The 72,089-nt window shown below is 39.0% G+C and overlaps 2 long non-coding RNA genes and 1 pseudogene across 2 annotated transcripts; 2 read left to right on the plus strand and 1 right to left on the minus strand.

Annotated features, from left to right (window-relative positions):
* Nucleotides 1–12,372: 12,372 nt before the first annotated feature.
* LOC111772730 (Y-box-binding protein 1 pseudogene) lies at nt 12,373–13,976 on the minus strand (annotated as a pseudogene).
* A 200-nt stretch (nt 13,977–14,176) lies between these two features.
* Nucleotides 14,177–19,893, plus strand: LOC138923574 (uncharacterized). Its single transcript, XR_011437339.1, has 3 exons — nt 14,177–14,404; nt 18,752–18,797; nt 19,481–19,893. It is a non-coding gene; the product is annotated as an uncharacterized lncRNA (long non-coding RNA).
* A 2,071-nt stretch (nt 19,894–21,964) lies between these two features.
* Nucleotides 21,965–55,218, plus strand: LOC138923575 (uncharacterized). The gene is made up of 3 exons (XR_011437340.1): nt 21,965–21,997; nt 32,480–32,571; nt 51,534–55,218. It is a non-coding gene; the product is annotated as an uncharacterized lncRNA (long non-coding RNA).
* Nucleotides 55,219–72,089: the final 16,871 nt, after the last annotated feature.

Here is a 72,089-nt window from a genome sequence, read left to right on the forward strand (position 1 = left end):
TAGGGTAGAAAGGACTGAGTGCTGGGGAAGCAGGTTGTATGAAATTACCCTTCCTGATTCGTCCCACAGATTCCCTATTATCTTATGGCTGCTCATCATCTAGACTAAATGATTCCCTAGAATCATAAAGTCCTTATGGGCCAGTATACCTCTGCAAATTCTCCAGCACAAATATTTCAGATGCCTGTCCTTCCCTTTCCAGACTTTCCTGATGGCATCCAAACCTGGGTGAAGGGAGCTAATTTGAATTACCCTACAACGCCCTCTCCTCCAATAGCTGCTATTGTGCCTACTCAGGGTATTTTGTGAAAATCACCAATAAAATGGCTTCTGCATCTGCTGGTGTCACTCACCCTTTAACATGATGGAAGAAAAATGTTGAAAATACTGGAGATGTGTGTTACTCTACATCTTGAGCTGCCTGTGGATGTGGCCCATCACCTGAAACTGCCCTGTAGAGATGCTTTCTGGTTCAGCCAATACTATTAGCACACGAAAGCAGCCTCACATCATTGCTTACTTTTCTCCTCCCTCTTCAGGGTCAGCATTTCTTTGCCCATTGGCAATGGGAGGAGGGGAAGGAACTCACACTTATTGGGCATTATTTTACGTTTTTTACATCCGTTACCAAATTCAGAGCTCGCATCCACCCTATGTGTGACTCCCATTTTACAGAAGAGAAAGCTGAGTAAGTTGCTGGATCTAGTAAATCTAGACACAGATCTAGTAAACGGTGGAGATGAGTGTGCTAATTTTGTGATTCAACTTATGAGAGTCAATTTTGCTTACCACTAAGAACCCCAATACAGGAATCAAGTCCTCTTTAAACCAAAGCCTACACTCAATTGTCAGCTCAAATTCATCGCTTCTCTTTGAGTTGAACATTAGTAGATGAGTTAGTCTACTTAAAAAGATCTAAAGAAAGATACTCTTTTTCCCTTGGGCCCTGATGGGTCATCATTTGTAGGGGAAATGAGGGTGTGTGTGTGCGTGTGTATGTATGTGTGTGTGTACCATGTGTGTGTGATTTCAAAACTAAAGTTTCACTCTTCATTAACCGTTTGAGGCTCGGAGAAGTTAGGCAGCATGATCCAGGTCAGTTTTCTCCTGTGAATGATAGACATAATACTCATCTAATCATGAAATGAACCATTTGTTTAAAGCACTTCTCACATAGCAGATGTTTAAAAATATTCATTAATGTTCCTTTATTGTATTCCTTATTGTAACCACCTATATGAACCTATGGATTTCTGATGTAACATTATAAAGTCAACTAAACTAGGGAATCAAAGCCAAATGAATTAGATGCCTTTAGTTTTGTTGATCAAAAATAGGTGGAAATCTTCAGCCAACCGAAATCTGGTCACCCATTTGCAGAGTGTGGGCAGGACTGACAGAAAGTTAAATCTGTCAGGCATGTTGGAGAGAGAGTTAAGCACTGACAACAGGTACATCCCAGCTCAGTGATTTTCAAAATGTTCTGGAGAGCCTTAGGCTTCTCTAGAAAGCCTCAGGGAGTATCAAAGAGAAGAGGTGATGGGGACAGGGGCCAGCTTGACTCTTGCTCTATTTGAACACTTCACCGTCTCTTTAAGTTACTGCTTGAATCATGGCATCCAAGCCACACAGTGGGAATTATGACCGATGGACTCATGGGTCAAAGTCAATTTCTCTTCCTCCTCATTTGTGCAAAACCAGGGCTTCTGCTTCTGCAGGTACTCGTATCTGTTGTGTGTACCCTGAAAGGGACTGTGATCAGTATAGCCATTGGTGGCCCTCAGCATGGGGCTCAGGCATGTGTGGATTTATGTAGGCCCACTGACACCCTCTCCTTAGCTCTGACTTTGTCCATTCACAAGGGCACCCTGCTCCTTTTTCCTACTTTGGTGTTGACTCTCTCTCTCCGCAGAGTTGGATGCTGATGTCTCACAGGAGCTCAGCATGTGATTTTAAATTCAGATGATCAGATAGCTAAGAAAGTGCTAATAGCTTATGCTTTGGTGCAATATGCTTTTTCTGTTTTCTGTACATAATCGCCTTCGTATTTTTCTCCACTTATCCCCAACTGACAATATTTTAATTAAAAGTTGAGGTGAGAGAACACAGGAAGTCTATGGAGAAACATGCCTGCCTTTTGTTTAATCCTATCACTCCAAAAAATACTTCAAGCCTTTTGGTAAGCAAGTAGAGAATTGGAAAGTGAGAAAAAGCCAGACACAAGGTGTTTTTCAAAAATATCTTATTTTGTTTATTCTTATCTTTTTAAGACGAGACTCAGAATTCAAATGCCTTTGCTCCCTCAACTCTACATCATTGCTTCAAGAAATGAACAAGAACTTTGAATCCTTTCATTCATAAATGATGTAAAAATAAACAAATCATATATGTTTACACAGCAACATATATATATGTTTGTGTCTCTCTCTCTCTCTATATATACTTTTTTGAATAGCAAATTCAACACAGGACCTAGGTTAAATCAAATATGAATTCCAAACCTGAATCCACTTGATTAAATTAAAAACCAAACTCCACTAACTAAAATTAACAACTCTGCTAACTACTCACTTACCTCTGATTTTTCCTTTTCTTCTAAAATCCACATTCTGAGAATTGTTTCCTAAATGAGGCCTCCCATATATTCCTGCTCATAGGCACACAGCGGGGAGGAGTGCCTCATTTTATTTTTTCTATCAGGCAGTTGTCTCTGTCTGTTCTGCAGAAAAATAGAAGTTGCAGGATAACTTGAAAAGACATTTATTCCTATTCCCACTGTCGTAACCTTACATTTAACTGCTCCCTGCCAGGTATACATGGTCTCTCTTTAGAGTTGTCTCCTTCCTGACATTTTTCCCTAGCCTTGTTTTCAAGGAGAGAAGGAAACACACTCAGAAGCTTTTCCTAGAAGCATACTTGGTTGACTTTTGCCACTCTTTTCTTTTTCATGTTACGGGGTCATTAAACCCTTCTTTAGCCCAAAGTTTATTTTCCCAGAGTTGAGCCAGTCCACAAAAGAACTTTGCAAACACACAGATAGGAGGTGCCAGAAAAAAAAATAAGGTATTTTAAGGATTTCACCTTTCTGTAGATACAGATATTATTGAAGGCATCACTGGGTTTTACCATCCTCTATTTTGGAGACCTTATAATTTACACAGGAACTGTTCTTTTGGCATCAGCCCTACCATAAACTGAATGTCTGTGTCTCCCTCAAATTCGTGTGTTGAAACTTCATCCCCAGTGTGATGGAATTTGGAGGTTGGGGCCTTTGGGAAGTGATGAGATCCAGAAGGCAGAACCCTCATGGGTGAGATTAGTGCCCTTACACAAAATACCCCAGAGAGCTCCCGTGCCCCCTCCACCATGTGAAGGCGCTATGAGATGACAGCTATCTATGAACCGGGAAGTGAGCTCTCACCAGACACGGAATCTGCCAGAGCCTTGATCTTGGACTTTGTAGTCTCCAAAACCCGGAGGGTGGTGGAAATAGGTGAAGGTGGTCAAAGGGTAGAAATTTCCAGTTATAAGAGGAATAGATCCTGGAGATCTAACGTACAGCATGGTGACTATAGTTAACAAGCTATTTTATATGCTTGAAAGTTACTGAGAGAGTAGATCTTAAATGTTCTTGCCACACACACACAAAACGTAACTATGTAAGGTGATGGATGTGTTAACTAACCTTATTGTGGTAATCATTTTGCAATAAATACATATATCAAATAATCACGTTGTACACCTTAAACTTACACAATGTTATATGTCAATTATATCTCAAGACAGCTGAAACATTTTTTTAAAAGGGACCAATAAATATATATTTACAAAAATTTCACAATTATGATTGCTGGACCTAGGGGGTTACATGTGACTTTTACAATAATGCTTGCCATAATTATTGACACACATGGTATAATAATGAATATTTGTTGAGGCAGCTCTGATTGCCTAGTGATCAGAGTTTGGTACATTCCACTTTGGCAGCCCAGGTTTTGTTCCAGGCATGGAAACACACCACTCATCTGTCAGTAGCCATGCTGTGGCAGTGGCTCACGTAGAAGAACTAGAAGGACCTACAACTAGAATATACAACTATGTACTGAGTCTTTGGGAGGGGGAAAAAAAGAGAGGAAGATTGGCAACAGATGTTAGCTCAGGGTGAATCTTGCTCAGCAAAAAAAAAGAAAAAAATTGTTTTATTCATTTATCCATCCACCAATGCATTTGTCACAGGTCTGTGTCTATACAGAGCCTGAGGCAAGGATTCATGCTGAAGCAATCAGCATGCATCCACTTGGCAGTTAAAGGGATGGGGAAAAAGAAAGTGAGCTGGGTTAAGATGAGAGGCATTCAAAGGAAAGTGGGCTGTGTCTTACCATAAGCAAGAGACACAGCTGTTTGCTCAGCAGAATCAATTACTTGAGATCACAGGATGCTTTGGGTCAGAGAAGCTGTTCCTTAAATTAGTACCTCAGAGGAATAAAGGATAAGAGAATTTATCTACTGGCTCTTTCTCTTCTTCCATCTTCTGTCTCTTATTGGTCAAAGTTTGTCTTATTGGGAATTAATTCTTCCAGACTTCTGGGTTGCTTCTTTTATCTCCGTTGGCAAGCAGGATAGAATCCATATCCTATATCATTGGGTGTGAGACTTTAACTGGATTCAAAGTGATGTGATAAGGCAGAAATTACCTTTAAGATTAGCAACTTTGCATCCCATTTATAGTATTTTTACTTATTCCAAGGCCATGAGAATTGTTTTTCTAAGAGCTTGCTGTTTACCATTCACTTTTAGATCTACAATTCATATAAATTTGATTTCTGTATATGGTGTAAAGTAGGGGGTCAGCATTAAAAGTTGCATATCCAACTGGCCCAGCATCAATTATTACAAAGCCTATCTTTTTCTCACTGCATTGCAATTTCACCTCTGGACTTAAAAGAAAATCTTTCATTGGTCCCTTAGTCTTTCCTTGCACCAATAACCAACTATCTAAATTGCTGTAATTTCATAATTGTTTTGATGACTAGTAGTGTAAGTGAATAACTTTGTTCTTCAAAACAAAGTTTCGACTATTCTTTGCACTTCTATACATTTTACACATATGCACACCTGAAATTTCATCAGATCTACAGATCAATTTAGGGAGAATTGATAACTTTAGGTCATTGAGTTTTCTAAATATATTAAATACCACACTGTATTACTATTATTGTTTTGTATAGACAATAAATATTTATTTAGATTCTCCCACCTTATTTTTTTTAACTTCTTTCTTTGTTGCTCATTCAATCTTCTATTCCCATGTTTCCATCTGGGATCATTTTCTTTCTGGCCAACCCATACACTTTAGAAGGATGCTTATTTTTTTTTTTCAGTATTTCTAGTTGTTTTTAGGAGATTTTTCAGGCTAATCAACTATATTTCCAGAAACGGAAGTCAATTGATTCTTTTCAGTAGACTCACCTTCTCTGCTGTAAAATTCTCAGACTGAACTGGATGATCCCTCAGATCTTTTTAAAATCCAGATATTATTTTCAACGAAAATTTAGTAACTTAAAATTAGTTATTTTGAACTAACAAGCTCAATTAGACTTCAATTATTCTCTTTAGCCAGATTGACAGGTAGTGTTAATGTTTAAATATGCAGGGAGTTAATTTCTTTTAGAATTGTTGAAAGCACGTGGTTAGCCTACGCTTGCTGAAACAGAATATTCTTTACATATCTGTAACACTATTTTCATTTCTCTATCAAATATCACACCCACGTTTTTCTTTAGTTATGTAGCCCTTTCCTCATGATATCCTTATAATTGCTTTGGGTTTTTGTTTAACATGTTGTGCTACTTCCTTTCATTATGTTTACTTTTGTGTTTGATTAATTTTGTCCCTTGAAACATCACATGATCTTCTGCCTGCCAGCTTGGTGGTAACAGTAGTTGTTGTTATTATTGCTTTTCTCTATTTGTTTTGTTAAGGGGGCAAGGAGAGCCCAGGGGCTCTTCCCTGATAAAACCCTATTTTGAGTCCATAATAGCATCTACCTTGTTTTTTCCTGAGACAACACACACAGGGTCGTGGTATCAGAAACATCCTTGATGTTAAAAATGTCTATTAGCGAAAATCTCTTCCACAACCATAATATATTGACTTGGAAAATTGTTATAACATTTCGCTCCCTCAGGCTTCATTTGGGATGTGAAATTTGTAAACATTACTGTTGTCTCAGATGTGAATGTTAGCAAACTAAATGTCTTTGAAGAATCTGACAGATTCACCAAAGCCGAATTTTATTTCTATGGCAAAACAAGTATCGTCTGTTTGGATTTATTATATGTAATTAGGAGCTTACTGGAGTCTAATGAAGGCTATCTGTCTATCACCACTGTTGCAAAACTGTATCTTTGGCGATCGATATTTTGCGTGTAGAATAGAATTTAATTTTGTGTGTTAGAGATATTTTGGTATTCAGGCATTGTCAGGCCTCTGGTTTAAGGAAGTTTGATGGGGTTACTGTGGACTTCATTGTTCGAATGAAAAGTTCAGAATAGAGACTATAATGGAATTTGGAATCTATTCTCTGCGTTTGAACACAGTCCAGCCATTGTATTAATACCAAGGCGGATAGAACAGAGCCGGCCCTACGTGCAATTTTTCTTACTTTGAAGCAGGCTCCACGAAGAATTTTTATGTTTTGTTTTTGAAAAGTAGGTAGATTATATTCTTGGTTCATCTTTGTTTTGCAGAGGTAAAATTAGAGTCCTGAGCCTCCTGCTGGCAGAACAAGCTCTCAATTTCTCACTGTCGAAATTCAATCTGATTTCTATCTTTTTCACTAAAAAGCTGTCAACAGCAAATAAGCATTCCCCATCAAAGAGCCACATTCATTTCTGAGGGATACAAATTCCTCTCATGGGAGAGAATTCAAGTAATTTAAATCGTTTCTGACTTTTAATTTCTTTCCTAGGAAATGGGAAATGATATTAGCATGGACTCTAAGTGCAGTGAGAGAAAGAAAGACGTGCAGGGATGCTCTTCAATGTGACGTCCCCAGGACCTTTAAGCCTCAGAGTACAGCATGTTTACAATGCATAGAACAGTGTTTCCATCTGCCTTCTTGTTTGCAACTAGCGATCTAATCAGAGCTGTAGCTTCATGCTCTTAAGATGCATCAATACGAAGGCATTTTTAGAAGCAGACTTGCCATAGGAGTGTGTATTGTCACCCTAAGAGAAGGAAATGCCTCTGAAATAAAAAAATGTTTTTCTTTCTTAGAATTTAGTTTGGGAAATGGCCCTTTCTTTGGAAAAAAGGTGAAAGTCTAGGTATTGTCTTATCTCTTTATTTTTTCCCTTTTTGGTTTACTTTACTTACTTATGGTAAAGGTTTAATGGAGTGCATTGTTTTGTAGCTGCATATTTATGAGAAGCAAATGCATTACTTTGTTTGCAGAACATCTTTAAATAGACTTGTAAAAAGGTGAGTTCTTGGTTTTAAACTGTAAATTTCATTATCTTTCATTCTCTCCTGTCAGTTCATGCAAACATTCACAATTTGAGAATCTTCTGATTGGGATAAGAAGTGGTAGGCATGATTTGCACGTACAAATAAGTAAGCTACCTGTTACAGTCAAAAGAAAAACTCCCCTTCTGTGCAAATGTATTTGACAGTATTTAGAAAAGAAGCAGCATTTAAGAAGTAGATTTGGCGTGAGCTAGAAATCTACCACAAAGGTTATCAGATGACTTGTAGGACTTTGAAAGTCCTCCTTCTTTTCTTAGGAGTATTCTGATTAGTCACGTTCCCCATAAAATGAAGATAACTGGAATTGACTCAGAATTGCAAGTGGTATCTCGTTGGCACAGAATAAAATGCAATCCAACTATATTTTTTGATCCAGCATATATATGTCTGTGTGTATCTATCTCCCCATCTAGCTATCTAAATCCTGGATTCAGAATTCTCCCTCCACACTTCAATATATTGCTGTTGCATCTTACTGTTCAAATTCAACAATTAGCCTGCCACCAAAGTGCTCTGGGTGATGCAGTTTGCAAGGGTCCACTTTCCAGAGCCCAGAATAGGGCAGAAAAGGGAAAAGAACAGAACTAGGGGTACAAATGAATAAAAAGGGGTGAAGTTTTGCCATCCTTCTTGCCCCATCTCCAGCCCATCTGCCTGCTTTCTCTGTATCCTGCCCCTGACCTACCGGCCTTCTCAGCAGCTGCTCTTTTCCCCTCCCAGCTTTCGCACATGCTGCTCCTTCTTTCTGAGATTCCTTCTTCCAGTCCATTTTCATGTGCATAGCTTCTTCTCCTTGGTGGCCCTACTGAAACACCATTTCTCAGGGAGGCTTTGGGAGACCTCAACATTTCAGAGTCCTAATTGATAAAGGATGCTGAACCATCGCTCGAAATGCAGTGAATTGAGGACAAACTGAATTTACCAGTCTTCTCAAGTATGTAACATGGTACTAATGGTAAGGGTGCAGTCCAAGAAGAATGATTAGCCAAAACCAGGCAGTTGCTAACTTCCTTGTAAGAAGTGGGTTTGCTTAACTGCAGGGCTTCTGTTGTGCTGAATGGGTGTGCGATTCAGGGCCAGTGTTGAATCACTCGGGGCAGGAAAGGAGATTCTTGGCACCACCACCACTGCTCCTCTACTCAGCCCCTCCTGCAAGTACCCACTGAACAAATGCTCTCCATTTATCCATCTAGGAGGCTCTACAGTAAGAGATTCCCTCTTCTCCCTCCCTATTTGGAAGCCATTTCTGGCTTCTCACATTGCTATTGTGTGCTAAGCTGGAGAAATTAAAAAATTTATCCCGAACTCTATGCACTTCCAGACTGGCAGCCAATACATGTCGTATATAGATCCATGATGAAATATATATGGTTTATGGTGATTTAATAAGTTACTCCTTTCTCCAGAACAGGAATCTTACCAGATCCCTGGTGATGGTAACTTGGCCCAGAATATAGTATCTCAATTCCTACTTCTCTTGTAAGGTGGGTCACAAGTAATTTGTTACCATTCATAGTTTGGAAGTAATTACCTGTGGATTCATAGTTATCCTATAATAACAGAATACTTTCTTGCATTCTATTGCACTCCCTTGAGAAAGAGAAAAAGCAATTAAGACACAGCTGCCATGCAGGGAATTGCAGAAGCCCAGCCTACTTTGTCTGTGTCACATACTGAACTGGAATAATGGCTCAGGTACCTAACTAGCACCTTGGAATAAAAAAGACCAAGAAGCACTGCCTTCACATTTAGTATGACTAGAGGTGTAATTTCTTGTTTTATTGCGTGTGTAACGAGATCTTATTTTCTTTTTGTGGGGAGAATGGATGGCGGGGAGTAATAATCATTCATAAGCCATTAATGTTTGCATTTAGAATGCCAGTGTCAGGAGAGTGGGGACTTTGTTTTGTTCACTGCTGTGGCCCCAGCGAGCAGACTAATATCTGGCATATAACAGACGCTCGATACACATTTGTGGAAAGAAGGGAGAATTGGACAGTCTCCTTTCTCCTGGAGACACACAGGTATTTCTTTCTCAACCTCTCTGCCTGAGAAGCATGATATGAGGGTAGGAGAATAGATTTTAGAGCTAACAAAGCTGCTTGGTTTCAGATCTGTCCTTTATTGGGTGTGCCACCTCATCTGACTTGACTGATTTTGCACTCTTCATGTTCTTCTGTAAAATAAACTACCAATATTTACTTCATTGTGTTGTAAGAATTAAGTAATATGAAATGCGTGGAAATTCAGGGTAAGAAACATTAAATAAACGATTTATCATTATTATTCTTTTTACCACATGAGGTTAGTTATGACCAAACTGTATTTGTAGCTTCTGCATCAGGAGAAAGTGATGGATGTTTCCCAATACTGAGAGAGTCTTTGGGATGGAAGAATGAACTGTTCAGGTTAGTCCTATGGGAAAGTGCAGATTTGAGAAATAGAAATTTATGCCAAGACCAGGGCCTTTCTCCACCTAAATTTTATTAGACATGGGTTAAGTTGGCTCTGATTAAAGGGAACAATCATTTTGATCAGTTTGGCTCAAATAACTCTTCATTTCAGGTGAAAAAAAAGCCAAATGGTTTCTAAGAGAAGAAGCACAGTAGACTAGATAGAGCCCGAAGAATTAGGAACTCTAGCCTCAACTCCCTAAATGCCTTGTGGAATTAATTTTCTCATCTGTAAAATGGGTATGAAAATCCCTGCCTTCTCTCTTACTTAGGGCTGCTGGGAGGGCTGTGTCAGAGAATGGACTGAAATGTCCTATATTAACCTTTGGAACCCTGTACCTTTCTTAGAGGCTACCATTTTTTTTTTTTTGGGAATTTAGTCTGGTCAATTAGTGACTGAGAATGGCCAATCCTGGTAAAGACTAAGGCATGATGGCAGGCGAGAATGTGAGAGCGTGGTAAACACATGACACACCGATTTTTTGCAGTATCGCCTTTTAGACCATGAATGGTGCTTCCTGCTGCAGATCTGAGAAAGCATGGGAACAAACACCCCCAATCCAAGAGAAAGAGGGATGCCTTACTCTCTTGCAGGAAAAATGCCTGAAGCTTCCGGGCTGGAAGCAGGAGAGTTAAACACTGTTGCTCATGGAGAAATCAATACCAGCCTCAGTTCTGTTCTGAAGAATGAGACAGCTCTGTTCCAGTTGGGGTGGGATGTGTGAAGGATGTGATAGCCTGTTCGGGGCCTAGCTTGGCCAGCAATTGGTAAGGAAGCAACTTGATAACCCCAGATGACTGTGACAGTGAAACCCACCGGGGACTTGAAAATGAGAATGTCAGTACATTGCTTTTATTTATCTTTTTCTTAAAGACAGAAGGGGAAAAGTTTTAAGGCAAATATTGTCTTGAAATGATGGAATGTTTTCAAAATCTTTGCTGTTAAACTAGCCCAAGATCTGGGCCTGGCGTACATCGGATAGCTTCAAGCAGGTTTTGACTATGGGATCATATGTTGATCAGAGAAGCCCAGTAGATGATACAGATAAAAGTGGACCTCTTCTAGCTGAAGGGGAATAGAGGCCACTGGGATGGCCGCTGACTAGGTTATTTGCCCAGTGATTGTCATCTTTAGGATGACAATCTTCGTGTTCTCTTAGCTCTGGCCACTCTGCTCAGGTTGCCCAGCCCAGTCAGGTCACTCAAATGCTGCCCCTTTCTGCTGGGCCTCTCAAAGTCATCAGGGACGACCTGGATGCTTGGGACTAGGCTTATCTCATCTCTTATCTCTGAAGTGTATAGCGTAGTGCTGGCACCTAAGGAGGTCAGTGTGCCCTTGCTAAATTTACCTGGATTTTCCATGCGGTCCACCTTTCTGTTACCACCTAGACCTGAGTTCTTCCGCGTTCTTCTGTCCATCTTTGGAATGTGTCTGTTCTCTGATTTCTTGGCTCCTTCAGGTCTGGGCTATTCTACTGATATTGGGAATTTTATTAAAATATTAAGGGGTAATATTTGGATGGAGGCTTTGAATTCAGTGGAGATAGATGGGGGCCTTGAATGCCAAGAGGAACATGACTAGGTGTTAAACAAGACGACTCTGCACAACTTATTTATGCATGTCTACATCCACTCAGCGAACACTTATTGAGCATCTAACGTGTGTCTGACACTGTTCCAGATGATGGAAATAACAGCAGAGAAAAACAAATAGAGTCCCTGCGCTTAAGGAGCTTACCTTCCAGTGGAGGGAAACAGATATAAATGGCATGAAAAAATGAACAAGAAATAATAGATACCACAATGATAACTGTGATATAACAGGGTGGCTGGTGCTCTGGGTGTGTGGTCAGGAAAACTTCCCTAGAAGGGCACTGAGTGAAGAGGGAGCTAGTCCCACAGTGAGTAGAGGAAGAGAATTTCAGCAAGAGGAGACAATTAGCGCCAAGGCCCTCCGATGCTTCCAAAAGCAGGGTGGGAGCACGACAATAGATGAGTTCAGAGAGATCAGAAGGGCCCACGTCTGATAGGGCTCTGTAAGCCAGGGCAAGTGATGCGATGTTATTCTTTTTGTAATTAAATTTTTTTTCTTTAAATTTAAGAACTTTATTAACAGGTACTTGCAGTTTGTTGACTTTTTTGGAAAAATCAAGTTGTAAACTTTTATTACAAATTAAAAATGAGGTTCTTAAAAATCTCAGCTTGACCGGATATGAAACAATTAAAAAAAGCTGTAAGGGTGTATTTGGAAAAAGCAGGCTTAAAAAAAGATCAAACACGTTTGTCATTACTAAAAAGATATCTTTAGGTAAAAATAATAAAAACCCCACGCTGCATAGATAATGCAGAAAGTTCTAGTTGCCTGGTCAACGGGCAAAAAGCAAGCACTTATGGTCTTCAGCTCCAATCTTTTGTTCGTTTCTTATTGCTGAAATTTCATGTTCATTTCTTCTTCTTGGATGACTAAACCGGATGGTGGTAGAGATGGTAAACCAGCATTTACTCAGCCTTGCCCTGCTCAGCCTTGGGAGCGGACGATTCTTAGCTGCTGGATCGGCTGCTTTGGTCTCCTATGGTTTAGGCTTGTCTGAGCACCTGCGTTGGTAGTTGAAGTTGCTGTGGTACCGCCTTGGGTCTCCTGTCCTCGATTTTCCTCGTCTTCCTCATTGTGGTCCTCTCTTGGCTGTCTTTGGTGAGGAGGGCCCCTGCAGAATCCTGGTCTCTAACCCCGATGCATATTCTGTCCCACTGGTCTACCCTGTTCTCCCACACCCTGGTTGTCAGTGCCCTGAGTCACTTCTTCCCGCACAGGAGGGACGGAACACTGTGGTGACACCCTCAGAGTTTCTGCAGGTAGTTAAGATGGGACCTGGCCTTTGGGAGCATTCTCTTATCCCTCATTCTTACCCACTTCACTCACTATTCTGGTAATCCTGCTGGCAATTGCGTGGAGGACCCCTGCGAGGTGGGTAGAGGTGCCTCCATCATGGTTAGTCTGCTGCATCGTGACTGCCTTGTGCGGGAACTCCACCTGGGCCTGTAGCATTTGCTGCCTCTGAGTCCTTTGCTCCTTCAACAACATCAACCTCCACAGTCTCTCCATCTCCTACACTGTGGAGGCACTTCCTGGGTTGTTCTTGTTTGTGGCAGTCTGGTGTACAAATACATGTAGCTTGATGTCATTCCTGTTCATGAAATCACATCTATTTCTTACATTGAACCAATTAACTTTTCCCAAAGCTTCATTTCACTGACATTCTTGTCCCCACAGGCAGGTGCCACTCACTTGAGCGTATCTGCTCGCTGAGCGTCTGCCTGTGGTGCATGGCTTTGTGTCACAGAGCTGAGGGTGGGCAGGGGTGGCATGGGACCGCTGGGTCTCGGCCTCCCTGCTTGTGGTTGTGGTGATGACGACTGATCATGATGGTGACAGATGATGACGGTGACTCCTAGGGTGTGATGGTAACTAGGCCAGTGGTGGCTGTGGGGCTGCTCGGAGCTCCCTGGGGTCAGCTTTCTGCTCCCGCTATCGATCTGCAATGTTATTCTTAATGTGATGAGAAGACGTTGGGTGATTTTTAAAAAATCAAACCTTCTATTTTGAGATAATTGTAAATTTACATGCAGTTTAAGAAATAATGCGAGAGATCCTGTGTTACGCTATGCTCAGTTTCCCGCAGTGCTCACATCTTGAAACATTGTAATGCAATGTCACAACCAGCATGTTGACATTGATGTAATCCACTGGTCTTCTTCAGATTTCCCGTTTTACTTTACGTACTCATTTGTGTGTGCACGTGCATGTGCATGTGTGTGTATTTAGTTCCGTGCAACTTTATCACTTGTGTAGAGTCGTGTATCCATCACCACAGTCAAGATACAGAACAGCTCCATCACCATGAGGGGGCTTCCTGTTGTCTTTTCATGGTCACATCCAGGTCCCTCCCACCCCCATTCTCAGCCCTTACCCCTGGCAAGCACTAATCTGGTCTCCATTGCTATAATTTTGTCATTTCAAAAATATTGTATATATGAAATTTGCAGTATGTAACCTTTTGCGATTGGCTTTTTTTCAACATCAATATATATCAGTATGCATGTATCAATAGTTTGTTTCGTCTCATTGCTGAGTAATATTATATGGTTTTACTTGTGAATGTAAGTTTTCTTTCTTTCTTTTTTTTTTTTGGAGGAAGATTAGCCTGAGCTAACTACTACCAATCCTCCTCTTTTTGCTGAGGAAGACTGGCCCTGAGCTAACATCCGTGCCCATCTTCCTTACTTTATATGTGGGATGCCTACCACAGCGTGGCATGCTAAGCGGTGCCATGTCTGCGCCCAGGATCCGAACTGGCGAACCCCGGGCCGCTGAGAAGCAGAACTTGCGAATTTAACCACTGCGCCACTGGGCTGGCCCCGTGAATGTAAGTTTTCATTTCTCTTGGATAAATGCCTGGGTGCAATTGCTGGGTCATATGGTAGTTGCATGTTTAGTTTTTAAAAAGCTGCCAACATATTTTCCAGAGCTATTGGGTCATTTTAAGTAGGGGATGATCTGATTTATTATGATTTACTTTTGTTAAGACCATTCTCGATGCTCTTTGGGACTTAGGTTATCAGGTTGCCAAACAGACACCAGCCCCGAGGTCAAGAGGGCAAGGATGATGGCTGGGGCTAGGAAGCTGCTATTGGAGATGGAGAGCAGAGAGCTTGACCTCAGGCAAAATGTGTAACTTCTCTGAGCCTTCTCAGACTCTTCCCAGCCTCATCTGTGAAAGGAAGGGCTAGAACAGCCACCTCACAGGATGTTGAGGGCTGCAGATCAAACACAGAGGGCTTGCCACATATTGGAAGCATAGAAATTGGGAGCCATCATCTTTGAGTTTGGTTTTATTTTAATATGTGCAAGTTCCTTATTGCTGTCCTCTTTTTAATACTCTGTGCCTCCTGAATAGCTCAGGTTTTTCCTTATTTGTTTGTTTTCTGACTAAGTTATATTAAAAAAATACCACATCTGTGACATCATTAACAGATCCCCGCCTTTACAAAGCTCTCCGGAGAATGAGACTTGACACAGGATTTCTTTTTTCCATCTTGCTGTGCTTCCAACTGCTTGAGATATTCTCTCTGCTGAAGAACTCCCCCCTACCCCTTTTAAAAAAATACTTAAGCTGATGAAAGGATTCTGAGTTTTATGGAGAATGAAACAATACCAGCAGCTGGTTGAAGATAGTAATCTGGTTAGTCACACTGCGATGGAACTCAAGTGAGTGGAAAACTGAACCTGGAACTCTGTAAGTGAGCTGACAGCCTCAAGGAAACAATCATGAGAACTTATACAATTCCCTCTCGTCTCTGGGTTTCTAAGAGGTAATCGAGAATGTGGGAAATAGTGTATGAAGCCCACATAATGCGCCTCTCTCTTAAGATATTTCATTTTATTTAACCCTCTATGTAATCCCACATGGTAGTTAGCTGTCTCTCCATTTCACACATGCAAAGGTAAGCCTCAGAGAGATTAAGTAATTTGCTCAACCCCAGTTACAACTAGTCACACTAGTAGTTAGTAGGGTCAAGATTTAAATGAGCTCTCTGTGCAGCTTTTGTTCTTTTCCCATGCGTAGGCTGAGAGACGTGCAACTCCAGATCTGAGGTATTTGAAACTCTTTCCTGCTGTCTGTAATCACGTTAATCAGGACTCTTCCAGTCTCGGTGATAGACACTCAACTCTAAACTGACTCCAAATATAAAGGGAATTTATAGGCTGACAATTAAAAATATCAGCTTCAGGTACAGCTAGATTGAGGTGCTCCAACAGTATCATCAGGAGTGAGGTCTCTACATTCCTAGATTCTGCAATTCTGTTTTGGTTTCATTTTCAGGCAGCTTCTCGACTCAGGATGGCTCCAAGACGTTGCCAACTGACTTTTTCACTTTCTACGTCTGCAGAGAAAGCCCCTTGTCCAATTGCTTTGGAAAAGTTCTGAGACTGACATTGGATTGATGCGGCTCTGTGACAATCCTGAAATAATCACTGTGGCCAAAAGATGGAAACAAAATGATTGGTCAGGATTGTGACATAGGCCCACCCCTAGATCTATTGAATGTATAGAACCACATTTGAAAAAAAGTGGAAAAGAGGTGGCTTCTTGAGAAAGTATTGAGTTGTTATCATAAAAATGGCAGATGGGCACTGGGTAGGAAAAAAATATGAAAGGCCACTATGGTACTCTAATAGAGTATTAATAATACCACCTTACTAAAGCTTTTCCTTACTTTCCTCTGCCCCTTCCTCCCTTCTTCTTTCCTTTCTCCCTCCGTTTTGTTAATAACGTTTACTAAGTACATTCATATAAATTATTTTCTTAGATACTTCTTTGGACATTACAAGATAGGTAATAAGGATTTATTATTATTAGCCTCATTTTATCGAGTAGGATATTGAGACACAGAGGATGAAATAACCCTCTTTCTTCTACAAGAATTTGTCCACGAATTAAAAACAGTCAAAACTGGCAAGGTTCAGTGATATTTACACATCTAAACAAGAGAGGGATAATCCTTTGTGCCCATGAGAAATCAAACTTGGGGCCTTGACCTCATTAGCATGAGCTGCCAGCTCTTTGGGATACAAGGCAGGGAATGGCATGAGAGAATTAACGCACATCCCAAATGTCTAATGTGTTACTACACTGAGAAGGCCCAGGGGCAAATGTGGCTCATTGTGTGACTACAATATGAGCTAGACGTCATTAGCAGCCCTCGGAGAGGATTTATAAAGAAACACACTCCATGTAGTTAGAGGCAAACCCTCCTCTTTATTCATTGTCGACTTTTTAACATTGAGGGCACTGATGCTTAGTCTAAAGGAGCTATAAATGTGTTTGAAGCAGAGCAGAATGGGAACTGTGGTTCTTCTGGAAGGGTGACACGTCACAGGCACCATTAGCCTGGCTCTCCTTGATCAAAAGCTGTGTCAGGTTGGGTTAGAAGATGAACCACCACCGCCTAGTGTGACGATGAGTGGGGAGACTAATGGGCTTCACTCAATCATCTACAGTTTTAAGAGATATCTCTGTCCGAGGCCTGTGCTCTCAATAGATACCAAAAATGAATCACATAAAAACATTAGGAATATTAACTAATTTTTCTTCACTCTCTATTATAGTTAATCTGACAAAAGGAGGCAGTATACTCATTGTGAAAAGTTATCCATTTAAGACATATTTTGTAAACATCTATTGTGTACTTTGTGTCTGTTAAGTACTTGGGTTAAAGGGACACGTGGTCCTGGTCTTCAAAAATCTTACACTTCAGATTGGAGTGTGTAAAATAATAGCACAAGAAGACAGGCAGACGTCAGATTGAATCTTGATTCTCTCAGCTGCCAATGTTACTTAAAGTCTCTGGGCTTGGTTTCCTTATAAATGGTTAAATATTGCCTCCTACAGAAATAAAGCTAAGGAGACTATTTCTCCAGAGTGACTACCATGTGGCAGAAATTCAGATGTCAGCTATCTTAGCACTTTTCCTGTTTTCCACCACTGTCTTGACCATTTAACTTTCTCTCCTGCCCCGCTTCCAATTGATCAAGAACTGAAAGCAAAACTTCCTCTATCAGTTGGGAGGAGCCGCTCTGCCCAGATTCTCCTATATTCTCCCCATACTAGGGCTCTTCAACTGATGAGGATGCTGGGATGGAGCACCGACGTGGCCATCTTAGGGGAAATAAATATTTTCTCATAAAGGAAAATAAATAGCTTAAATCTAGGGAGCATTAAGGCATATACTTTTTCAAACCAGGAGAGAGTTTTACAACTGTCTAACCCAGATGTGCATCAGAATCACCTTGAGGACCTGGTTAAAATACATGCAAAAGGGGCTGGCCTGGTGGTGTAGTGGTTAAGGCTGTGCACTCTGCTTCGGTGGCCTGGGATTTGCAGGCTCAGATCCTGGGTGCGGACCTACACACCACTCATCAAGCTGTGCTGTGGTGGCATCCCACGTACAAAATAGAGGAAGATTAGCACAGATGTTAGCTCAGGGCCAATCTTCGTCATGCACACACACACAAATATACGTATATGCAGAACCTTTGACGCAGTAAATCTCAGTTGGGATTTTCTGTTTAAAAAATGTTCACCACTGTGGTAAATTCAAACAGTGGATTCAGTGCTAAAAAGAAACAAGCTGTCAAGCCATGAAAAGACATGGAGGAACCTTAAGTGCATATTAATAAATGAAAGAGGCCAATCTGAAAAGGCTACATACTCTATGGTTCCAACTATATGACATTCTGGAAAAGGCAAAACAAAGGAGACAGTAAAAAGATCAATGGTTCACAGGGGTTGTAGGGGAGAGAGGGATGATTAGGCAGAGCACAGAAGATTTTTAGGGCATTGAAACTCTTCTATATGATACTATAATAGTGGATACATGTCATTATACGTTGTCCAAACCCGTAGAAGGTGCAACACAAAAAGTGAACCCTGGTATAAACTATGGACTTTGTTTGATAAAAATGTGTCAGTGTCTGTTCATCAGTGGTAACAAATGTACTGTACAGGTGCTGGATGTTGATGGTGGGGGAGGCTGAGTGTGTGTGTCTGGAGTGGTATGTGGGAAACTTTCCTTACTTTCCCTTAATATTGCTGTGAACCTAAAACTACTCTGGAAATAAAGTCTATTAATTCAAAAAAAGTTCACCAGATGCTTATGGTGCAGAGCATATTTGAGACCAACTGAACTGATCCCATGCCATCATTTTACAGATGTGAAATAGAGAAACAGAGGAAGAGAGAAGAGGCAGAAGGCACGGTGGGTTAATGGCGGAGGCAGCAATGGAACTTAAGACTCCTCACTCCTTCTTCAGAGCTTTCCCCTGTCCCTCACCCTATGTCAATGGATCCTTGCAAGGTCCTCCAATGGTCCTGCGTTCTGCATAAGCAAAGAATATGGTTCAGCTTTATAATTGTCTAACTCCCTGGGGAGTTAGGGGAGGCCTGAAGCTGATTTGTACCCCTTTAATGGCTTCTGAAGCCAGATTAGCGGGAAAAACATCCTGAGGTTGGGGATATTATTCAGGTGACCTGGCAAGACTAGAATATTTTCCTCAGTTTTCTGAAGGGCAGTTGGCATATTATTTTACCTCCCCATATCTCAATTCATCAACATTTGCAACACGCTGCTTCCTTTTTCTATTCTATAAGGTTGCTAGGAAGATGAAGATGATATCGCTCTCCAAAGAGGGGAGGGCCTCAGCAGTTCTTGTATGTGGACTATGTGTGCGGTACCATGAAGATATCTTTAGACATTATCTCATTGAACTGCCTCAGTGTTCCTCCGCTGTAAGTAACTGCTCAGTTACTTAATATAGGAAGATCCTGAGGGTCAGCAAAATTAGTGCACATTGCATAAGGTTGCAGATAGAGTAGGTGGCAGAACTTGACTTGAACCCAAATCTTCCTGACTCCAAGCCCGTGATCTTTTCTCTGAACCAGGTTGCAAAACGGGTTGTAAACATGAGAGATCTTACTACTGCCCTCTGTTCTTGGGCTTTTGGAGACACATCCTTCAAAGGACACATCCTCCAAGGAAAGCTGACCTTTTCTTAGCAGACCTGAAAGGACTACACTGTGGCCCACGGGAAGTTCTTTACACTTCTCAAAATTCATAACGAGAACAAGAAGTTTGCCTGGAGTCCATTTAGTGATTTATTTCAGGATGTCTGGCATGGGCAGCTCATGGGACGCATATCAAGCAGGAAGTGAGGCCCTTGGACTGAATAAACAGCTGAAGACAGAAGTGGTGGCTGAGCTTCAGACAGGGCAGAGGTGACCTGGCATCAAACCAGCCGGCACAACTCCTTTCCTTCCTGTTCATTTGGATGATTATTAAACGTATTGCTTTTTCATTTTGATTTTTTTCCTTTTGGCACAGAAGGGGGATATTTATCTCATGATAGGATTTTAAAGTTGAGTGTCAGGTTTTGGGTCTCTAAATGCCACTCTAGTATTAACATCACAAAATACATTATATTTCAACGTATGTGCAAGACAAGCAAAGCATACCGGAGACCCAGAGTTGAGAATAAGAGGCTTGGGAGCTATTTGTTTTGTAATGTGATTCTCCTAGTTCACTTTGTGCTGATGGTAGACCAGAAAGACAGAAGGAGACAAGAATCGACACGAGGGGAGAAATAGCTAGATAACGGAGGGCTGGCACTCATTGTGGAGGAATGATTAATTTTGCACCATCAAAGTGAAATTCATAAATCAGGATTTGTCAAAAATGGAGTTTTGAGTCCAGAATGCCCATGTCTAAATGCCAACTTTTCCATCTACCAGCTTTGTGACTTCAGGGAGTTGCAGTCCCCAACTGTACAATTGGGACACCGTGAGGATTCAGTGGGATAAGGCAGGTAAAGGACTCAAATGCTGGGCACTTAGATGGCGCTCAGAAAATGCTAGCTTCCTTCCTCCTCAATTCCATCATTTGGGGCTGATTTATACCGTGAACAAGGAGGATGAAGAGGCATGTGCTGCTTCTGTCTTTGTATTTCCTTTTAGACCTCTTAATTGGCGGGGAGGTATATGGAATAAACAACTGAGGAGAGGATAGATGAAATTTGTAGTCAGGTAGAACGATCAAGAGCAGAGAAAGGAGAAACTAAATTTTTTAGGTACGCGCTGTGGGGGATGGGAACTGGAGAAGAAGTGGAGAGTTGAGAGAGCTAGGTAGAGAGTTGAGGAGGTGAGAGGGTAAAGCGTGAGGCAGGTAAGGATAAAATGTAGGAGACCTTTTGGGGCAATCTTTTATAGGCTCTAGTATAATTTTCTTGGGAGGGAATCAGAGAGCCAAACTTAGGATGAGGAAAAAAAGGAAGTGTCCTTATCTACTGCAGTTTGAGTTGTATTAATTTCAGATATTTGACCGTCATCCCTTAAGAGGGTACTTAAATACCCCTGTCCCATGCTCACAGTTTAAGACCTAAACCCTTTCCATATAGTCTTATGTTTACCTAATTCCAGAGAATTAATTCTTTTTTTTTTTTTCTCATCTTATGCCTGTCCTTTGAATAAAGCAACTGCTTTCTCTTCTCTAGTTTGGCCATTGTTCCCTTTTCTGGATATGGCCTGATACCTACCCTTTGATCCCATTTACTCTGGACACCCTATATAGCCCCTCAAATGAAGGAGCCCTGGCTTCTGGAACCAACCAAAGCCTTGGTTCACTTGACCGAGATCCCTTGCTGAAATTAACTCAGCTCCCTGGGAGCACGAATCTGAAAGACCTTGTCTTTACCAGCCAGAGAATTTTGATATGGTCATTCAACTTTGCAATCAAAACCAACTTTAAGGGCCCCGGCTTGTTTCCAGGGGTGATAGGTTTGAAAAGGCGTATTACATTACAAATTTGTTTTTGTCTCTTTAGTTAAGTATCAATGCAGAAGAGAAACAACCAAATGTAGAGAAATAAAATGAAATAATTAAAAAGTTTCAGAATGTGAAACGACCGAGATAAAACCAAGCAGGCCCATTGGAGATAATGGTTATCTGCTCGCAGTGAACATGAAGTGAGAACAATTCATGACTTGTGATAACATTTGTCTGAAAGGAAGTAAATTAGATGTAGACAAGGTCAAGAGAGGATTACAAATACATGCAGGGCCCGACAGTACAAAGGGAGGGTGGGGGCAGGATTTTATCTTTATCAGGTAATTGAAATAATGCTTTATATTAGCAGTATGAGTTTAAAGTGGAAATTGTAGTCAGGAGGTACTGAGAGAAAAAGGAGAGAGAGACAGCGCACAAAGATTACCAGAAACCATTTGGGTTGGGAGTCAAAAGGATCACTGAGGGCCTACTACGTGCCAAATGCTTTTACATATATAATGTCATTTAGGTATAATAACAGCTCTGTAAAGTGTGACTAACAGTCCCATTTTTGGAGAGAGTGAGGCTCAGACGTGTAACTTGCTTTTTAGCAACGTCTTTTTAGTAACGTCTTTTTAGCAAGTAAGTAGTGGAGCTGAGATAAAAGCTTGGGCGAGCCTGACTTCAAAGCTTTGTCCTCTCTAAATACGACACCCTATCTCATAGCTGCTGGGTAATATTGTACCATTGAGATTCAAAAGAAGGTTCCAAATACTAGATATGGCTGGGCAGGAAGGGAGCTGAGTTACTCTAAGGGTTTCTGTGTTACACACACACACACACACACCACACAATCATAGCCTCTCATTGAGCTGCTAATTTCATATATCCATTTGAATATCCCACAAACAGGTCAGATTCAACTTATCTAGAAATCACTAAAGCGTCCTGCCCTGATTGTCATATTTTGTCATATTTGTGTCATATTTCTGCCTTCTCTGCCCATTTGCTCAAGTCAGAAATTCAAGATTTCTCTCGATTCTTTTCTTTCTGTTAACCCCAAGTTCAGTGAATCTTCAAGGCTTATCAATTCTACTGCCAAAGTATCTCCATTTGCTTTTCTCTTCACTCATTCTGTCCCAACTTTGGTTCAGGCCAACCTCCCCTCCTGTTGGGAATACTACAGCAGCCTCTTCACTGGTCTTCCTGTCTTCTTACCCTTCTCCCTGAATCCACTTTCCACATTGTAGGCAGAGAAATATGTAAAGGACAAATGTATACAGACCTTCCATGCTTCTCCTTTTCTTTAGCTTAAAGTTCAATGCTTTTAAATACTAAGTTTTAAAAATAAATGTCTTTGCATGGAATATCATCTCCCCTACCTTGTACTCCACGAGAAGTGAAAAAATTGCATTCTCTACAGCGTCATCATGCTTTTGCAATCATCTAGCTCTTTGAACGTGCTATTCCTTCTACATGGGTCTATGTGGAATACCTTTCTGCCTTTCTTTTTTTTTCTAAACTTGTTAGTTCCTTGTCCTCTAGAAGCCAGTGTAGATATCTCTTCCTCCACAAATCCCTTCTCACCTGTACAGAGATTCAGTTAGGAATACCTCATGTGGTCCTCAGAATGTTTACCCATCACAGCTCTTATTTTACTACATTTGAATGGATACATGTCTGCCCCTTAAGTTGTAAGCTTCCGGTCAGTGAAGACCTTATCTTATTTACTAGCACTGATTCTGGTGCCTGAAACATGGTAGATGCCTAATTAACATGTCTGATCAGGGGTTGTCACAGATGGAAATTAACGTGCAGGAGATTTATCAGGGAGCCCTCTTGGGATGGGGATATTGGGCAGAAGGAGAGGTTGAGACTTGGCGCAGCCTCGTGGAAGCATCAGCTGTACCATGGGGGAGCCCTGAAGCTGGGGTAATCGTTCAGAGTGCTCTTGAGTTGGGGTGAGGGGACCGGATCTTTACACACTGGTGTTGCTCAGTAATCGGGTGAAGAGGCTCTCTGCCACCAAGGCAATCAATCTCCAAAGGGGGCCGATAGCTGAGGGCTGCCCTGCCAGCAGCATGCCCAGCAGCTGGGGAATTGGCCCTTCATTTCTGAAGGGGGATTTGAGTGGCACATCTCAGTGTCCGCCAAGGGTATATCACTCAATAAACACACACTTCCTCCCACTAGCTCCAGGACTGACTAAAATAAAGAATGTTGTTGCGGACGCTAAAGTCATATCCCTTCAGGGAGCTCATGTGGGGTCATGCTTATGTGTTGCCTGGTGAAGAAATAATTGAGGAAATGGTCTCAGCTCTTTTAAAATTGACTGTCCTTTTCACACTCTGCAACTCCTAGTCGGGGATGTTCTTAACTAGATATTCAGACTCACAAGACCTGAGCAGTTTAATCAACACCAGTTTAATCAGATGGATATTGGTCCCAAAATAGAGATGGCATCCCAGGTGGGCTGCGTCAGGCAGGCATTTCTTTTCAGAGGGATTAACTCTTATAGCAATCCACTCCTTGACTGTCCTCCCCACCCCCCACACCTCCCCTTGTTTCCCTCTGCCATGAGAGTTTAGGTGTGAGGGGACAAGACTCACACTAGACAGGTGCAATTGCTGCCCTGGCATAGAAGCCTCATGCCTCTTAGGGACCAATATCTCTTGTAATAGGCTTAGGCAAAGCTTTCAGGTCCCCGTGAAGGATATGCCCAAGTATGAGCCTCTGAATTCAAGGTCTCATGAAGTTGTGGCTTCCCACAAGATATTTGTGCTTTATTCATACTATTCCAGGATGGAAGCAATTTATCTATAACTAGCCATTTTTACCATAAATAATGTTGCCTGGTAATACAAATGAGATTCTACCTTGTTATCAAGTTTTCAGGAGAAAGAGCAAGAAAGTTAACCTAAGATCAGATTTGTCTTTAGAGAAGGAGAAAAGGGTTTGTTCACCCTTTTCCACAACCCCATCTGATCTTCATCACACCACAGGATGTAGTCCTAATACCAGCTGATATGCATGTCAGGGTAGATAACCTTTCTAGCAAATGGTCTTCTACTTAGCTCATCTCTTCTTGTCATGTTTCTGAATATGAGAGAGATTTGTTAATCTTTCTGACCCTGGGGGACAGTACATTACCTTGAACATGGTAGATGCTTGCCATGATCCGAATGTTTGTGTCTCCCTAAAATTCACATGATGACATCCTAATGCCTGAAGTGATGGTATTACGAGGTAGGACCATGGGGGTACTAGGTCCTGAGGGTGGAGCCCTCATAAATGGGATTAGTGGTTTTTTTTTTCTTTTTCTTAAAGATTTTATTTTTCCTTTTTCTCCCCAAACCCCCTGGGTACATAGCTGTGTATTTTTAGTTGTGGGTCCTTCCAGCTGTGGCATGTGGGACGCCACCCCAGCATGGCTTGACGAGCGGTGCCATGTCTGCGCCCAGGATTCGAACCAGTGAAACCCTGGGCCGCCAAAGCAAAGCGCGCGAACTTAACCACTCGGTCACAGGGCTGGCCCCTGGGATTAGTGTTCTTGTAAGAGACCCCACAGAGATCCCTTGCACCTTCCACTATATAAGGAAACAGTGAGAAGGCTCTGGCTATGAACCAGGGAGCAGACCCTCATCAAGATGCGACCATGCTGTTGCCTTGATCCTGGACTCCCAGCCTCTGGATCTGTGAGAAACAAATGTTTGTTGTTTATAAACTACCCAGTCTGTGGTATCTTTTTCTATCAGCCTGAAAGGACTAAGACAATACACAACAGAAAAATTCATTTAGTTAACAACAGCAACAAAATATTGAATTGAGAAAAATCAGAAGAAATACTCCCATACTTCCACCTGTTAAACATAATTGTAAATATTTTAGTGTATTTCCTTCCAGTCTTTCTTATATACACAGGCTTCACAATTGGTATGTAATAATACTCTACTGCAAATTTCTTACTTTTTTGTAGACAGATATTTTTAAGAATAAGAAGATTATTCCATTACTAGGAGGTTGATTCTGCCTCAACGCATCAACCTAAACATAAATACCCTTTTTGGAGAAGCTCAGGTGATGGAATGTTCAACATTCATTTTATGGATACCACCTGCCACACCATGTGGTACGCACATAGGAGGGGAAGAAGAATAAAGTTTAGTTCTGCCCTCAAAGCACTTACGTGCCCTTCACGGGGAAGGAAGGTTCATATTCATATTTATTTCCCACAAGGTGATGTCTAACGTTAACTTAATCTCATTTCTGTTTAGTTGATAATCTCATTTCTGTTTGGTTGAGATTATGCTTTTAAAGGACCAGAAGAGAAAGCCCGATTTGAGGAGTTTCTGCCAAGGAGCCAGTTTCTCAAAAATAGACAGGCAAATAATCCCTGCAGATTAGCAAGTCTCTGTAAAATAATTTTAACACAATATCCAGCTGATCATTTGGGAGGCAAGCAAGTCAGCCGGTGGGGAGCGAATGTTAGCAACTTGGTTGTCATGGAAACTTTTCTTCCAGACCAGGAAAAAGGCAGTCATGGGGAAACATGCCATGTGGAAAAATAGCCCATTTCTCCATGATTTGTTCTCCTTGTTAATCACAAGTCGACATTCTACTGGAGCTGGGAATGGAGAGAAATACAGGCATCCTCGTCACGTGGAGGAGAGAAATATTTCCCTTTGCGCAGAGAGAGACCCACGGGACATGGTTTGAACAGGAAATATGCAGATAAAAGTTGGAAAGTCACTGTTATAAATATATTTTATTTTTATTATTTTTTTCTTTAGCTATTTAAAAAAAAGGATTCCTTGCAAGTTCTTAAAAGGCTTATTCTCAGTCAGCCGCAGATGCTGGGTGAGGACGTCTGTTGGTATGAAACCTTGACTGGCGTTTGCAGCACTGACTCAAGACACATCACAGCACATCTTGCCCAGAAATGAAGTCTGTGTAACCTGTTTAGCCCCATTAGAAAAAGCCAGAGTTAAGATCTGATGGATAAGACAGTCAGTTTTATGATAAGGTGTCTTTAAACTGTACCTAGGTATAAAAATTACTTTTAAAACTTGGCCTAACTTGGTTATTCTATTGTTTATAAATGCTTATGATTTTTGCTAACATCTTTCCACATTTGCCCAAAATAAATCTGAATTTATATAATCTTAAAAAATAAAATATTTTTTAAAAAAGATGAAGGTGTACACCCTGGCTACATTTCCCTCAAAATGCATTATGGCTACTTGTTTCCATCTTCAACTCTCTCTTCTAAGTTGTGAGGTCTTCAGTGTTGGATGGCGCTTGTTCATCTTGTTCATATTTGTAAACTTAGCGTTAACGAGGTGCTCAGTTCACAAGTGTTTGATTCGTTGAGCAAATCCTGCGTACCAGACTCTGGGATGTACTGGTAAGCAATGTTTGTTCAATGAATAATTGGATGGTTGGATGGTAGACAGATGGAAGGATGGTTGGCTATATTCTGAATTTTCTATGTTTTGGAGAGATAAACAATTATTGTACAGGAACAAAATCCATCACACAGTTATTTTCCTAGTGGTCACTGTTATAAGCTGCAGAAAATAATTAAGATTGAACCTCAGTAGGGATAACTTGATAAAGCATCATAGGATGATAAAGTCTTACTTCTGCTTCCTACTATTTTTTTCATTTGAAGTTTTTTCTCTTTTTTTAAAAAAAAAATTTTTATGGAGTTTATGATAGTTTACAATCTTGTGAAATTTCAGTTGTACGTTATTGTTTGTCAGCTGTGTTGTAGGTGAACCACTTCACCCTCTGTGCCTACCCCCTACCTCCTCTTTCTCCTGGTAGCCACTAATCTGTTCTCTTTGTCTACATGTTTAGCTTCCACCTATGAGTGGAGTCGTACAGAGATTGTCCTTCTCTATCTGGCTTATTTCACTTAACATAATTCCCTCAAGGTCCATCCATGTTGTTGTGAATGGGACAATTTTATTCTTTTTTATGGCTGAACAATATTCCGTTGTATATATATATCATATCTTCTTTATCCAATCATCAGTTCATGGGCACTTAGGTTGCTTCCATGTCTTGGCTATTGTAAATAATGCTGCAATGAACATAGGGGTGCATGGGACTTTTGGAATTGCTGACTTCAGGCTCTTTGGATAGATACCCAGTAGTGGGATGGCTGGGTCATATGGTATTTCTATTTTTAATTTTTTGAGGAATCTCCATACTGTTTTCCATAGTGGCTGCACCAGTTTGCATTCCCACCAGCAGTGGATGAGGGTTCCTTTTTTTCCACATCCTCTCCAACATTTGTTACTTTTTGTTTTGGTTATTTTTGCCATTCTAATGGGTGTAAGGTGATATCTTAGTATAGTTTTGATTTGCGTTCCCCTGATGATCAGTGATGATGAACATCTTTTCATGTGCCTATTGGCCATTCCTATTTCTTCTTTGGAGAAATGTGTTCATGTCTCCTGCCCGTTTTTTGATCGGGTTGTTTGATTTTTTGTTGTTGAGTTGTGTGAGTTCTTTGTATATTATGGAGATTAACCCTTTGTTCGATATATGACTTACAAATATTTTTTCCCAATTAGTGGGTAGTTTTTTTGTTTCAATCCTGTTTTCCCTTGCCTTGAAGAAGCTCTTTAGTCTGATGAAGTCCCATTTGCTTATTCTTTCTATTGTTTCCCTTGTCTGAGAAGACATGGTATTCTACAAGATCCTTTTAATACTGATGTCAAAGAGTGTACTGCCTATATTTTCTTCTAGAAGCCTTATGATTTCAGGTCTTACCTTTAGGTCTTTGATCCATTTTGAGTTTATTTTTGTGAATGGTTAAAAACAGTGGGTAATTTTCATTCTTTTACATGTGGCTTTCCAGTTTTCCCAGCACCATTTGTTGAAAAGACTTTCTTTTTTCCATTGTATACCCTCAGCTCCTTTGTCAAAGATTAGCTGTCCATAGATGTGTGGTTTTATTTCTGGGCTTTCAATTTGGTTCTATTGATCTGTGCAACTGTTTTTGTACCAGTACCATGCTGTTTTGATTACTGTAACTTTGTAGTATGTTTTGAAGTCAGGGATTGTAATGCCTGCAGCTTTGTTCTTTTTTCTCAGGATTGCTTTAGCAATTCAGAGTCTTTTGTTGCTCCATATGAATTTTAGGATTCTTTGTTGTATTTCTGAAGTCTTTTCTTTATAGAATAAATGAGGTCTACTGATCTACTCATTATATATCAAGAGTTTGTAATAGTTTTTTCAGTATATATTTCTATTTGTGTACAAAGACTAATTTACTCACTACCCAAAGAATTTATTTCTGTTGCTGACAGTCATGTGACAATAATTCAAAATATCTTCAATGTCAGAGATTGCTTTCTCTGACCACAATATTCCCCAGCTTCTTCTGCTCTCTTCCATATACCCCAAACTTACTCATAGTCTCACACCATCAATCTTCTTTGCCTTTACATCATTTATCTGCCTTTTCACACAACCTAATTCATTTTGTCTTAACACTTCCTCATCCTTTTGTTTATGCATGATTCCTGCTCCTCCAAACCTTAGCCCTTGTATGATTTATTCCATTCTCTTCCCAAGTTGAAAAACATTTCTTCATCAATTCTCTCAATAATACTTTTGAATGGATCCCATGTACCAGGCATTGTGTGTTGGAGATACAAAGTTTAATGTGTTTTGAGCTCTTCTCTCCATATGCTCATAGTCAAATACAGAGACCCTTAATTCAAGGTAAATGGACTTCTTGTAAGTATACGCAAAATATTGGACATGTAAGCACCAATTTTTTTTCTGGGCAGAAGGTTCCCCATGTTTTGTAGAGTTTTCTAATGAATGATGAAGATAAGGAAATAATTACATTTTAGTGTGATAAGTGCTGTTTGTGATAGGGATAAGAATAGGAAGCCAGTGAACAATGCTTTGGTGAGATCAGAGAAAGCACATTCTTAGAACTTTGCTGATTAAATTGGCCAGAATTTAGCTGCCAGCTAGTCTCAGCTGGGACCTCAGTGACTCTCAGCAATGCTTCTCTTTCCCTGCTGCCCCTTGGTCACACTCCTACGCTCCTGCTGTCTTCTCAAACCATTGTTTCTTTTCACTTCTTACTTTATGGATCTTCTTGAAAGAGTTACTGCCAAGTCTAGATATTTTTTTGAAAAATTAAAAGGGCATGAGTTGCAGAATCTGAAATCTTCTTAAAATAGTAACTACTTGGCACTAACATTGTCTGCAAAGCAAGTTAGCCAAGGCTATCTAATTCTAAAGGAGAAAAAGCCTCCAATGTAAACAAGTAAACTTCTGGGAAAGAAGAGGAAATACTATTTACAGAAGAATATATATATTTTTAAAGATTTTATTTTTTTCCTTTTTCTCCCCAAAGCCCCCCGGTACATAGTTGTATATTCTTCATTGTGGGTCCTTCTAGTTGTGGCATGTGGGACGCTGCCTCAGCGTGGTTTGATGAGCAGTGTCATGTCCGTGCCCAGGACTCGAACCAACGAAACACTGGGCCGCCTGCAGCGGAGGGCGCGAACTTAACCACTTGGCCACGGAGCCGGCCCCTACAGAAGAATATTTTGTATGCTTCAACTTCTACTTCATTGTCTATGTGGAGTCTACAACCGGCTGAAAATAGCCGTTTGTGTGGTGGAGAGGGATCTTGCAGTCTGGAAGCTAACAACTATATAACCTTATTTATTTATTCTTCACACTTCTTAAAAGGTGTCTAGATTATACACCTTGTCTAGAGCCATGCATCGAACCCATTGTTAACTAAGGTTGGATCCCAGGATCTGCAGGACGATGTGGCCTATGTTCTCTCTACATCAAACTGCCTTCTTTTATTTCAGCTTTATTGAGGCATACTTGCTGATTAAAAATTGTGTGTATTTGAGATGTATGACTTGATAATTTGATATATGTATACATCATGAAGTGATCCTTATGATCAAGCTAATTAATGCATCCATTACCTCAAATAGTTACCGTCTTCTTCTTTGTGTGTGTGGTGAGAACACTGAGGGTCTACCCTTTTAGCAGGTTTTAAGTATACAATACAGTATTGTTAATTATAGCCCCCATGCTGTACATTCGATCTCCAGAACTTACCGTATAACTGAGAGTTTGTACCCTTTGACCAACATCTCTCCGTTTCCTCCATCTGTCAGCCCCTGGCAACCGCCATTCTACTGTCTGCTTCTGCGAGTTTGACTTTTTTAGATTCTGCATATGTGAGATTATGCAGTACTGTCACTCTGAGTCTGACATTTCACTTAGCATAAGGTCCTCCTGGTTCAACCATATTGTCCCAAATGGAGGGGTGTCCTTCTTTTGTAAGGCAGAATCATATTTTGTTGTATGTATATACCACATTTTCTTTATTCATTCATTGATGGACATTTAGGTTGTTTTCATGACTTGGTTATTGTTAGTAATGCTGCAGTAAACATGGGGCTGCAGGTATCTCTTCAGTATCCTGATTTCAATATCTTTGGATAAATACCCAGAAGTGGGATTTCTAGATCATACAGTAGTTCTATTTTTAATTTTTTGAGGAACTATACTGTTTTCCGTTAAGAGTGTACAAGGCTTTCCTTCTCTCATATCCTCACCAACACTTATCTTTTTTTTTTTTTAAAAAAAAATAGTCATTCTAATAGGTGTGAGGTGATATCACATTGTGGTTTTGATTTGCAATTCCCTGATGATTAGAGATATCAAGCACCTTTTCATATACCTGCGGCCATTTGTATGTCTTCTTTGGAAAAATGTCTATTCAAATCCCTTGCCCATTTTTAAATTGGGTTACTTGTTTTTTTGCTTTTGAGTTGTATAAATTCCTTATACATTTTGGATATTAACCTTTTATCAGATATATGGTTTGCAAATATTTTCTCCCATTCCATAGATTGTTTTTTCATTTTCTTGACCATTTCCTTCGCTGTGCAGAAGCTTTTTAGTTTGTTGCAATTCCACTTGCTTAATTTTGCTTTTTTAGGCCTGTGCTTTTGGTGTCATATCCAAAAATTAATTGCCAAGACAAACATCAGGGAACTTTTTCCCTATATTTTTTTCTAGGAGTTTTATGTTTCATGTCTTACGTTTAAATCTCTAATCTACTTTGGGTTGGTTTATGTGAAAAATGTACAGGTACAGTATTCTTAGTTGGCAATTTTTCTTTCAGTACTTTGACTCTATCATCCACCTCTCTCCTGGCCTGCAAGGTTTTTGCTGAGAAATCTGCTGATGTCTTATGTGGGTTCTCTTATGTATAATGAGTAGTTTTTCTCTTGCTGCTGTCAAAAGTTTCTTGTCCTTGACTTTTGACAGTTTGTTTATAATGTGTACCAAAGAAATATTCTTTGAGTTAATCCATTTGGGGACTTTTGAGCTTCACGAATCTGGATATCCATTTTCCTCTTGAGATTTTGGAAATTTTCAGCCATTATGTCTTTAAATGAGCTTTCTGCCCCCACCCCTTCTCCTTCTGGGACTCCCATAATGTGTACATTGCTTTTCCTTTTTTTTCTTTTTTTGGTGAGGAAGATTGGCCTTGATATACCATCTGCTGCCAATCTTCCTCTTTTTGCTTGAGAAAGATTGTTGTTGAGCTAACATCTCTGCCAATCTTCCTCTATTTTGATTTGAGATGCTGCAACAGCATGGCTTGATGAGTGGTGTATTGGTCAGCGCCCAGGATCCAAATCTTGTAGGCTTTCTGTGCTCTTTTTTAAGCTTTTTTCCTTTTTTATCCTACCAATGGATAATTTCAAATGACTTTGAGTTCACGGATTTTCTCTTTGCTTGATTGACTTTGCTGTTGAAGCTCTCTGTTGCATTTTTCATTTTATTTATTGTAGTCTTCAGCTCCAGAATTTCTTTTTTTTTTTTCTGATTTCTATCTCTTTGTTGATCTTCTCATTTTGTTCCTATATTGTTTTCCTGACTTTGTCCAGTTGTCTGTGTTCTCTCATAGCTCACTGAGCTTCTTTAAACAATTATTTGGAATTCTTTGTCAGGCAATCCGTAGATACTCCATATCTTTGGGATCAGTTGCTTGAAAATTACTGCGTTCCTTTGGTGATGTCATGTTTCTTTGATTTTTCATGTTCCTTATAGCTTTACATGTTCCTGTCAGCATATTTGAAGGAGCAATCACCTCTTTCTGACTTCATGGGCTGGCCTTCGTAGGGAAAGACCTTCACCTCTGGGTGAGTACAAGGGTACCAGGTAGGCGGAGTGTGGCAGCTCTGACCTTTGGGGATACAATGGTGGCGTTGGCCCTGGCGGTGGTGGGAGCATGCAGTAGGGTCAACTCCAGGCAGCTCCATGAGCTGATGTCAGTGTTGAGAGAGATGGGGTTCCCTGGTGGCCAAGGCTGCAGGTGTCTACAGTGGTGGCAGGGGCAGCTTGGGTCCTCATGGTGAAGGCTGCTGGGGTCTCTTGCTCTCTTTTTCCTTGATGAGAGGAAGAGTTATGCTGGACTAGGGGTTAGTATGACATGGGTAAATGCTTCCTATGCTTTTTCATGTGCCATCCTTAGGGTTTTTTCTTTCTTTCTTTTTCTTTTTCATCCTCAGTTTTTGTGTTCCACTTGTCGCATCTTCTTCATTGTACTTAGGAACTCTCCCAGAGCTATTTTCATTGGTGGTTGTTTAATCAATATTTTTATGGAGGAACAAGTGTTGAGACCTCCTAGTCTGCCATATTGCTGATGTTACTTCTTAAGCTGCCTTCTAAGACAACAGAGAAGCTGTCCTTCTCCCAAATCAGAGCTGAAATCAAAGGCTTACTTGCAGGTTGTTAATTTGGGAATGTGATCTGAGGGAGCAGGTGTGAGGGATAGAGGTAGTGGAAGAGGGAAAGAAGGACCATTAATAGAAGGATGTGTAACCAACTTGACCAAGATATAGGATGGCTGGTTCTTTGGGAACTTTTGAAATCTTAATGAATGTCTCAAAACTCAGAACCGTCTGAGGTAGCAGGGGTGGGAAGGGTGCATTTCAGGTGTCTCCTATGTCAGTGTCAAGCACAGCTTTGGCAATCCCTGAAGAAGGATGAGCAATGTGCTGTTAGGTTGGATCTGCATGAACCTACTTACAGTGTTGAGGTTGGAAAAAGAGATGAGACTGATATGATTTGAAGCAATGTGTAAGAGATGTTCAGTACAGAGGCAAAATTAATAGTAATAACCTTCTCTATACGATAGGAGAAGTGAGTAGAATTCAGGGAACCCCTTTTCTGTAGCTCAGAGCGGGTCATCTTTATGAATGCACTAAGTACCTGGGCACTGGGCTAAGGTGTGTTAGTCACTGATTCTCTTCTATCCAGAAGTTCTTAGAGTCTGTGCAGGCATAGGGCTATATCCTCCAAGGGGATCTGCAATTCAGAAAACAGTGATACTCTGAGGACTTTGTGACATCTGATTCTTTCGAAGTTCATTTTTAAATCTTTGTCTTTGGGGTCTTTGCTTTTCACCTATACAGGAGCTGTAACTTGTCCCTCCTTTTTTTTCTTTGGTTGAGGAAGATTAGACTTGAGCTCACATCTGTGCCCATCTTCCTCTGTTTTATATGTGGGATGCCTGCCACAGCATGGCTTGATAAATGATATGTAGGTCCTTGAGATCCAAATCTGCGAACCCCAGGCTGCCAAAGCAGAGCATGTGAACTCAACCACTACACCACCAGGATGGCCCTGCTTTTTCTCTCTTATGGAACCTAATTGCCAAATGAAATCTTATACAGAACTTCAGTGTGTTGAACCCAAAATAAAGTTTCTCTGCTTAAAGCAGGTAGCTTCTTAGAGAATTGAATGCTGGAGAACGGAGAGGAAAGTGTATGGGGATCCTCATCTTGTCTCTTTTGGATGCCCCAAGGTATTTTAAAAATCCACTAAGAATTAAATGAGCAGTTAGAACATTCTTGCCTTGGGACATGAGTTAAAGATTCTGACAATTAGAGCTTTTACAACATTGAAAGCCAATTCTAAAATATGAGAGGCATGTCGATGAAGGCAGTGACATTGTTGTATTCACTTGTATATTTCTAGAACTCCTAAGAATGCCTGGGACATGCTAGGTCTCAGTACTTGTTGAATGAATGAATGACTGCTGTGTTCAAGGAGCCATGCTACTGTGTGTTTTTCAGTAAGTTGGGAAAAGTTAGTTTTGGTTCAGTGCTGTTTTTCTTAATCCCTTTGTCACTACCACCATTTGTGAAATGGATGGCCATGATTAGAACACCTGTCTATTAGCCTCAAAATAGAGCAGTATTAATTGAGTTTGGAGAATCAAACCCATGACATCAGTCTACTGAAATATACTCTAATTGAGAGTTAATCAAACCATCAAAATGGCCTGGGGAGGAATTGGATCCATGAAACATGGAGTCTGGAAAAGAATAGATGCGTGTGGGGGCACAGATCTGTGAGAGTCTATGGAAAAAAATTAGATGTATTTAGTACAGATACAGTGCTGGAATTTTTTGACTCTTATATAAAGAAAAAGAAATAAGTGAAACTTTATATTAAAAACATGGTAAGGGACTGGAAGTTCTAGAAAGTATGCCTATTAGAAAGCCTTGATTGGTCTTATGAGATTGAAAGTACTCCTGTAGTCATCCAAAAAAAATACTTTTCTTGCTTATTAAATGAACACTTTCATATTACGTGTTGCATATAGAAAATTTATTCTCCATTGATGACGTTAGCAACAATATAATTAGATATATGGACGATATTTGAGTTACCATCAAACTTCTGGCTAGAGAAAAGAATGATTTATTCAATGAGGGTGGCAAATGGCAATTCCTGGTGGCAATGCTAGTGATGGTGGATTTACCATGACATATCTTGGAATTTGTTTTTCATATCCAAAGAGGAAAATTACCTTTGCGTATTACAAAGCCCATGGAGATCAATTTGTAATTGAAAATCCTTGCTGCTGAATAAGCTTATATAGTCATATGTCACTTAATGATGGGCATATGTTCTGAGAAATGCAATTGTTAGGCAATTTTGTCCTTGTGTGAACATCATAGGGTGTACTTACACCAACCAAAATGGTATAGCCTACTACACACCTAGGCTATATATAGGACAGTGGGACCACCATCATATATGCAGTCTGTCATTGACCGAAACGTTGCTATGTGGCTCGTGACTGTATTATACTATTTCTTTTTGGAAAATTGTTTCTACAGTGGTGTGTTTTAACAACAGAATGGTTCATGCAAGATTTAACAATAGTATATCATAATCCTAATAAAGTCTCTTGTGGAATCAAACTTATTCTTTCATTTACATTATACCTATGCTGTTTTTTAAAATAAAACTTATTTTCCATTATAAAAGTAATACTTGCTCATTATAGAGAATTAAGGTAAAAGTATAATCCTAACACCTAGGAACAATCGCTGCTTTTATATTTCTAACCCTCAGTTTGTTTTGATTATACACGTTAAACATATTTAGAGAAGAAATTTAGAAAATTCAGACACAAAAAATAAGGAAATCACTCAATTTTGCCACTATGAGATGACTTTTAACGTGTTGGCCTCAGTACTCATCTAGATTATATATTTGTATACAGATATTTAAGATTGCACCTTATTTTTAACAAAAGGAACCATACATATTGGGTTATAATTTTTATTGTCATTTATTACTTCATTTTCATATTTCTAGGGCAATAAAATTCATTTATAAAACCACTTTTAATGACTATAGAATTCTATCACACTACAGTTTATTTTACCAGTCTCTTATTATTGGCATTTTATATACAAACCTCTGAAAAATTTCCTCACTAAATCTTTACACCAATCCTTTGTTATAATTTTTGGATAAAATCTTACAAGTAAAATTTCTGTGCAGGAAAGTGGAACAATTTTCATTCCCACTGAGAGTATATGAATTGTCGTGTATACTGTATATCAACATGATTGGGCATTGTATATAATTACGCAAATATTTGCTAATGTCGTGGTCAAAAAGAGAAATCTCATTGTGTAAAAGTCGTTTGGTTGGAAGGAACAGATGTTCGCTTACATTGCTTCTTGTAATGAGGATTTCGAAGAAAGCTTGTGGGGCCTTATAGGATAGTAGAACAGCCAAGGACCAAGGAGCCCGATGCTGAATTGGATAGAGGAAGGTTTTTCAAGATGAAGTACAACTCTAGCTATCAGATCTTGTCATTTTCTGCCCTCAGTAAGAGATTTTTTAAAAAATGTTTTAACCTTTTATTTTATAACTAAATTTAAGAAACTTGGCTTTTATATATAGTAATGACATAGACAGTAGAAAAGACTAAGAAAGAGGAACTCAAACAACTTGAAAGCAAAAAACCAAATAACCCAATTAAAAAATGGGCTAAGGACCTGAATAGGCATTTCTCAAAAGAAGACATACAAATGGCCAAGAGGTATATGAAAAGATGCTCAGCATCACTCGTCATCAGGGAAATGCAAATCAAAACAACAATGAGATATCACCTCACACTTGTTAGGGTAGCTATTATCAAAAAGACAGAAGATAATGAGTGTTGGTGAGATGTGGAGAAAAGGGAACTCTTGTATATTGTTGGTGGGAATATAAATTGATAACAACTACTATGGAAAACAGTATGGAGGTTTCTCAAAAAATTAAATATAGAACTACCATATGATCCAGCAATCCCACTTATCCAAAGGAAATATTTATCCAAAGGAAAATATTAAGCAAAAGGTATTTATCCAAAGGAAATAAAATCACTATCTTAAAGATATATCTGCACTCCTATGTTCACTGCAGCATTATTTACAGTTGTCAAGATATGGAAACAATCTGTGTCCTTCGATAGAAGAATGGATAAAGAAAATGTGGTGTATATGCATACATATATATATATACACACAATGGAATATTAAGCCATAAAGAAGGAGGAAACCCTGCCATTTGTAAGGACATGGGTGAACCTGGGGGAGATTATGCTAAGTGAAATAAGTCAGATACAGGAAGAAAAATACTGCATAATCTCACTTATATGTGGAATCTAAAAATGTTAAACTCATAGAAGCAGAGAGTAGAATGGTGGTTAACAGGAGCCGATGGGTGGGGGAAATGGGGAGATGTTGGTGAAAGAGTATAAACTTTCAGTTATCAGATAAATAAGTTCTGGAGATCTAATGCACAGCCTGATGACTATGGTTAATAATGCTGTATTGTATACTTGAAACTTGCTAAGAGAGTTGATCTTAAGTAAGAGAAAAGTTTTACTAATATCTTTAGCGCTCTTCCATTTTGGTGTCTCACACAATATTTGTTACTGATTTTTGCTCTTATTGCCAACCGTGTACTCTCTATTTCTCATATTTAAACAACTTCCAGATAAATAATATTATTGGTTCAGAGCATCGTGAATGTTCCTCTTGGGTCACGCTTTTTCTCCACACTGCTTCATAGGTCAACTGGGTCTCCAAACCCAATCGACTTGTCTTTATTGTTTTGTAAGTTTAGTGTTAGTATATTGTATTCCAAGATTAAAATAAACAGAAAAGCAAACTTATTATTATTTAACAGGAAAATATTTAATCAACATAATGTTTTTATTTCTTGTTTGTTTGAATTAAGCAACTTTGAAGTTGAGGGGGTATATTGGAAATCCTTAAATCACTTAAAATAATTTAGACCTGCTATTAATTTTATATCACAAGTGAGTAATTAATGCAGAGTTAGTAGGTTTGTCACTGCTTTTTAATTAAACATAAGTTGATTGTAAAGAGAGAATTATTGAACATTTGAGAGACATATCTAATGCCTGTATAATTAGATGAAAATTACATAAGCAAGGAATGCCCAATTTAATTCTTGCTATATATTAGCTGTATAAGAAATATGCAGATACTTTATTCACATTTATCAAAATAGCCTACAGCAAGATAATTAGGGATCATTTTTGAAAATGGTGGCATTTAATAGACATAGTAATTGGTATCAATTTCCTTCAAATAGCTCATTAAGTGAAAAATTATTATATAGAAAGTAACTTATCAATAAAAATCAAATGCATATCTTTTATTTGCAGAGTTAATTGACTGCCACTTAAATATTTTCATTTATTAAAGTTAAATAATAATTTTCTTTGCTTTGTTGATAATTAAATAGCCATAACAGTCAATGAGTCTCAATTAAATGTTGAACTAACAATAAATTTATAAAAATAATAACAATGATATGCCACACAATCAGAAACAATAAAACCTAAATTTATTATATTGAAATAAGAAAACTATATGACTAAGTTTCATTTGAGTATGCTTGAGGTTAGATAAAATCTAATAATAATTTTTAAAATAATCTCTTTTTGAGGAGGTTGCAATAAGTTGGTAGAATATATGAGAACTTTTATCTTTTGAAATTACTGGTTGAGGACTATTCCTAGGAAAAGCGAACATTTCCAGTCAGTTCACATCATATCAATTTGTGATAAAATTCACAAAACTGAAAAATAAATAAATAGCAGCAATAGCAAATACTACTAATAATCAGTCAAAATATCAAGGCCTGGGATAAATATGACCAACTTATAATTAGCCCTTGGATCTACTTGATTACTGTAAAATTTCAATCAAACAAAATAAAAACAAAAGCCAGGAAAAAGATTGCAATCTCAGAAGGAGGTCTTAGAATAAATGGATTCAATTAACATTATGGCATTTTGTTTTTCTAATTGAAAGTCAAAAACTATTAATTAATCATAAAATTAATTTAATGAATCACATTAAAATTAATAATAAAATAGAAAAAACATAAGAGATCAGCACTGATAATAACAGTAAATATTTTGCCACGAAATTTTGGTTTTGTTTAGTTATATATTTAAGGATGTGTGTGTGTGTGTGTGTGTGTGTATGTGTGTGCATGCATGTGTTGTGCTGGATGGTGATATAAACTATATTTCTATTGTTAAGTATAGCCTATGTTATTCAGAGTTCTTCAGAGAAATAGAACCAATAGGATATATATTATATATATAATATAGGAGTTTGCTTATGTGGTTCTGGAGGCCAAGAATTCCCATGATCTGCCATCTGCAAGCTCAAGAACCAGGAAAGCTAGTGGTGTAATTTAGTCTCAGTCCAAAGGCCTGATAATCAGGGGGCAGGGGGCTTGTAGTATAAGTCCTGATCTGAGTCCAAAAGCCCAAGAACCAGGAGTGGTAACATCTGAGCCAGAAGTTAGATGTCTCAGCTCAAGCAGACAGAGAGTTAATTCACCTTTCTTCTACCTTTTGTTCTATTCTGCTGCTCAACAGATTGGATGATACTTACCCACATTGTGGAGGTCCATCTGCTTTACTCAGTTCACCAATTCAAATGCTACTCTCTTCCAGAAACACTCTCAGAGGCACACCCAGAAATAACGTCTTACCAGCTATCTGGGCATTCCTTAACCCAGTCAAGTTGACACATAAAATTAATCATTGCATTGCCAACGTTTGAAAAATAGGTAGACGTAGAAATTTCTTGTGCAATGATTAAAAATTTTTTAGTTTGCGGTTAGTCTTATGATGTGTTGTGATACACAGGTATGAATATCAACTTGAATCAAACTGTTTAAGTTTGAAATATGGCTCCAGCATTTAATAGCTGGATGATAAAGAAAAATTCCCTTGAACTTTTTCTGTTTCCTCATTTATAAAGTACATATAATAAGAGTATTTATCTGACTGGGTTGTTGAAAATTTAAATAGAATGAATGGAAAGGAATGTGTCAAAAAGTTAGCACACAGTCAGCTTCAAAACAGTAGTAATATTAGGGCTCTCATAAATGATTCAGATAAGGTTATTCAGAGAGACTTCCACCTCTGTCAAAAATAGAGTAACAGATGATGGATTTACCATCCTTCTTGAAAAAAAAAGAAAGAAAAACACTGGATAAAATATATGAAGCAATGCTTTTCAAGACACTAAGCATGAGGCAATGGAGGACAGTGACTCCTGAGAGATGGGAAATAAATGAGATGAACCCTATGATTGTCCCAGTTTACTGAGAATCTCCTGGCTGCAATGCAGGAGGGGAAAACACAGGTGGAGCCCAGAAGACTTCCTGAGTTGAGAAGATGGACTTGAGAGTTTGGAGAGACAAAGGCAACTATAGTTTTCAAGAAAATGTACTGAAGATGTAAGAGCTTCACACACACAGAGAAATCTAGAGCTCTTTGGAGTATTTCTTGAGTATTTCAGTAAGTACTGATCAAACACATGGGTGTGTGAGAAATCTTCCCCAAGGCTGGGAAAAAGCCACCTGAAAGGATTAAAGAGACCAGTACTCAGATCTCACACAGGGTCAAGAATAGTGCCTATTCCCACAAACTGGAGTGGAAAAATTCATAATTCATGGGGCATTGGGTAGAGAACTAAGAAGGTTCTTGCCTTACTGTTGGGAGATAGTTAGCATTAGGCTAAACATGGCATTGGTTCTGTCTAATAAATATTAAAAGCAGAACCTGAAAGGATCAAACTGTTTCCAACTAACTTAACAAAGTGTAAGAATATTTGTGGGAATATGAAGATATCCAGCACCTCAAAAGGTAAAATGCACAATGTCTGACATCCAATAAAATACTATGAGGCAGATAATGAAGCAGGAAAGTACAACCATGTTGAGGAGAAAAATCAACCAACTGAAACCAAGCTGACACTAGCAAATAGTAGGATTAGCAGAAAATAACATTAAAATGTTCTAATAACTGTATTCTGTATACTAAAAAGTTAAATAAAAATGTGGAAGATACAAAAAAGACCCAAATGAAACTTCTAGAGATGAAAACTACAATGTCCAAAATGAAAAATATAGTGAATGAGATTAATGGTAGATTAGACATTGCAGAAGAAATGATGAGTGAAATTGAAGACATTACAACAGGCAGTATCCAAAATGAAATACAGTGAGAAAAAGAATCAGTGAACTGTGGGACAACTTCAAGTGGCCTAATATACATGTAATTGGAGGGCACAAGGGGCGGGGTGCAGTGAAAATATAGTTGAAGAAGTAATGGTTAAAATTTTCCGGATTTGATGAAAACTATCAACCTACAGATGCAACAAGCTCAAATAACCCCAACCACAAGGAAAATGAAGAAAATTACAGCAAGGTACACCATAATCAAGTAGGTCAAAAACCACCAATACAGAGAAAAATCTTAAAGGAGCCATAAAAAAAGCCACATTACATACAGAGGAAGATAGGGATGACAGCAGATTTTTCATTGAAGAATATAGTAGAGAAGACAGAGGAATAACATTTTGAAGCACTGAAAAAAAACAAAAATAAATGAACAAGAAACCCTGTCAGCCTGTTTTTATACTTAGCAAAAATACCTTTCAAAAGTGAAGGTAAAATAAAGAATTTTCAGAAATACAAAAGCTGAAATAATTAATTACCAGCAGGCCTACATTATAAGAAATGCTGAGGGAAGTCCTTCAGGGAGAAAGAAAATCATGTCAGATGGAAATATGAATCTACACAAAGGAATGAAGAGCACTGGAAATGGTAACTACATTGGCAAATATATAATATTATTTTGTTGTTTTTTAAATCTCTTTACAAGATCATCAACTGTTTAAACAAAAATCAAACAATGCACTGTGAGATTTGTAACATATGTAAAAGTAAAGTGTATGACAAAGGCTGAGTGGAGAGAAATGAAGATATTCTATTGTGAAGTTTTAACACTTTACATGAAGTGGTGATATATACCTTGAAAGTAAACTGTGATAAGTTAAAGATATATACAGTGAACCCTAAGGCAAACACTAAAATAAAAAAGACCCCAAACCAAAAGGCAGATATGTCAGATTGATAAAATAGCATGATTGAACTATATGCTGCCCATAAGAAACACAATTTAACTATAAAGATATAAATAGATTTAAAACGAAATAGAAGAAAATATATCATGTTAACACTAACTAAAAGGAAGCTAGATTATCTATATTAATATAAGATAAAGTAGGATTCAGAGCAAAGAATATTACCTGGGTAAATGAAGGTCATATCATAATGATAAAGGTGTCAATTCATCAGGAGGACATAACTCTCAATGTTTTTAAGTGTCTAATAACTGAGCTTCGAAGTATATGCAGGAAAAACTGGGAGAACTGCAAGGAGAGCTAGACAAATTCACGATTATAGTTGGGTGTTTTAATATCTCCCCTCAATAACTGACTGAAAAAGTGGACTGAAAATCAATAGGGCTATGGAAGGCTTAAACAGCACATTCAACCATCTTGATCTAATTGATGTTTACACAATACTCCACCCAACAGGAGCAGAATTCTTTCCTGGGAGTCATGGAACATTGATCTGGTTAGACCATATTCTGGACCATGAAACTAATCGCAATAAACTTAAAAGGATTCAAAAAACACAATGTATGTTTTCTGACCACATGGAATTAAATTATCAACCAACGACAAGAAGATATCTGGAATATCCTCAAATACTTAGAAACTAAATAACACAGTTCTAAGTTACCCATAGGTCATAGAAGAAATAAAAAAGGATATAAGAAGGTATTTTGAACTTAATGAAAAAGAAAATACAACATACAAAATTTGTGACACGCCAGTTGAGCGGTACTTATGGGGAGGTGTACAACACTAAACACCTGGACTGTGGGGTGTGTGTGTGTGCATGTGCATGTCTTGGTGGCAGCAAGACTTATAAAGCTACAATAATCAAGACAGTGAGTTATTGGCATAAAGATAGACAAATAGATCACTGAAACAGAATAGAGAGTCTGGAAATAGACCTATACACATATAGGTATACATGATCATAAAACAAAAATTGAAAATGACTAGATTTTATGATATATGTGTATTTTTGAAGATATGAGCCTAGAAATGTAGGCAGGGGTCTTGCATATCTTTTGGGAAAGTTCTAATATATTATCCTTACATAATATATGATCATTGAAGAATTATAGAGAGGGAATAACAGGATAAGATTTATTTTAGGAACATCAGAAGTGGTATGGAAGGTGGATTATAGAAAGGGGGAATTTGATTCAGGCAGTATAATTAGGAGGCGGTGAGTCTGAGGAAAGGAGGGGGTAGATTTGAGAGGTATTTGAGAAGATATAACCCATGGTTCTGTCTGGCTTATTTAATGGGTGAAGGATAACCGAGTGAGAGGTATCTTGGACAGCTTATAGATTTCCATCTTGGAATTCTGAGCAGAGACCAATGCCATTCAGAGAACAGGAGAGCAGTAAGTTTTGGAGGGCTCTTGATGGTTCAGTTTTGGATTTGTTGAGTTTGAGGTTCTTTGAGGACTCCTGAAGGGAACTGCCCAGTACTAAGAAAGATACTTGGTGCTAGAGGTCAGGAAAGAGGACTGGTATTGAGGTAAGAATGTGGAAGTGTTCAGTGTTTGTATGGAAATTGAAGCCGTAGACTTGAAGTTTCAGAGAAAGAATGGAAAATGGAAATTGTAAGTCTGGAAAGAAATATTTAAGACATAAGCAGAGGAAGAGAAGCCACTGAGTGCATCCAGAATTTATTTTTTGGAAGTGCCCAGAAGCAGTAAATGAACTTGGAGTGAAAGTGCGTGTGTGTGTGTGTGTGTGTGTGTGTGTGTGTGTGTGTGTGTCGGTGGCAACAAGGGCACTGCATAGGGAACATGTCTTGAAGCTGTGTTTCCATCAAAGCACATTGTTTTTACTCAGACTACGTGTTTCTGGGGGAGGGCTGCTGAAGATTAATGTTGTCACTCTTTCTTGACCACACTACGACAGACTCGTTAAGGAGATTAAGCAGGTAGAGTCAGAGATAAGAAGAGAATGGACATTGGCCTCAAATGTTGGAAAGCAGGCAAGTAAGATAAGGACCATAGTTTCTTAGGTTGCCAGCAGGAAACAGATTGCACTCGGACTGGGTAATTTGAGGAGAGCTTAATAAAGAGACTGTTCACCAAGGCAAGGTGTAGGGAAACTGCATGTAATAATGCCTTTCATCAGGGCTAGGAAGAGGGTGACGACATGACTACTCCTTAGCCTAAAGGGAGGAGGAAGAGGGAGCAGTTACCAGAACCTGGCAATGAGAGAGCTCTGTGGGAGACTGTGCTGAAGGAGCTCTGACCTTTGATTGAGGGGCTTTGCAGGGAAGGGCTGGAGGGTAAATGACCCGCTCTTGACTCCTCCCCTTGCTTCTCTTGCCTCTGCTCTCCATTAACCAAACTCAGTCAGAAGCAAGCCAGTCAGTTGATGTCATCCCTATACATCAGCCTCTGGTGTAGAGCAGGTTGGAGGGGAGATGGGAGTGGATCTGAAAGGGACAAATGAAATAGAGCACAGACTGAGAAATATCTGCTGGAATTCCCCACAAGAGGTCACTGACCCCTCACTGAGGTCAGGGCAGAAGTTAGTTTGTGGAGAGTAAATTGAAGATGAAACAGTAGTGAAGAGAAGGAGCTGCTGTTAAGAGAGTTTGTGGAGTGACTGGAAATAAGTTTTGGGTAACGGGTGGCCGATGTGAGTTAAGATGGCAGACCCTATTCATACACAAAGTCACTGACTCAAAATAATGCCTGAATTTCCCATGGTCTCCCTGTAATTTTCCAGAATTGTGAGGACAATAAAGGCCAGATCAATATAGAGGTGTACGTTAAGACCAATCTGTGAGGGATGTATGTTCTCTTCACTCCATGTTCAGTGGACCTTGTTTATGCGCGTAAGCTCTGTGCACACTGTCTCTCCCCCTGGAGAGTAGGGATTGTACCTTAAATGTCATTATAAGCTCAGTGCCTAGTTCAGTGTGTGAAACGTAGAAGATGCTCAGTGAAAATTATTGAATACAAAAATGTTCAAATGTTCAAAACCATGAAAACATTCCAAAGGCAGAATCTGACGCATGAACACAATTTGGTTATGTTTAAGGAGAGCTAAAAAAACTATCTAGCTCTTCAGCATAGCCACATCCGTCTTCATTATATACTATACATCTCACTTTGATCACCCCTTTTGTTCCTCAAATAAGTAGTTTTCCTTAAGTGAGTTTTAATCCTTCTTAACAGGAAAGAGTTTGATTCTTGTTTGACAAGTCATACCAGCTTTGCGCAAATGCTGGAACATTTCTTGTGTGAATTTGAGTTTATTGCTAAGCTGTTTCTCTCCATGAAGTTTCTTTGAAAGGCTTTTCTAGTAGTTTTCCTCCTGTTTTAACTGGTTGCATCTCCAACCTGATATTATAATGTCTGAATTCCAGATTGACTAAGAAATATTTCCTGTCTAACTTGGGGTACACAGTTGCTTTTAGGTACTTTATGACTTATGATTCTCTTGTTTAAGAAGACTTTGACATGTTTAGAAGTTCTCAGTAATGTTTTTGGGAAGAAAAGTGTAAAAAGAATCTTGCTTCTTCCAATCTTTCGATTTTGTGACAATTCCCATTTCTCTCTTCTAAGTTACATTATTAGAAACCAAATTCTGTTTCTTATTTCATTCACAATACATAATATCATGAAGTATGATAAAAGTAAAGTAGCTTGAACAACAAAATGTTTAAGCATAGTGAAACTGGGAAATTCTAAGTTCTAAGAACAAAAGGTGATATAAAAATCTCTATCATGACAAGGAACCTGGCGAATTTCAGTCTGACTGCTGGAGTCCTTTACATGATAGGCAGAAGCATAATATATAAAAGATGGTAGATCAAGTCGAGCTTAGTGTTTCTCTGATTTTAACGGTTTGCGTTTAACCCTTAAGACCGTCTCTCCAAATGATTGTTTCAATTACGGAAGTAGGACTGGTAGGCAGAGTTGTGCAGCAAAAGCAGAATTTTCTGCTTCTAAAATGTGCATATTTCACAAACTAAGTATTTTCATACGCCAGGATGCATCAATGTTTTACTTGTTTAGGAACAGCTTTGTTTTCAAGCTTCCAAAGTAGATCGGCTGAAATGATATACACTTTGCACATAAATATTGGAAGGATTGAAGAAGCCAACATGATTCTGGCGTGATGGGGACTAGACACGATGGATTTCTACATTGTCCATAGTCCTAAGTCTTTGCGGTTCCAAAACACACCAAATCTATAGGCTGTGTTATAAATAAGTTGCTCCTCAAAATACTCATTCAACATTTTATTTTTATTAAAATACTGAAAAATACCTATTTGACCGTTTGGATTATTTCATTTTGAACCTATTATTTTTTGGTGTGTTTAAAATGCTATTTAAGTAATTGAGCGTTTTTTCCAAATAATTTGAGCGCTGAAAATTCAATGTTCTGTAATTAAAAATAAATCTACAAACTGAATACAGCGGTTATTTTCCCATATACTTTGTTGAAAGTGATAAGAATGGATAAAATTTAACTATGAATTGTACCTATTTCCTATGAAATATTAAGCTTCTATTTCATTAAATTTGGGGAGCTTTTTTTTTTTTTTAGAAAATAATATGATGATACTGAAAGAAAGGAAATAAAATTCTTAGAAAGATCTCAAAAGATTATTAATAGATGAGATTTGAATAAGACTGATCAAATGCTGGAATGAATGCTTTTTTCCTTTTCTTTTCTTTCTTTTTTTTTCTGATTGCCCACATTGTCTGGAAACTGTTCAGCAGAACAAAGGGTTTTACGGATGAAAGACTGGTATGAAGAAACGTGAATGTCAACTCAGGCTCTGAGAGGCAGGCTGCTAATGAAATATTCTAAAAGTCATTTTCAAGGTGGTTGAAAGTTCTCACTGATGTGCACCAACGCCTTTGATAAAAAAAAATTATATCTATCAAATAATTACACAAGCGTTGGCTCTGGGGACAGAGAAAATAAGGTTAGCTCATATGCACCCAAATATTATGGAAAGGTTTGTGAATCGTATTTTCTTTCCATGGGTAAAAATGATCAGGTGCCTGACAACATTGGTAAATTTCTTACTTCTTACATGTGAAAAATGCCTTTTTCTGCTATCTAGATTATGCTAACTAACTGTAATCCATGATTTACTATCTTTATAGTTAGCTTTTTATGAACCAAGTGTAGAAAGGAGATGATTATCTTTAAAATTTGAACTTTCCCCAAACATCCTTGATTGAACTTTCCTGGTAAATGCAAGAAGTAATAACTTTTCCCCAAAGATCCACTGATCCACTCTATTAGTATACATACCTGCCAATGACACCTACTTATCCTCTATTCTACAGTATGCATTCTTTCATTAGAGGATCTATCATGTGTCTATCTATCCGATATATATCTTATTTTTCGAAAAAAAAATATATGCTTATATATATAAGTATCCATGTCATATACATTTCTATGGGTTTATACTTTGATGGTACTTTGCATTCAGACGTCCTTGGAATGTGTCTGCATCAGTTTTCTGTTACTTTGATTTTAATCATGCAGGGGTGGTGAGGACTCTTTCTCAGGAATGTCTATCATAGTGCCCCCTACAGAGAGGCCCTTAATTAGGGTAGCAATGATCCTGTGACATGACCAAATTAATGGAAGCATGGTTCATTAGATTTTTTAAACACTCCATATCAGATTGATCATGGGGCATCTGTCTTCTGCCCCTGTCCCAATTCCAGATGACTGACTGAATCAGAGTGCTCTGACAACAATGTTAAATTTTGTAATCCTGGGTCTGGGTTGGGCTTGGCTCACAGAAGGCAACTAACCTCTGATGAGTAGACTCTATGTCCATTCCATTTTGTATTTTCATGAATGAAATCTTAGTTACATGCATTGTTGATATAAACATAAAAAGAATTTTGCTTGATATTTAATACTCTTTGGGACCAACCTTGTCCCTGCCTCTCAAACCCACTTGCCTTAGTATATAATATGTCATTGCCAGGTTGCAATGTTTTCCCCTTACACTTTCTTTTCAACTTGAAACTCCTTCTCAGCAGTCTAGATCCACACAAAATGCTATCTACTCTGTGAAATGTCAACTGACATTCTTCCAGCAAAGGTAATCACTTTGTACATGTTCTTATAGTGTTTTTTACACATGTATTTGATGACAATTTCATATTACATTGTAATTTACAAATATCTTTATGTTTCTCACACCAGTCAGAGAGATCTTAGAGGTTAGGAGCTAGCACTCACTCATTAAAAAGAAATCTGCAGGAGGCTGGCCCAGTGGCATAGTAGTTAAGTTTGCACTCTCTGCTTTGGCGGCCCAGGATTTGTGGGTTTGGATCCCAGGTGTGGACCTAGCACTGCTTATCAAGCCACGCTGTGGCAGCATCCCACATAAAATGGAGGAAGATTGGCATAGATGTTAGCTCAGTGACAATCTTTCTCAAGCAAAAGGAGGAAGATTGGCAACAGATCTTAGCTCAGGGCCAATCTTCCTCACACACACACACACAAAAGAAATCTACAGGATCAAATGTAGGCACTCAGTGAATTAGTTTTTAAAAATTGTTCAAAGGTAAATAAAATTATGTAAATAGGATCTTTACAGATAATCAGGAAGTTTAGAAGAAAATGGAGTCCAAGATGTGGTAATATTCAGAGAGCTTAAAAAATGGAGTCACCTTGTGGAGAAATTGGAACCCTTGTGCACTGTTGCTGGGAATGTAAAATGGCGCAGCCACTAAGGAAAACAGTATAGCAGTTCCTTAAAACATTAAAAATAAAATTACTATATGACTCAGCCTTGCTGCTTCTGGGTATATACCCAACAGAATTGAAAGCAGGGTATCAAAGAGATATTTGCACACTCACGTTCATAACTCTCTTGTTGACAATAGCCAAAAGTTGGAAGCAACCCAAGTGTCCATTGACAGATGAATGGATAAACAAAATGTGGTAGATACAAATATAATAGGATATTATTCAGCCTTAAAAAAGAAGGAAATTTTGAGGTATGCTACAACATGGATGAACCTTGAGAACATAATGCTAAGTGAAATAAGCCAGACACAAAAAAACAAATACTCTATGATTCTACTTACGTGAAGCACCTAGAGTAGTCAGATTCAGAGACAGAAAGTAGAAGTGTGGTTGCCAGGACTCAAGGTGAGGGAAAATGAGTTGTTTCTCGGGTATAGAATTTCCACCTTCCAAGATGAAAGGACTTTGTAGATTGGTTGTACAAGAATGTGAATGTACTTAACACTATTGAACTGTACACTCAAAAACGGTTAAGATGGTAAATTCTGTGTTATGTGTATTTTACCACAATTAAAAAAAACTGAAAACAATGAAGTCATGTTCATTATACACATCACAATTATGTCAGACCAATCCATCACAAATGTATTTTAATGTCTGTAACTTTAATTATAAATTTTTGGGCAGCTAGTCTAACTAGAGATCATCCACATGCAGAGAAGAATTTATTGTGTTATAATTTTAATACCAATCCATCAAGATGTATTTATTGCATACTCACAATGTTTCATAGCCTTTGGTGGTTGGGAGAGGGGATAAAAATGAACATCAAGAAGGTGACTACCTGACTGCATTCTGAGGGTTCTATGTAGTGAAGTCATTGCTCGTGACATGGTTAAGGGAATTGACACGGCTGCTTTGTAAAGTCAGGTATTCTGGAATTATTCTCGAACGAACCCTAGTTCAAAACTAACTCAAGAAATTCAGAGCACTGACACAGTATAAAAGGAGAATGAGCTTCCCAGTGACACATACACATGATCAGTTGGCCTGCTATAATTGGCCTTAAATGCCCACCTAGGAATTGCATTTGTAATATATTTCTCCAGAGGAAAAAGGGCCAAACTGGAAAATCTGAGTCCTCGCAGCCATTTCTCAGCAGTCATGTAAGTCTTTTTCATCCGATCTGTCCAATTTCACTTTCCTATCTCTGATGCTGTTGGAGATGGTCCAGGTCAGTTCATTTCAGAGAAAGACAAGTTGAAAGGCAACTACCAAAAGTGGGTTCAAAAGGAGATAGGTGAACTTGGTCTAGAAATTTCAGAGATTGATTGGGGATTGAGACAAATATCAAGATGCAAGCTGTGGACCCAAATAAAAAACCAAGATTGACAAAATTAAGGGGAAATGGTCAGAGGAGACAAATAATACTAGATAACAACTAATAAACCTGGGTAATGATACTAATAGCTAACATTTATGGGGCACAGACTATATCCCGACCACTCCTCTAAGCACTTTACTTGTATTAACTCAATGAATCCTTTCAGTAGCTTTACGTGATAGATACTTACATTATTCCCCAATGTCTTAGCTTGTATTACCCCAAAAGGAGACCCAGAGACAAGGATTTGGGTTCATTCTCAGAGAAATGATGCTAGGTTCTCTATTTGAAGTGAGACAAGGACGGGAGAAAAATCCAATAAAGTTCTGTTAATTGGTGGTGTCTGCCAGGGGCAACCAGAGCTCAAATACCGCTGGAGATCTTACATAGAACATGCCTCAGAATTGTTCCACTGAGAGACGAGGGAGCTGGGGATTTTTATCCACCAACTCTTACCCCTCATTGGTTGAGGGTTGCTTCTGGGGCATTAATTCCTAAGCACTGTCATGTTACCATATTCCAAAAGCATCCTCAGGGAAAGAGATACAAGAAGCTGTCCTTGGTGTGTAAAGAGCTGCAGGTGGTGTCCGAGGAGTGATGGCATCCGCTTCACTGAGTTTGCGTATGAGGAACATGGGACACAAAGTTAACATCATGTAATTTGGATTTATTCTAGAAATATAGACCATTGACTGAAGCTAGGTTTCTACATTCTGCCTGTGTTTACACAGGTAACCCCAGTACAGCTAAAGTGGATGAAACAGACAAAAATAAAAAGACATCTTACACACGGAATCTGTAGGCAACATGGAGGCACAGTTCCTTTGTTCATTCACTCATTCAATCATTTGTTCTTTTATTCAAAAATTTATTAAGGACCAGCTTTGAGTCCAGTACTGTTTTGTGCAGTGAGCATGGGATGGGGTGGGGGATATAAGGAGAGCAATTATGACAAGATTTTTGCTCTCATGGAACTGACATGGTGTTGGGAAAGAGAAACAAAGTAAATAAATAGTATAATTTCAAATGACAATGAATATGTTGAATAAAATAAAATTATAATTGCGACTAGTATCTGTGTGACTAGTTACAACACCAGTAATTAGTCAAAGCACCAGAGACGGCCATAGTTTCCAAAAAAAAGGGAATTTCTACTTTTCTCTACAGCTAGACTCCTAAATACGACGTTGAGGACTGTGTATTCCACAAACGGATGAGCAAGAGAGACGTGGTAACCAGTGCACACCTTCCAGGGGGAGAACCTGACAAGGAAGCAAGAACTGATCAACAAAATCATCACAGCTAGTTGTGAGAATTATATGGGAGATGAAGGTGGCGCTGTGAAGGAGAAATAACCATGTGGGCAGAGGCGACACGCTGTTGGATGGTCAGAGAATGCGTCTCTGATAAGGGGACTTTTACAGTGGGTTCCTAAGGACCAAGGACCTTCCATGTTGAAAAGCCAGGAGCAGATTATTTGAGCATGAACATAGAAGACAGCCAATACCAAGATCCCAAGTCTGGAAAGGGCTTGACATATCTTAGTTTTAATAGATCAGTGAGTGAAGGGTGGGGAGTGTCAGAAGAAATGGAGAAGGTTGGCAGGAGCTGGACCAGGCAGGGCCTTCAGGCGCTGCTTTTACTCAGCTGGCCAGTTTGGTGTTTATGTAGACAGTAAATTTCACTTGCCTGTTTTATCCCCTCTCCGAAATGCAAAACAAACAACAACAAAACTGCATCTTTCTAAAACTAGAGGAAGAAGTATCATATTCCTGGAACTATGTGCCCGTGTCTGTCTCCTTCCACGCGCGTGAACCATGTCAATACCCCATCTCTAGCTTCTCATTCAAGGCCTGGCCTGTACTAGGCATTCAATGCATATAGACACAAATGATTGATAATTACTGGAAGGTATTTTATGTTTCCTGTATTATTAGGCATACTTGGAACTGTAGGATAAGTACATAGGATTGAAATGGTTTTTAAGATAAGAACTTTTAAGACCGTGGTGTTCGGTCTTTGAGTGACCTCTAAGCAACTAGAAATCACAAAGAGAGACTCCTGGGGCTGAAGATTATTGGTCCATTTACTAAACGTTTAAACTACTTTAAACTTACTAAACATTTACAAGTAATTAATTATTATTCTTTGGCAATTAGCTAGTCCTTGCGTCAATTACAATACCAGTGAAGATGTTTTCATTTATTCATTCATCCAAGGTACATATAGAACATCTACTGCAAGGTGTGCGTATATGCTCGAGGCTGCGGTGACAAAGACGAACACGACGTGGTCACCGTTCTTACCACTTAAGGAGTAAATTTACTATAAAAAAGGAAATGTTATACCACATCAGTCACGCAGCTATAGAATCTCTAGAATGTGCAGTGCTGTCATGTATGGTGGTGCAGTCAGGGTCTTAGCCTCTCTGAGCTCATAGTCTGGTAGGGAACATATGCAAAGTAACTGTCACGCAAATCATGCATGCTGACATTTATCACCAACAACTGTGGAATAGCGTCAGATGATAGGCCTGGTTGTACACGTAAATGACAGAAACATACAAAGTAGATTCTTGGGAGTGCACTAATTCTCAGAGATTCTCAATACTTCACTAAGCAATGAGCTATAACATTGAGGGTTTCTTTCTTTTTAAAACTATTTCAGTAAAAAAATTTCCTTTCACAAAATATTGAGAGAATTCTGATAAAGAAACCATGAGCATATCTTTGATCTCATAAATATATTCCTGGGAATGCTTTCCAAAGATATATGTGTAAAGATTCAGACACAAAATTTTTTTTCACACTTTCTCCCTTTTATTATACTAACATGCCAAGCGTACTCCCTTTTCTGCCTTTTGTTTCACTAAATCTGGAAGATTTGTTGCCCAGATTGCCAAATGGTTAATGCCATACACTCACTCAGATCCCTGTTCGAAGATCATCTTATCGTAGAGACCATCTATTACTTCCTGCCCCTCTGTCTTCTCCTGCTTTATTATGATTATTATGGTTTTATTGTGGGACTTAATCACCAACTGCCATATTTATTTGTGTGCATTATTTGTCTTGTCTGTCTTTAGCCCTCAGTCCCTGAAATGTAAGCTTTATGAGAACAGAGTCTTTGCGCTCCCCGTCTGGGACAAGGCAGAGCAATGAACAAATATTCCACAAATATTTGTTGAATGAATAAATAAATAACAAAGCCAAAACAAGCTAAATGTCCATCAGTAAGTTATTGACCAAATGTATTAGGCAACCACATAATGAAATTCTATGCAGCCTTTAAAATGGTATTTTTAGAAATAAATGTATGTAGTTTTTAAAAAATGTGGTAAGATGTTCATAACAGATTGTAAGAAAAGGTATATTTGCAAAGCAGGCTTTTTGCTGTTCAGTGTTATTCTCACTTTCTCTCCATATATGTACATATTTGTGTGTTTTCGTGTGTGTATGAAGAAGAAATAAAAATGTTAATGGTAATTATTCCGAGTGGAGAGAATTCAGTTTGATTTGTTTTTCTTTGAATTTTCTGTAAATATTTTAAATTTGTTCTTTGTGCTTCTCTCTATTTTTTACAAGTTTTTTTGGGGGTAAAATAATCTAAAGTAATAAAGGCATTTTTAATCCTCAGATAGATTAAGCAATTGTGTTTAGCATTAGGATTTTGAAGATTTTGCTGGTTTGTTTCTGCGGAGTGACCCATATTGCCTAAATTTCAAACTTGTCATTGGATTGTTACCTGTTGCCTCTGATATCTTTACATAGGCAGCCAGTTATTTAATGCTTAATTCAAGAATTTGATAGAGTTTCTATGTGCAAAAGTACTTGCAGAGTGATGTTATCGTAATATACAATATTTTAGCATCCTAAATATACACTTTTAAAGTTGACACCTAAAATATGTTTTCAAACAAATAACAATTTAATGTAAATAGCAGACTTTGTCTTCTGGTTTTAATGTGGCTTTTGAGTTTTGGTTGTTTACTTTCCTCTCTGCCAAATTTAGCATCTGTGCCCCTTTGAAAAGAACCTATTCGTTCCTTCAGTTCTTTGATAAGCCTGAGATCCTTCGATATATTTACAAGAAAGTTATGGTGCTACCGCTTTGAGAATCTAAAAGGGTAATTTCATGAAAATAACAGTTCATGGAAGTGACAATCCTTAGGCAATCTCTCAATATTTCCCCCAATATGGATCAGCCCATGAATTCCCAAGAAAGATTAAAAATACATTTTAAACTGCTTGAAACTTTTTAAATCTTAAATTAAATGCTTAACTCTCTTTAAATGTGTGACACCATCCATCACAATTTTATATTTAGACACATAATAATGTATAATCTCAGCTTGCTGTCCACTTGTAAAAATGGGAATAGACTTGGAGAAATAAGCAATTTCCCAACAGAAAATTGGAAATTCTGCCAACCAATTCCAGGTGACCCACCATCAATCAGTGTTAAATTCTCTGGGGCTATTGTTGAAGGATGTCGCTATCAGTGAAGGGCTTCACCTGGTGACTAATGGGATAGAACAAATACATTGAAGAACTATAGAAACCCCCGGAATCCGTGAGTGTCCGCTAACTTTCAGCAGGGACCTCTCTTGGCAATTGAGAAAGTGAGATTTTTATAACCTCCTTGCAGTTCTCTTATTAAAATATCTGTTTTTAGAGAAATAGGTGAAATGATGATGCCATGTAATTAAATTAAATTGGCTGACAAAATATTTCTTTATGACTAAACTGTTTAATGTCAGCATTTGGAAGTAGTGATATCATTTGGAATATGTGCAAATGTGACAATTATTCTGATTCTGAAGTTAAATAAAAAGTCTCAGTTTGCAATAAAATCTCCTTGTTTGGTGTTATTAAGCAATTATGATTAATGTCTGAAATGCAATGTTGCGTGGGTATAATTTCCTTGTTTGCTTGAGTGAGTACATTAGGAATTCATTAAAAATGCAAGCTCTTCGGCTTCTCGCAAACTACAAATGTCGCAAGGACTTTGCTGGAGGTTAGGAAGCATTTTTCAGTAAGAAACCATGACTGGGGTGAACCAACAGCTGGCAGATAACTATGATGGATTTCTAGTACTGAAAAGCAGAGACAGACAAATGGGTTTGTTCACTGATGTCAAAAATCAAATCTATTCTGATGTAAAGATCTAATTGCAAGGCATCCTGTTATTCTTCCAACGTGTAACCATAAAGGCTGAAGCAGGTAAGGCCTAAAACTTACGAACGTGGCTAATGCTGATGGGTAAGCCCTGGATATAGGAAGGCAGCTAAGAATCCGATGTTCTCAAAAAGCAGTTTGTCTTAAAGTAGAGAAAATAGTCAAATCAATTGGTTGTTTAATCAATCAATCTGGCACTCCTGGAGCACCTGCCTCACCAGATGGTTGTGAAGAGCAGATGAAATGACGTGTATACAACACCCAATCTTGTGTTTGTTCTATCTGGAAAGTGACATTTAAGGTGTTGCCCCAGAGTTAGTTGTGTGGTGGTCAGTCAGTTGGCCTTTGTCCACTTAGGATGAAGTGATGCAGTGAAAAGCCCCTCCCACCCCTGGGGAGGTTGTCTCCAATCAAAGAAGGCTGAGCTCGGTGTCACTTCCTCTTCTTATAGGGACACTAATCCCATCATGAGGGCCCCAACCTCATGACCTCATAGAAATCCAATTACCTCCCAAAGGCCCTGCCTCCTAAAACTATCATATTGGGAGTTAGGACTTCAACCTATGAATTTTGAGGACACAAAAACATTCAGTCCAGAACAAAGGGGATGAGGGCATATCATTAAAGCCTATAAGTCATGGCAGGTATGCAAAGGGGAACTTCCAGAAGAATGGGACCAGGATGTCCCTCACTACTATTTCACAGCTTCAGAGAGCTACAAGGCAACAAAAGGAAGGATTGGTGAAGATGCAACCTGTTATCTCAGACAGTGTGCGTAGTGAAGAGTTGATTGGACAAGGAATCAGATTTGCTTTCCAGCCCTAATGCATTGTCTGCCCTTGGACACATTTATTCAACTCGCTAAAGCTCAGTGTCCTTATCTGAAAAATGGAAATCATAAAAGTTTTGCCTAACTCAGAGGAAGGTTACAAGAGTAAAACTGTATAATATATAAGAAAGTGATGCCAACTGATGGGCAAATGGAAGGAATTATTATGGTCTGTATTAGTTTCCTATTGCTGCTGTAATAAATTACTACAAACTTATGAGCTTAAAACCAAACAATTTTATTATCTTATATTCTGGATATCAGAGTCCAAAATGAGTCTTATGGGGCTAAAATTTAGGTGTCAGCAGGCCTATTTTGCTCCTTTTGGAGGCTCTAGGAGAGAATCCATTCCTTGCCCTTTCCAGCTTAGAGGGGCTGTCAGTATTCCTTGGCTTGTAGCCCTGCATCACCCCAATCTCTGCTTCTGTTGTCACATTGCCTTCTCTGACTCTAACACTCCTCTCCCTGCCCTTTTTATTGTGGTAAAAAACACACAGTGTTACATTTACTATCTTAACCATTTTTAAGTGTACAGTATGGTAATATTAACTATATGCACATTTATTTTCCCCCCTTCCTGTCTCAGTCTTATAAGGACCCTTGAAATTATACTGGGCCCACCTGACAATCTAGGATAATCTTCTCACCTCCAGATCCAGAATTATATCTGCCAAGTTCTTTTATATTCAGAGGTTCCAGAGGTTAGTACATGGACATCTGTAGGGAGCCATTATTGTGTCTACCACACTATCTGATGAGATAGTTAATATAAGCAACTTAGAAACAGAATCAGAAATAATCAGACATGTTCAGGGGAGTGAGACATCACTTATGTTCTATAACTTTACTTTCTTTTCTACACTTAACCTGCAATCTGGGAAAATGGAATTAGACACGTTAATGGATGGTAGAGTTATACGGATTAATTAAGAATACAATTTAGGGTTTCTTTCTACTGTTACTAGAAACAAGATGGCTTGTCTTGTTTTTTCAAAAGTCTCCTAAAAATACTGCCTGAAGATGAACTATTGTATGTATGTTCTATAGGCTAGGGCATATCATGTTGATGTGAGATGGGGGTATAAATCGAGAAATAACAAGCCTAGTCTTCCTTCCAATGCTAGTTACAACTTTTTTTTCCTGTTTAATATTAACAAGCCATATGCTCAAGTTTATGACTCAGAGACCAGCTTTATACAAGTCTTCAGGAGGGAAGACTTCTATGAGTTTGTTTGTAGGGATTAGAGGAATGAGATCCACCCTGAGTCCTTTAATTTTAAAGCTGGAACGGGCAACTGTGCAATTTGAGATTGCGCTAGTACTGTCTTCCAGTCTTGCCGAGGCATGACAGCCTACCAGATACACAGTTTAAGCTGAAAATCTAAGAGGAGTGTTGCAGGATTTCCCCCAGTGAGAAGAGAGGCTCTAAATGTATAGAACAGCAGTTGCCTCTTTCGGGGTGTAGTCAAAAGCACATTGAGTATATGTTTCTTGAGGACATAGACATCTTGGCTGACCTTGATATCCCCCAGGGACTTTATCAGGAGGCACAGTGTCATGTGTTATGCGAGAAGAGAGGATGAGTGATCCACCTTGAGCCTTCAAAATGTCCTCTAAAGATTAAACCCACTGAGAACCCAGCACGGAAGAGAGAAATAAAGCCAGAGAATTGGGCTTCCCAGTGTTTTGCTTCTGCTTCATATTTGGACTAAATGGAAAAGAGACAGCTTTCAAATTCTGGAGTCTCCAAAATAAAAAAGGAGAGAATTAAATATGGTGGTGGGTTGGGATGTCCCCCAGTAGCTGTCTTCTCCAGAAGTTTTCTGATCGATTGGTCTTCATATAGACTTCGCAGTTGCTGGACGCAAATCTGAGTTCAGAAAGACCACCATCTCCATGGGAAGTCTGATCTCTCCATTCTAAACCTGTACCTCCCATGCCCCCTGGGAGTCCTACACTCATGCCTAACCTTCTGAGTACAACCCTATGAATCCTATACTCATGGCTAACCTTCTGAGTACAACCCTATGACCCATTTCATCACCACTCTTCCACTAACTGGGTCTCCAACCAGGGCCACCTAGAATACACTTTCTCCTTTCATTATTTTACAAATTCCTAATTACCCGTTAAAAGTTGGTCCATGTGTGATTCCTCCAGGAAGCCTTTCCCAAGGCCCTGTGTGATGTAAGTCATGACTTCCATCTTCACTTCTAAAATGCTTCTTTTGGCATTTGGTGCTTCTTTTGGTATCATAACCAATTGAATGGAAGTATTTATTTGATGTCTGTTAAACTTGTCAGACTGTGAGCCTCTTAAGGATAAGGAGTGGGACTTACCCCTTTCCCTGTCACACCCAGTACGTAACATGAGGTCCTGCACACAACAGGTGCTTAATGAATAGAGAAATGACGGGATGAATAAATGCACACACCGGAGCTCTTCCAGCCCAAGGTTGTGTTGCTGAAACATTACTGCACAGTTCTCTTTAGAATCATGACTGTTACTGTAAGATAGACTTTACGAAAACAGAGAAACTCATCATTGCTTAAATTTGATTATCTCATAATTTTACCTAATTTAGAGAAGGCATAGGTAAAGATGTTGGCAGTTACAAACATATTAAAAATAAGGACTATTCTATACCTTCTGGTTTTTGAGAGCAATAGTCAAGTGAGAGGTTTATTTTGAAGTGTGGTACTGCATATGTCTTGATAATATTGGTAACTATCTTGCATTGAGCCCTATGTGTTAGATGCTGTGCCAAGTCCACTGTAGCAGAATTTAATTCTTAGAACCACCTGCTTCCATTTACAGCAGAGGACACAGGATTAGAGAAGTGAAGGGGCTTGCTCTGTGTCCGAGAGCCAGTGTATGCCTCAGTTGGGGATCTAAACTTGGCTGCTCCTACTCCAGAAGCTATGCTTTTAACCATTACGCAGTCCTGCCAGATTTGGTCATCTGAAAAGTCTAAAATGCTTTGGTCATACGTTTTATTTGTGATATGCACTCATGTTGGAATCTCTACAGCAGCAATAGGAAAAGAAACCAGACCACTGTAACAAATAAGCAACAGGGTCAGGATCATCCAGAAGTAAAGCAAGATTCATATCATGTCGTTCCGTAAAAACTAAAGCCAAGTTGATCTAAGAAAATGACCAGAGAAGGGGCTGTATTAGATCTCCCATAGCTTGGCATTTGCCTGATTTCAGTGCCATTTCATACCACTGCCCAGGTTCAGCACATTGCAACTGTGTTCTTTCCTGATCTTTGAATTTATCAGCTATTTCTATCTCTGAGCTCTTGTGCCTACTGCCCCCTCTTCTGGAACTCTCTTCTTATAGGTCTTTACATGTCTGGATTACTGTCATCCTTTGTTCCTGGAGCATAGTAGACAAACCTAAATACTTTCTGAATGAAGGAAAGAAACAGAGGCAGTTGAGTTGCTGGCCTATTTAGCATCATTTTTATACTGATTTCCCTCCAGTCTTTCTCTCCCCTACTTTGAGATATTATTGATGTTAAGCATGTGCTTTTTTTTTTTTTATTACATCCCCAGAAGAAGGAGAGGGGAAGTGAACAAATGTTAATTATCTGAGTATTTTTGATCTTAAATCTTCAAAACATTTCTTTGTAGCAGTTTACAAACATGACATTTGAGGCTCAGAGAAGTTAATGGTGTAATCAAAACTGTTAAAACAGGGGCCGGCTGGTGGCGCAGTGGTCAAGCGTGCACGTTCCGCTTCGGTGGCCCGGGGTTCGCTGGTTCAGATTCTGGGTGCTGACATGGCACCGCTTGGCAAGCCATGCTGTGGTAGGCATCCCAGATATAAAGTAGAGGAAGATGGGCACAGATGTTAGCTCAGGGCCAGTCTTTCTCAGCAAAAAGAGGAGGATTGGCAGCTGATGTTAGCTCAATCTTCCTAGAAAAAAAACCAACCAAAAAACTGTTAAAACAGAACTAGCATTGTAATCCAGGTCCATCTAATTCCAGAGGCCATCTTCTTTCCATGATACCAGAGTGACCTGTATTGGTGAAGTAATTGGAAACATTTATTGTGGAAGGGAAGCGGTGAAAGAATAGGGACTACCTTTAGGAATGATTAAGAAAGATGTTTACTTGATGGGGAAACCTCACTCACGGTTTCCTCCATTTCGCGCATTCCCTTCCTTGTCCTGGGATAATTAGAGTAGCTGTCTGGCTATTGGACAAAACCTACATTGATAGACTGTTGAAAGAACAAGAGGTTAAGTGGTATTTTAATAGTAAAACGTTTATCCCAGACAAAGCAGAAGTACAACTTTTCTTTGCCAGTAAGGTTAGAGGAACAGGAATTAGGTTAAAGAAGTGGGAACATTGGTCAACCAGACATCAGGTACCAAGGGTTGATGCGTGGAAAAGGAAAACAGGAAACTGAGTGTAGGGTATACTGAATGCAAAGCTCTTCCAACCCCAGATGCCATTTGGGGTTGGAACATATGGAGAAACACCTCTGTCATCTTCTTGAGCACTGAACATTATTATATCGAGTGTGTTATCGTTAACTTCATAGCTGGTGGTAGTGTGGGAGGGACTAGAAACATGGGTTTTGGAGTCAGACTGACCGTAATTTAATTCCTAGGCAGATCTTCTAGTCACTGGCTGATTGACGCCTAGGTCTTTAAACTCTCTGAGCCTCAGTTTCTTCAAAAAGAAATGAAGACTTTCTAATCCCGAGGTTGTGTGGACTATCTTTAGCAACGCTGCAAAATACTTTGCCCAGAAAAACTGCTTTATAAAATGAGCTTTAGTTATAGTTAATAATATTATTAATATCAACAATAAGCCATCATAATGATAAAGATATTAGAAATAGTAATTGCGCATTATTTTGCAATGTACAAAATGCACATGTAATCATTAAATAGAACTACTTGTAATTTGTTTCTCATGAAGTAGTAAAGTGCGTAAAAAAGATGCTTTACTTGAATTGTGTACCGTTTATGTACTTTATCTTAAAATGAGACATTACTCCTTTAATGGATATTTACCGCAGTTATGGATTATGCTGTCTTCCTTCATTTGTTTGAATAATTACTTTATGACTGAGACTTATAGAAACCTGATTAAAAATCACCAGGAATACTGTTTCTTTTCCGCTCTTCATGCTATTTAGTAAGGTGTGAAAAACAATTATATCTATTAATAAAAAACTGACTATTTAAGCAGCGGAACAGTCAGTATCGTTACCTTTTTTTTTTCCTCCTTGGATTTTCAAGATAATCAATGGCCGTTTTTGTAACAGTGAATAATTGAGCTTTGGGAACCTGAAAATGGAAAACTAGAAAAAAAAAAGGAAAAGGGCTTTAAAAATTCACAGTCATGAATACAGATTCTGCATACTAATCTCGAACTCTGCCTGAAGCCATGGCAATCCTCCCCAACCTGGACTCTGGTTCCCATTCCATGGATCTCAGGAGAGCAGGACTTCCGAATGCAACAAGCATCCATGCTAATAATAATTTAGAAGGTTTAAGGAAGCCATTTATCAGAATCAGGATGTTTCTAAAGTGGTGTTTGTCAGCTGAGATGTTTAGATTTGTTCTAATGACAAAGAAGAATGAGGTTAAATTAATCAAGTAATCGCCAAAGTTTTGCTTTGGTAAAGAAATTAAACACTCATTCTGGAAGTCAGATGAAGGTTCCATGTAAAGCTGGATCTATATGGCCAGTGAAAAAAGTGTTTCAGAAAGGAATAATAACATGCAGCCCCATAAAATACCAAAACCCTTTGTAGGTTTCCCTCTTTTGTGGTAAAAGCATAAAAGGAAGAGCAAGATCGTGGGTTTTTCTCAGAATAAGTTTTGCTCCATTTAAAAGGCACACATTCTGAGGTTATATCATCTTTATCTCTATCTACCTACCTACCTATCTTTACCATCATCATCATCATCATCATCGTTTTTCTATCTCAAAATGTGGAGGCAAATCTCCATCATTCTCATTTAACTGGTCCTCGAAATTCCAGTTCTGGGTACCAGTGATAAAGAGTCAAGACTTCAAGGATTGCCCTGTAGCTCCAGGCTTACTGTTAATTGGCTAGATAACCTTCTCAGTCTACTTTCTTTAACTAAAACTCAGTTTCTCACCAGAGATTTATTACAGTGATATAGATAATCTGGTCCAGTGCTACACACAAATTGTCTTCTGAGGACCAGCAGCATCAACATCACTTGGGAGCTTGTTAAAAATGCAACATCTTGGGCACCATCCCAGACCTATTGAGTTAAAAATTCTGGTGGTGGGACCCAGAAAGATGTATTTTAACAAGTTCTCCAGGTGATTTTGATACACTCTAAAGATTGTGAATTAGTACTAATCTATCTCACAGAGATGATACTCTTGATTATAGAAGATTTATAGCCAGGATTATTATTACTTTTTAATTTTTTTGTTGAGGAAGATTAATCCTGAGCTAACATCTGTTGCCAATCTTCTTTTTTTTTGCTTGAGGAAGATTAGCCCTGAGCTAACATCTGTGCCAATCTTCCTCCACTTTATATGTGGGTCACCACCATAGCATGGCTGACGAGTGGTATGGGTCCGTGCCTGAGATCTGAACCTGTGAACCTGGGCCACCAAAGCAGAGTGTGCCCAACTTAACCATTATCTTATGGGGCTATCCCCTAGCCAGGATTATTCAATTGTAAGTTTCACTCTTGTTAAAAGGTTTGGGTGTCCTGCTGAGCTATCAACACTTTCTCACTTGGTAACCATAATAGCTGGGGAAGTAAATGAATCTTCGTGGGTCAGGCTCCTTGGCGCCTTCCAGTTTGGAGGCTCTAAGAGATGAAACATTCCCACTCGGTTGAGAGAGCACTCATTGTTTTGTTCCAAAGACTCAATAGTTCTTCTTGTTGAGGAGAACTCTGTGGAAGAAAGGAGGTAATATAGTAAAATGGGTAAGAATGCAGGTTCTGGAGTTATTTTCTATTGAGTCCTAACTCTCACACAAGCTCAACAGCAGCTTACCTTATTAACCTCCTAGGGCCTTTGTAAATGGTGATAATTATAGGGTTTTGTTCGGATTAAATGAGATAATGCATGTAGAAAGCTTATCCCTGGTCCTGACCCACAGTGAGGGCTAAATACATGTTGCTTATTTTTGGAAATTAATGTGAACTTTCCTGTAATGGGATAGAGGCCAGAAGAAGGAAAAATGTTCTGTGAGCATCACCCTCAGGAATAAAAGAACAAAAGTGCATTGGAACATACCTCCACCTTATGACCCAGCAATTTTATCTGGTTATTCACTGCTGAGAAATACACAATATGTCTACAATGGGCAAGAGTTTTCATCACAGCCTCATTCATAAAAGTTTAAAACTGGGAACAACTCAAATGTCCGTCAACAGGTGAACGGACATACAAACTATGGTATTTTTATACAATAGAATACTAGTCAGCAATGAAGAGGATGAACTCTTGATGTACACAACAACATAGATGAATCTTAAAACATGTTGAGCAAAAGAAGCCAGATGCAAAAGTTGCCAATTCTATATTCTGTACTTAACTTAGAAAACATACAAAACTAAGGATCGGATTGGGGCAGTAGTTGCCTAAGAGGGAAGGCTGACTGGAGAGGTGCCTGGCACTTTGGGATGATGGGAAATATTCTATTTCCCGATTGGGATGTTAGTTATGAGCATGTATATGTCATCAAAACACATCAAATGTACACTTAGAACGAGCATTTGATTCTATGTAAACTAAAACTCAATAAAAAATAACCCCCAAGAAAATGCACCAGGTCTCCTAGTTACCATCTCAGAAGTTCATGTGAGATCATAGGCTACAAGAACTTTATAATATTTCATAACCTTTAGGAATTCTCCATTGTTTCCTCATATATGTAATTCTCCATGATGAATGGCAACCCAATTCCAAAGTGAGAAATAGATCAATGACATCTCTGGGAACAAAAAGAAGCTATACTGGACTGTATCCAAACCCACTTTATGAGAAAAATTGCACATTAGCATAATTTACTATCTTCTAACTCCCAAGAGGAAATTTTGTCTCGTTTTCAAATTCTCTTAGAAATATTTGGTTAAAATTAAGAATGGTTTGCCTTGGATCCATTCCCATTCCTACCTGGTACCTATTGCCACAATGCCTATCATATTGAGTGCATTCATTCAGAAAATCAGCAAGCATTAATTGAATATCTGCTGCCTGCTCAGTAGAATCTTCAAAGAGATAAAAAAAAAAATAGGTGTTAACATGACATTTTAGAGCTGGGCAATCCATGTGGTTAAATAACCTCTTATACCTGCAGAAAGTGCAACAGAGAGGGCAATTGGCTTAATCAAGGTCATTTTTGCACTCCTGGGCCTAAATCTTTTGAATGCCAATCAAAGAATCTTTTCATGGAATGCCACTGGTATAGTTCTTGCTTTTGGAGGATTCATAATCTATTTGCAATACTCCTGGAAGCACAAGCTGCAGATTAATTAGGGGATAAAGAGGGAGACGGCAGAACAGGGCAAAGAGATTTAATGTTTGAGCATCTCCTAGCGCCAGATAATTTTCTGAGTTTTAGTTCTCTAAACTACCCAAGAAATGCTTGTTTTGATTTACCATATTATAGTTGAGAAATCTGAGGCTCGGAATGTGTCCATGACTTACCTGCCATCATCATGGTGGAAAGTGGCAGAACCTGGGCATGTAGGCTCAAAGTCTTTACATGATATGAAGCTGGAGCATTATAAAGCAATCTTTCAAGGAAATGATTTCAGTGAGAAAATCCTCAACAGACCAAACCAATCAATTACCCTTCCTTGTTTTCAGTAAGGAAAACAGAATTTTAAAGCCAGTTTGGGGTGTCCAATGTAGGATGGGAATTTGCATGTTCCACAATGACAGAGAAGCGAAAGGCAGACTGGGAAGACAGGACTGAGAAAGGAGCACGTCTCTGGCTTTATTTATTTTTTTTGCATTCGCTATTAGTGACAAAGTACAACTAATCAAGCATTTAATACTTTCTTTTTGCCACTCAGTAAAAGGTTTGCTATTTCAATTTGTCTCCTAGGTGTCCTATGTCAGGAAATTACTCTACCAGAAGGTTTTCAAAGTCTAAGAAATTAAATGGGCGGTTCTTAAAGCAACACTCTCTTGAAAGCATCATTGCAGTGAAGTAATAAACCTGAGCGCAGAAATCAGGTTTTCTTCTCTCAGCACTGGGGCTCCTTCCGTTACTGTTAGTGTGAGTTCTGGGTGTATCAGAAAAGAAACTGGAACCCCATGCTCATGGCAATCACCCTTGTGATCCAGAAATGAGAGCATGCTGCCAACTATATCATATTAGGGTTGCAGAAAATTACCTCCTCCCCCCCCTTTTTCTGTTTTGGTATTTTCTTAGTTCATTGCATTTTTCTAGCTAGTAGTTAGATTGCTTGAAGCTCCAGTGTGACAAAGGACAGAGATAGGGTTCTGGAAGTGTTTGGCAGGGAACTCTGGTGCTCACTATAATGCTGCTGGAATCCAGGATTTCCAAGGATATTCAGACCACCACCCTGACCAACCACAAGATAGACAGCACAGCTTTTGTCGTGCCAGGAGTCTGCTCATGGTGCTGTTCAGGAAGTCTCCCTGAGTGAGTCATTTTATTACATTGTGGTGGGCAGAATTCTAAAGAGGTCCCCAAAGATTCCTGTCCCCTGGTTATTCAGTCAAACACTAAGCTCGGTACTGCTGTGAAGGGATTTTGTGGGTGTAATTAAGGTTACTAATCAGCTGACCCTAAAATAGGGAGGTTATCTTGGAGTATCAGAGTGGGCCCAGTGTAAACACATGAGCCCTAAAATGTAAGTAGAAGAGGAAGGCAGAAGAGCCAGTCAGAGAGATGCTGTGGAAGAAGAGGAGGCAGAAGAGATGGGCAGTGTGAGAAGGATTTACCTCACTGTTTCTGGTTCTGACACCTAGGGGGCAATGTGCAAGGACTGGAGAAAGGCCTCTGGGAACTAAGGGTGGCCCCAGTTGACCCTCACCAAGAAAACAGGACCACGGTCCTACAACCGTATAGATGAATTCAGCCAACAACCAAATGACTCTGGAAACAAATGCTTCTCTGGAGCCTCCAGAAGGGAACACAGCCCTGCTGACACCTTGGTTCCAGTCTTCCGAGACTTGAAGCAGAGAAACCAGCGGAGCCCACCAGATTTCTAACCTACAGAATCAGGTATAAGAAATAGGTGTTGTTTTAAGCCACTCAGTTTGTGGCAATTTGTTGTGGCAGCAACAGAAAATGAACACAAAGCTGTTGTGATGGGCACTGAAGAATCTCCCTGTGGTATCTTCAACCTCACTTCTTCAGGTGTCAGGATGAGGCACTCTTTTTGGACAATTGATCACTTTTCAGAGATTCTAATTAAGAGCATCGATCTTTTTGCTCGAGGGTGGAGGAAGTAACAACATGCGCCTTGAACCAAAATTTCATTTGGATGGACTTACTGTGGTTAGGGTTCTTCCTTTCGCTATGTTTTCCACTCAGGAGATTTTGAAGGGTTAGTTCTCAAAGTCAGGACAGCGGGTACTTCAGGAAGTCTCCAGAGGACTATTATTTAACTGACCCAAGACAATAGTAAGAAGATATTTTGTTAGTTTCCTGGGGCTTCTGTAACAGTCACAAACTAGGTGGCTTAGAACAACAGAAATGCATTGTCTTCGAAATTTATGTCTTATTCCGCTCCCGGAGGCTAGAAGTCTGAAAGCAAGGTGTTGGCAGGGCTGCTGCTCTCTCTGAAGGCTTTAGGGGGGCTTCCTTCGTTGTCTCTTCCTGGCTTCTGGGGTTGCCAGCAACCTTGGCTTTCCCTGCTTTATGGCCGCATCGCTCCAGTCTCTGCCCCCGTTGTCACATGGCGTTCTGTCTGTGTCTTCACATGGCATTCTCCTCTCTGTGTGTTTGTGTCCAAATTTCCTTCTTCTTAGAGGAACATCAGTCATTGGATTAGCGGCCATTCTAAACAGTATGACCTAACCTTAACTTGGCAAATTACCTCTGCAAAGACCCTATTTCCATATAAGGCCACATTCTGAGGTTCTGGGTGAACATAAGCTTTTCGGGGGACATTCTTCGGCCCATTACAGACGTGATGTTTGCTTCCTACTGTAGCTTTGCAAAGAGAGATTAAGCACCTAAGGAAACATTTAATACATTATTCAAATTCATCGTGGTTTTCTCGTTTAAACAGGTCAAAAGATTAATCTATTGTTTTTGTCTGTGTGGTGCTAAACCAAAGTGATTGAGGTTTAACTCTTAGAACTTAATGAAATATTTCACAATAGTTTAAGGCGGTAGAATAAAAATCATGTTTTCATTATGTCACCAAAGGAGACAGTGACTAGTTTAGAGTTACAGAATGTTGGATTTGGATGTTATCTGCCTCCCAGAAACCCCAATAACACTTCCAAGTCAGTTGTTCTCTGCTCTAAGAAAACAAAACACACAGCACACACATAACATATGTTGGTCTGCTCAAGCTGCATGGGAGGGTGTGAATGGAGAGAATTCATAATACCGAAGGATTAATTAATGACAGAAGTGTTTTATGCCAAAAAGATGTATTTAACATTTGGTTAGTAGCTCAAAATTCAATTTACAACTTTTATTGTGGGAAATCAAGCACATCTCAACAAACTACATATGTCCACATGTTTAATGTGTGTGGACTTTGTTATTTTACACTTTCACGTTAAGATGCAACTTTCAAATACTAGGGTTACTGGAACCAGACTTTCATCAGCCCTGGCTAATCAATATTTTGCATTTGCCTGGGTGTTCCACGACAGGCTAACCCACACTAGACCAACATATTTTCATCAACTTTGGTTCTACACCCAAAATGGCACGTGTTTGTGTGTGTTTACTTTAATAAATACTTCGAATTACTCTTTGGCAATGATGACGTGGTATCCAAAAAAATTAAATGGGCACCCTCTTCATCCCTTTTTGTCCTCTTTCAGGGTCTGCTGCAGCCAGGAGAAGTAGTCGTGCCCCTAAAGAACAGCCAGTGCCTGTCCAGTAGTCGTGATCTTGGGTCCTGAATTGCCTTGTGTCACCAACTTCCCCCTTTCCTTCACCATCCTCATGGTTGTTCTTGCTCCCGTTCCATTCTGACTTTCCTAATCCTTTCAGGGCTGCACTAATCAGATCTCTCAGGGCTTCCACATCTTTGCTTCTTTTCCTCATTACTGTTCTTGCCTCTTGAGCCTTATGTAGCAGCTCTGCAGACACTTGTCAGGAGACCCCTCCGTACTTCTGAACCTGTGTCTCTCTCATCTGGCCTCCCCCCTTCTAGTCTTGCCCTACTCCATTCTATCCCACAAACTGCAACCAAAGAAATCTAAGAAACCTCTGACTGCTGTGTCATTCAGTGTCAAACTCATTAACATGGTGTGTGAGAGTCTTCGTGGTGTGTTCCCTGCTTACCCCTACGACTTCATCCATTGTGTCCCTTCTCTGTGACCTCAGTTGTTTTACGTTCCCTCTTCCCTCTATGCATTTGTACACTCTGGCTTTTTCCCTCCATGTCTGGTACATTCTTTCCTTTCCTCTCTCTGTTCATTAAATAGTTGCTATTTGTCCACATTGACCTAAACGTCATGTTCTCTAGGTAACTTTGGTCACTGAGGATTTTCTTAGAGAATGTTTCCTGTACTTACATCACCCTAAACTTTCCCTAGTTAGTGCATGTGAGTGAGCATCATAATGATCTGTTAATTTATCCTATCTCCCCAAGGTTAATTGTAAGTCTGGGTGTGTCTTGTTACCAAGATGGCATGTGGAAACCATTCAAGAAATATTTACCATGCAAATAAAGCTGGAAAGAAAAAGAAAAAAAGAGACGGAAAAGAGAAAAAAAAGAGAAATATTTACCACACAAGAAATCAAGGTATGAATGTATCAGTAATGACTTTTCTCTTTTATAAACATTGAAATTTTTTCCAGAGTACATTTCTCTCATAGACATCTACAACATATGCACGGTTGAAGCTCATGGGCAAATCTTAGAGACGTCCTGTATAACATAAGATAGATCTTTGCAGGCGTGAAATGCCAATGTTAATGAGTAAGAATGAGGGTTGCTGGCACAAGCTTGACTACAGGAAATATAAGCCTGTTATTGTAAGGTCAGTGTAGAATTCAAAATATGGGTGTTAACAAACCGTTAAACCATGATCATCATGAATGTACAGCCTCTTGCAGGTCCCTCCACTTAGGAGATGCCTGCAAATGATTAATAGTTATGGTTTCTGCAAGCCAGGTATAAATGGACAAATTGTGCTCTTACTGATGAGCAGAGTCATTCTGGATGCATTTGGATCAGATTGCTTGCTGGGCTTGTCTAATGCCTGCGTGATTAACAAATAATCATTTTGCAATTTGGGCCACCAGTGCCAGTGTTTGGACATAATGGAGGAATAGGCGGAAGGCTGTTGTGTTTCTCTTGATGATGGAAATATCTAAAGTAATGCTGTTCTGTCTTTTCTGTTCTTGGGATCACCTGAGGATCCTTTTAAAACGCAGATTCTGATTTACTACATCTGGAGTGGGGCCTGAGTATCTGTATTTCTTTTTTTTATTGAGGTATAATTGACATATAACATTATATTAGTTTCAGGTGTACAACATAATGATTTGATATTTGTATATATTGTGAAATGATCACCACAATAAGCCTAGATAACAGCCATCACCATATATAGTTTCCAAAAAATTTTTTTCTTGTGATGAGGACTTTTACCATTTACTGTCTTAGCAACTTTCAAATATGCAATACAGTCTTGTGTTAAGTATAGTCAGCATACCGTGCATTACATCTCCATGACTTATTTATTTTATAACTGGAAGTTTGTGTCTTTTGAGCCCCTTCACCCATTTGGCCCACCTGCCCACCCCCCCCCACTCCCTGCTTCTGGCAACCACCAATCTGTTCTCTGTATCTCTGTATGAATTTTTTTCTTTTTGGTATTTTTTTAGATTCCACATATAAATGAGATAGTATGCTGTTTGTCCTTCTCTGACTTATTTCACTTAGCATAATGCCCTCAAGGTCCATGTTGTTGCAAATGGCAAGATTTCATTCTTTTTATGGCTGAATAATATTCTTTTGTGTGTGCATATCTATCTATCTATCTATCTATCTATCTATCTATCTATCTATCTATCTGATCTACCACATTTTCTTTATTCATTCATTCATTGACGGACACTTAGATCATTTCTATATCCTGACTATTGTAAATAATGCTGTAGTGAACATGGGGATGCAGATATCTTTTTGAATTAGTGTTGCTGTTTTCTTTGGATAAATATTCAGAAGTGGAAGTGCTGAATCATATGCTAATTCTATTTTTAGTTTTTTGAGGAACCTCCATACTGTTTTCCATAGTGACTGCACCAATTTACCTTCCCATCAACAGTGCCCAGGGTTTCCCTCTTCTCTGTATCCTCACCAACACTTGTTATTTCTTATCTTTTTGATAATAGCTGTTCCAACAGATGAGGTTATATCTCATTGTGGTTTTAATTTGCATTTCCCTAATGATTGGTGATGCTCAGCACCTTTTCATGTACCTGTTGGCCATCTGTATGTCTTCTTTGGAAAAGTGTATATTCAGATCTTCTTCCCATGTTTTAATTGGATTTTTTTTTTTTTTTGCTATTGAGTTGCATGAATTCTTTATATATTTTAGATATTAACCCCTTAGATATATGATTTGCAAATATTTTCTCCTCTGAGAATCTATATTTCTAACAAGCTGCCAAATAATTCCAAAAACCTCACTTTAAATAGCAAGTTTCTAGAGGATAAGAGGCGAGGCTTTTAATTTTTACCTGTTTTTATTCTATTACTAGCCTTTCAAAATGGATTTTTTGAGCGGTCAAGCTAGGAGGACATGGATGGGAGGTTCACAGAATGGGTCTCCGGCCTTTGTGGCTGAGACAGACAGTGAGTTGAGGGGATTCAGAAGCCATTCTGTAACGTCATTCAGAACAGAGCTACTAACAAATTTGTTGTTCCCTGCCTCCGTTTCCACCTTGACTTCTAAAAGTGCAGAATATTAAGAAAACTATTAAAGGTTGTACACATCTTTTTCCTCTCTTACCTATCATCTCCAAATAACACACAGAAAATGTCAGTCTATTGAGAGTGATTTCTTTAAACCTCTCCCCAGCATATAGGCTTTTGTAGTTTAGCTCTGCCCATGGTGCTTCCGTGGCTTAGCTCTGGAGAATGTGTTGATGTAGCTCCTTCAGGCTCATCTTCCAAATGAGAAGCAGGAATATTCCTCAAAAAATGGAAGACTCTTGCCTCTGCTTCTTTTTGTTCTTCCGAGTTTGTATTGAAGGAAGAAAATCATTGACAACAGCAAAACCTATGCTTCCCTGGCATGGACTTGATTCTGATTTAAGGTGTAGACTGGCTAAAATTGCATCAGGCAGATTTAACACCCACTTCCTCCAAGAGTGTGTTGATTGCCAGAGGTTCTTTTTACTTGAATTTTAAACTCCTATTGTCTTATTTGATATTAAAAACAAGCAGTTTAGCTATGAATGCTCAGGTGGAGGCTGGAAGATTTCTGACCTTCAGTTTTCTGCATGGTCATCAGTAAGCATGACTAAGGTCTTTACCAACAGGTAGACCTGGATGGGTCATGTTCTGCTCAAG

The sequence above is a fragment of the Equus caballus genome, chromosome 3 (assembly GCF_041296265.1).
Source record: "Equus caballus isolate H_3958 breed thoroughbred chromosome 3, TB-T2T, whole genome shotgun sequence".
NCBI classification, from domain to species: Eukaryota; Metazoa; Chordata; class Mammalia; order Perissodactyla; family Equidae; genus Equus; species Equus caballus.